General features: G+C 38.8%; 9 protein-coding genes and 1 pseudogene across 17 annotated transcripts; 6 read left to right on the top strand and 4 right to left on the bottom strand.

The window, feature by feature from the left end:
• Nucleotides 1–11741: 11741 nt before the first annotated feature.
• Nucleotides 11742–14764, bottom strand: LOC106342088. 7 transcript variants are annotated; one of them, XM_013780918.1, is made up of 8 exons: nt 14229–14764; nt 13707–14129; nt 13458–13640; nt 13280–13370; nt 12965–13050; nt 12783–12885; nt 12619–12705; nt 11742–12542 (listed from the first exon to the last, which is right to left on the bottom strand). In XM_013780918.1, the coding sequence occupies exons 1-8, from the start codon at nt 14688–14690 to the stop codon at nt 11884–11886; spliced, it is 2094 nt and encodes a 697-aa protein (XP_013636372.1). In that variant the 5' UTR covers nt 14691–14764; the 3' UTR covers nt 11742–11883. The 7 variants fall into 7 exon arrangements, with proteins under 7 accessions (XP_013636372.1, XP_013636371.1, XP_013636369.1 ...); XM_013780917.1 differs by having other exon boundaries at nt 12783–12888; XM_013780915.1 differs by having other exon boundaries at nt 12965–13086.
• Nucleotides 14765–15013: 249 nt separating this feature from the next.
• LOC106342090 (ADP-ribosylation factor 1) lies at nt 15014–16692 on the bottom strand. Its single transcript, XM_013780919.1, has 7 exons — nt 16564–16692; nt 16069–16228; nt 15920–15990; nt 15649–15768; nt 15446–15564; nt 15276–15357; nt 15014–15196 (listed from the first exon to the last, which is right to left on the bottom strand). The coding sequence occupies exons 2-7, from the start codon at nt 16214–16216 to the stop codon at nt 15191–15193; spliced, it is 546 nt and encodes a 181-aa protein (XP_013636373.1). The 5' UTR covers nt 16217–16228; nt 16564–16692; the 3' UTR covers nt 15014–15190.
• An 8703-nt stretch (nt 16693–25395) lies between these two features.
• LOC106337184 (probable boron transporter 2) lies at nt 25396–29023 on the top strand. Its single transcript, XM_013776245.1, has 12 exons — nt 25396–25937; nt 26018–26100; nt 26189–26381; nt 26461–26599; nt 26700–26865; nt 27018–27184; nt 27256–27429; nt 27502–27597; nt 27675–27806; nt 27886–28205; nt 28274–28544; nt 28625–29023. Exons 1-12 carry the CDS (start codon nt 25834–25836, stop codon nt 28898–28900), a joined length of 2121 nt encoding a protein of 706 aa, XP_013631699.1. The 5' UTR covers nt 25396–25833; the 3' UTR covers nt 28901–29023.
• Nucleotides 29024–30717: 1694 nt separating this feature from the next.
• Nucleotides 30718–32775, top strand: LOC106339435 (probable protein phosphatase 2C 49). Of its 3 annotated transcripts, none has more exons than XM_013778238.1 (4): nt 30718–31016; nt 31313–31495; nt 31580–31815; nt 32040–32775. In XM_013778238.1, the coding sequence occupies exons 1-4, from the start codon at nt 30858–30860 to the stop codon at nt 32590–32592; spliced, it is 1131 nt and encodes a 376-aa protein (XP_013633692.1). In that variant the 5' UTR covers nt 30718–30857; the 3' UTR covers nt 32593–32775. The 3 variants fall into 3 exon arrangements, with proteins under 3 accessions (XP_013633692.1, XP_013633693.1, XP_013633694.1); XM_013778239.1 differs by having other exon boundaries at nt 31322–31495; XM_013778240.1 differs by having other exon boundaries at nt 31325–31495.
• A 123-nt stretch (nt 32776–32898) lies between these two features.
• On the top strand, nt 32899–34560 carry LOC106340027 (SUMO-conjugating enzyme SCE1-like). The gene is made up of 5 exons (XM_013778896.1): nt 32899–33055; nt 33147–33230; nt 33805–33957; nt 34049–34162; nt 34318–34560. Exons 1-5 carry the CDS (start codon nt 32987–32989, stop codon nt 34378–34380), a joined length of 483 nt encoding a protein of 160 aa, XP_013634350.1. The 5' UTR covers nt 32899–32986; the 3' UTR covers nt 34381–34560.
• A 192-nt stretch (nt 34561–34752) lies between these two features.
• Nucleotides 34753–35441, bottom strand: LOC106337319 (ubiquitin-40S ribosomal protein S27a-3). The gene has a single exon (XM_013776415.1). The coding sequence runs from the start codon at nt 35367–35369 to the stop codon at nt 34896–34898; it is 474 nt and encodes a 157-aa protein (XP_013631869.1). The 5' UTR covers nt 35370–35441; the 3' UTR covers nt 34753–34895.
• A 15551-nt stretch (nt 35442–50992) lies between these two features.
• On the bottom strand, nt 50993–52381 carry LOC106338473 (F-box protein At3g62230). Its single transcript, XM_013777442.1, has one exon. The coding sequence runs from the start codon at nt 52379–52381 to the stop codon at nt 50993–50995; it is 1389 nt and encodes a 462-aa protein (XP_013632896.1).
• An 811-nt stretch (nt 52382–53192) lies between these two features.
• Nucleotides 53193–56823, top strand: LOC106338474 (annotated as a pseudogene).
• An 852-nt stretch (nt 56824–57675) lies between these two features.
• LOC106340058 (probable pectinesterase/pectinesterase inhibitor) lies at nt 57676–58531 on the top strand. The gene has a single exon (XM_013778927.1). The coding sequence runs from the start codon at nt 57731–57733 to the stop codon at nt 58382–58384; it is 654 nt and encodes a 217-aa protein (XP_013634381.1). The 5' UTR covers nt 57676–57730; the 3' UTR covers nt 58385–58531.
• Nucleotides 58532–62766: 4235 nt separating this feature from the next.
• On the top strand, nt 62767–65202 carry LOC106337650 (probable pectinesterase/pectinesterase inhibitor VGDH2). The gene is made up of 3 exons (XM_013776769.1): nt 62767–63625; nt 63799–64089; nt 64267–65202. The coding sequence occupies exons 1-3, from the start codon at nt 62878–62880 to the stop codon at nt 64953–64955; spliced, it is 1728 nt and encodes a 575-aa protein (XP_013632223.1). The 5' UTR covers nt 62767–62877; the 3' UTR covers nt 64956–65202.
• The last annotated feature ends 1890 nt before the right edge of the window (nt 65203–67092 follow it).

The following is a 67092-nucleotide window of genomic DNA, read 5'->3' on the forward strand; positions in this document are numbered from 1 at the left end:
TTTGGTGAGGAAGTAAATTGACAAAGCTTGTTAACCACAAAAGTGATGTCAGGACGTGTGATAGTAAGATACATTAACCTACCCACAAGTCGACGATAAACGGTTGGATCATCCAAAACCGGTTATGTTGAGTCCTGACAAAGTTTCACATTAGGATCCATTGGAACATTAGAGGGCTTACAAGCCAATAAGCCTGATTCCTCAAGAATTTCGAGAATGTACTTCCTTTGACAAATAGCAATACCCTTACTAGAACGAGCTATTTCCAAGCCAAGAAAGAACTTCAACGGGCCTAGATCACGAAGTTTGAAAAATGTTGTGAGACTCTTTTTAAGAGAATCCACTTCAGAGTCATCACTGCTAGCAATGATTATGTCATCGACATAAACCAAAACCGCAATGTATCTTCCACCAATGTTCTTAATGAATAAGGTATGATCTGTGTGAGACTTCTTAAAACCGAGAGCCAACAGAGTAGAACTGAATTTGAGAAACCACTGCCTTGAAGCTTGCTTTAAGCCATAGAGAGATTTCTTGAGCTTGCAAACCGCATTCACAGGTAGTGTTTCCCCCTCTTTTGGTGTATAACCCGTAGGTGAAGACATGTAAATCTCCTCATCTAGATCTCCATTTAAGAAAGCATTGGAGATATCAAGCTGAGTCAGACTCCAATTCTCTGCTGCAGATACAGAAAGTAAGGTCTTAACAGTCGTCATTTTAGCAACAGGGGAGAAAGTGTCAATAAAATCCACTCCCTCTTGCTGTGTATACCCTTTGGCTACTAAACGCGCTTTGTATCTCTCCAGAGTACCATCAGCGTTGAGTTTTACTTTATAAACCCATTTACAACCGATCTTGTGTTTGCCATCGGGAAGAGAACAAATTGTCCAAGTATCATTGCTCTCCAAAGCCAACAACTCCTCATTCATTGCTTTAAGCCATTCATCAAACTTCTTGGCTTGTTTGAATGATGTTGGTTCGACATGTTGAGCCAATGCACAGATATAAGCCTCATAACCTTCAGATAACTTGGCATAAGAAACATAAGCTGCCAAGGGATATGGAATATCTGTTTCAGTCACATGACAAAGATACTCATTAAGATAACCAGGAGTTTTGGAAACTCGTTTTGATGCTTCTCTACTCGGATGCGTGTTTATTACGTCAGAAGTTTCACCCACAACTGCAGTGTTAGAACGATTAACGACAGGATCAGTAAAAACAGAGGCAGGGGATTCACTTGAGACAGTAGGAACGTCACTAACTCCAGAGTGAGGCATTGAATCCTTAGAGAAGAAACCATCAAGTGGAATGTCCTGATCATTAGAAAAAGGAAATATCGTCTCATGAAAGATAACATTCCGTGAGATGTGAATCTTATTAGTCTCCAAATCCAGAAGTTTATATCCTTTGTAACCAGCGGGGTAACCAATGAATACACATGGCTTGGAGGGAGGTTGAAACTTATGTCGATTCTTAGAAGAAGTAGACATGTAAGCCAAGCAACCAAAGACTTTTAAACCACTGTAATCCGGAGTTTTAGCCATAAGAGCTTCATAAGGGGATTTGTTTTTGAGAAGAGGTGTAGGTGTTCTATTGATCAGAAATACCGCAGTCAGAATAGAATCACCCCAATAATCCAGAGTAAGATGAGACTGAAACATCAAAGCTCTAGCAACAGTGAGGATGTGTTGATGCTTCCGCTCAACAACTGAAGTCTGTTCTGGCGTTTCTGGACATGAATGATAAGGTAAGATACCTTTCTTCTTAAAGAGTTCTGTAAATTTCAACTCAGGAGCATTATCGGAACGAACACCTCGAACTTGAGCTTTGTATTGAAGTTCAATCATTTGAAGAAATTCAGGAAACACCTTGAGAACTTCATCTTTGCTGCGAAGCAAATACACCCATGTTACTCGTGTATGATCATCCACCAAAGTCAGAAAATACCGATAACCTTCTGTGGTACAGACTGAAAAAGGGCCCCATATGTCCATGTGAATCAGAGCAAAAGCTGTATCACATACGTTGTTATGAGAAGGATAAGATAATCGCTTCTGTTTGGCAAGAGGACATATAGCACAATGAAAAGGAGTTTTATTCTTGTGTTTTAAACCAAGAACAGTACTGAGAATATCAGTTTTCTCCAAAGATGGATGACCTAATCTATTGTGCCATAATTGAGAATCAACAACAACATTTGTAGAAAACGTGATGCTCTCATCATCCAAGGCTTCAGTCAAGTGTGGTGTCTCCAGCACATATAGATTCGCCACTTGCTCACCCTGACCAATCATCAACCCCTTGATATGATCCTGGATCATGCAAGAAACGTCATCAAAGAGTATCCGATAACCCAAATCTTTAGTGACTTGGCTGACACTCATCAAATTCAGTCTGAAGTCAGGGATATAAAGAACATTGTTCAATATCAATGAGTTACTTAAACGAACCCTTCCTACTCCTTCAATACGAACCCCCATACCAGTAGGTAAAGTGACAGAAGCGTTCAAAGAGACAGAGAAAGTCTCAAATCTGCTTCTATCATAAGCCACATGGTGAGTAGCTCCGCTATCAACAATCCAAGACTCAGAGGCCAGAACATTATCTGTAGCTTTCAATATACCAATAAATCTCAGAGTAGAAGAGGAACAAGCCATACCAGGTAATGCGGTAATAGTAGCCCCAGAAGAAGAAGCATTGTTGAAATCTCCAGATGAAGAAGGTTGAAGTTGAGAGTTGAAATAAGCAATAACCCCTTCAATTTGGTATTTTGTGAGGCTGTTAATCACATTTGGAATGCTCTGTCCGCCAATATCTGTACCCATGGTGAGCTGAGCAGCAACTGGCTTGGAGTAATTCTGTTGTCTGCCAGAAGAAACCTTCTCGGACTTAGACTTATGCTTGTGTTTGAAGTCAATGGGGTAACCATGAATTTTGTAACAAGTTTCCGTCGTGTGTCCTGTATAACCACAGTGAGTACAGATAGGCTTAGCTTGCTTCTGATGGTAAGTGGCATTAACCATAGAGGTTTGATTAGGAGCCGCCAGATGAAAAGCAGTAGCGTTCTGAACAGAGTTGAAAGCACGCTGGCTATAGTCTTGATCAAGGAGATTGTAAATCTCAGAAAGCTCAGGGATGTTTTTCTTCATGATGATCTGACTGCGGATGATTGCGTAGGACTCATTAAGGCCAGCCAAGAATTTGATAATCTTCGCCTGATCAGCCTGTTTTTCTACAGCCTTACAACAATCACAGGTACGACAAGTCGTAGCACACACAGCACCATCTAACTCATCCCAAAGAGTCTTCAGATTTGTGTAGTAAGTAGCCAAATCCATAGAGCCTTGTTGCAATGACCATATTTGTTGAGATAGGTGATACGATCGTGGAATATTTGTGATGTGAAATCGAGCTTCCAGATCTTTCCAAATCTCAGATGCGTCATTGAAACGAAGAATACTCTTATAGATTTGCTTCGAAACCGAGTTCAAGATCCACGATTTCACCATAGAGTTGCAACGAGACCAAATCCGAAAGTTACGATCAGATTCGAGTGGCCTAATTAATGATCCATCAATAAACGCTATCTTATTCTTCGCATCTAAGGCAATATTCATAGCGATCTTCCAGTTATCATAGTTAGAGCCATCAAGTACCTCAGAGATTATCGCAACACCGGGATTGTCTCCATTCGTGAGATGAAATGGAGAATGAATGGTGATGAGCGTTTCCGGTGTTAAAACGAGTGGAGATGGTGGATCTGGCGACGGAATTTCACGAACGGTGGATCTGCGGGCTGATGCTGTAGCTCGGCCAACGCGACGACCAACCTTCCTTCCGATCACCATTTTCGATCACTTTCTCGGAAAATTTGTGAAAAAGAGAAAAGAAAACAACGAAACTTTCGCAGATGAGAACCGATCGAGCAAATCACCGATCGATTAAGGTCAAACGAAAGAGAAAAAGGAACGGATCGGACGAGATTTCGATTCTCGCCGCTCTGATACCATATTAGCAGAGCTCAAGAAGATGAAGTCAAAATGATGAAATGCTTTTTCTGTTATTGATCTTTCTGTTACAACGTTCTTATATAGTAACTAGACTCCGGTTTAATCCGGTTTACAGACTCAATAACCATTTCTCAATTAACTATTGAACCAAACTATCATATATGCTAATACTTCTTCATAGTAGGATGAATAAAAATCGTTTTAAGTTTTTCAGAGCATGAACAGATTAATTAAACTTTTAGTAACAACTGTAGTTTGTCCCCAAAAAAAAACTGTAGTTCGTCATAATGTTGCATACCCAAACGACTGCGTATGTGACCAAAACGTCACGTTTTACTAAGGGCAGATGCGTTATTTTAAGAAATCAAAGGGTCAAAACGAGTCGTTCGGTCAACTTTGATTCGCAACTTGTCAAGGTATCTATTTTACAAGGTATTTATTTACTGTGTTTATATGATTTGCATCGAGTAATGAATTGATTGTCTGCTGTAAAAAAAAAAAAAAATGAATTGATTGTCTATCATTATGACAATATGTTATATATGTTCTCTAATGAAAAATGTGACTTCTTTCTTGTAAATTCACAATCGTTGTAAACTTGTAATTCGTTTTTGTGATAGTCTTCAAATATATGTTGCTTTTACACTCTTTCTGGAAATTGAAAGTGAGATGCTTTGTGTTTGTTTTCAAATGGTGCTAACAGAAAGTCTCAAGAACCTATCAAACTGCCTTGGTGCTAACAAAAGTCTCAAGATATCCTTTAGAGGGTACTGGCTAGGGACAAGAACGCTAGAGGTTTTGTTTACTGAGAAAGTTGTGGAAAGGATTGAAAGGGAAACCGGCTGCAAGTGCTCATCAGAGATCAGGTTGTGCTCGTAAGTTTCATAATGACTTGCAACCACAAACGTATCCTGAAATATTGAGATCATCTTGTGTTAGGAATATTAGTATAGAAATCAAGAGATCGTAATCACAAGAACACTTTCTTTCTTTAGAAAAATAACTCAAAAAGTAAAGATCAATCACTCACACAATTCATAAGTAATTCAACAACATATTCATCAATATATATAAGACTAGATAACTCCTAATCCTATTAGCAATAACACCTTTTAATATTTCCTAATCTTTTTAGATAACCATAACTCAGTAAGATTAGGATAGCTTGCACTTCAAGCTATGTCAAGCTTAATCCAACATTTTTCCCTTTAAGCTTGATTCCATCTTCACTCACATCATGCAGCCCAATGAGGCTCCTCATCACTTTAAACTGAACTCTTCCAAGCGACTTTGTAAGTATGTCGGCCCGCTGCTCGTTTCCCGGAACATGTTCGACTTCAACTTGTTCATTCTCAGCGCATTCTTTTAGGAAATGAAACCTCGTATGTATGTGCTTACTTCGTCCATAGAACACATAATTCTTTGTAAGTGCTATAGCATATTTGTTGTCGACTCTTATGGTCACCTTCTTACATGCTTCTCCTACGACTTCACTCAAGAGATCCTGAAGCCAAATCGCTTATTTTTCTGCTTCCGTCACAGCCATAAATTCAGCCTCGCATGAAGATAACGCCACAATCTCTTGCTTTTGGGAGCGCCAGGTTATTGGACTTTGATCGAGATAAAACATATGTTCGGTCGTACTCTTGCCATCATCAGTATCGACGTTGTGTAAACTATCACTATAACCCATCAGTTCTCGACTTCTTCATCATCTAAATTGAAGCCCAAGAGTCGTAGTACCACGCAAGTAACGTAACACTTGTTTCAACGCCGCGCCATGGGACTCTTTAGGCTCTTGCATGTACCTACTAAGCACTCCGACACTAAAAGAAAGATCAGGTTGTGTATGTAGTAGATAACAAAGACACCCTATGCTTCTTCTATATTTTTCTCATCAATGTCTCTTTCGCTCGACGCCTTGGACAACTTTATGTTAACATCCATAGGTATATGAGTAAGATTACAGTTATGCATACCAGCTTCTTCAAGGATCTTTTGCGTGTATCTGTCTTGTGAGAGCACGATACCTCCATCATGTTGAAGTACTTCAACGTCTAAATAATAGGTTAACTTGCCTAGATCGCTCATCTCATATTTGCTTGCCATCTCATCTTTGAACTCAATGATCATTCTCAATGAAGAACCGGTAACAAGCAAATCATCGAAGTATACACACACCATAAGAGTACTCGTCGTTTCTTCTCTCCTATAAAGCGATGGTTCCTTGGAGCAACGCGTGAACCCAAATATAAAGAAGATCAACCGATTGAGTTTGATGTTCCAAGCTCTAGGAGCATGTCTTAGACCATAAAGAGCTTTATTCAGTTTATACACCTTATCTTCTTTTCCTTTGATCTCGAACCCTTCAAGTAGAGTGACTTAAACCTCCACTTTTAACTCTCCATGTAGAAACGCCGTTTTGACGTCGAGATGGTGTATCTCCCAACCATTAGACGCCACAAGAGCAATAACTAGTCTGATCGTTTCAACGCAGGCAACGGGTCCGAACACTTCGTCGTAGTTGATGCCATGTATTTGAATGTATCCCTTTGCTACTAGTCTTGCTTTATATTTGCTGATACTTCCATATGCATTTCTTTTTATTTTAAACACCCACTTCAACCCAATAGCTTTGAAACCTTTTGGCAAGTCTACGAGAAGCCATGTGATGTTCTTTTCTATCGAAAATATTCCGTCTCTACACGCATCGATCCAAACCTTTAGCTCCTTAGCCTCATTGAAGTCCCATGATTCATTGTTTATAACCATTAGTAGTCTCTCACACTCTGCTTTGGCTAGAAGGACAATTCTCCAGATAAGGAGGCTTTGTTGATGTTCTGGTCGATCTTCTTAATTAGTTGGTGTTGTGTTGATTCTTCATCATCTTCAAGCGGTTCTTCTTCATTCTTGTCATCTTCAATGTTGTTTTTGCTCATTGCTCGAGCTTCTCTACTGCTTTCAGTACCCGTCAACGGTATTAATTCTATTTCAAACGAACTGTAGTTGTTGGTCTGGTTTGATTCTCCCGTGTTCCAACTCCAATATCTTTCTTCGTCGAAATAAATGTCACGTCTTACAATAATCCTCTTGGTTAAGGGATCAAGCAACCGATATTCCTTCGATCCAGGCTCTGGTCCTAGGTGCACCAACACTTTAGAACGATCATCAAGTTTCTTTCTACCTGCAACCTCTGTTCTCGGATAACAAACACATCCAAAAAACTCTAAAATGTCCAAGACTCGGTCGCTTGTTTCTTAAGGCTTCATACGGTGTTTGTCCAAGCAATGATCTCGTTGCAACTCTGTTAATCAGGTAGGTAGCATGCCTCACCGCTTCTCCTCACAGACTATTTGGCACACTCATGTGTTTTAACATGCTTCTAGTCATCTCAAGTAGTGTACGGTTTCGACACTCGACAACTCCATTATGTTGAGGAGAGTATGGAGCTGTCAAGTGTCTGTTAATCCCATTATTTTCGCAGTAGGCTCTGAACTCGTGTGACACAAACTCGCCTCTTCTGTCCGTTCATTCGAAACGTTCTCACCACTTCTCTTGTTTCTTGTTCTGCAAGTTTTTTAACGTTTTGAATTTTTCAAAGGCTTCACTTTTCTCCTTAAGAAACATTGTCCACATGTAACGACAAAAGTTGTCGATCAGCACGAACACATAATGTTTCCCTCCAGACGTGGGAGGGTGATAGGCCCGCATAAGTATCCATGCACACGCTCGAGAGGTTGTGTTGCTCTATGTAATGTTGATTGAGGGAATGGTTGCCTTGTTTGCTTTCCAAGTAGACATGAATCACAAAATTCCTTTCCGATTGTTATACGAGGTATGCCAGATACCAGCTCTTTATTGATCATTGTCTTCATTGTCTCAGTATTTATATGGTCTAACCTTGTGTGCCAAGTCGCGGATTCGGTGGGCACCGTCATGAGTAAACATTGAATAGTGTCAGCTTGCAAGGCGACTTTATAAATTCGGTTCTTGGATGGTGTGGTTCTCACTATTAGTTCTACAGAAGTACTTTCTTCTCACCTCCTTTCATAACAAACCTGATTGAGCTCTTTCCTTTTATGTCAATATGGGAATCATCCCCAAAACAAATATTTCCCGTAATGCTTTCATCAAGTTTGTAGAAGAATATATAATTCCCACTCATATGGTTGCTTGCTCCGTTGTCTAGATACCATAGATTCTCCATGCCTCAATCGTCTTCGAAAATACTTGGTTTCACCTTTTGCTCGTTAAGGTAAACTACTTCATGCATCATTAATTCATCAGCTTCCTCCGTATCGTAGCCTTCTTCTCACTGGTTTCTTGTAGCTTAAGTAACCTATCAGGATAGTTTGATGCATAATCACCGAGTTTATCACAAACAAAGGCATGTGATATGAGATGTATCTCTCTCTTGTCATAGGTTCTGTTTATAAGATCTCGCTGAGCCTGAAAGTTTCCATGACCACGACCTTTTCCTCGCCAATTAGAGCGATCTCCTCGTCCTCCAAAGCCACGACCTCACAAAAATGATGATGTGTTGCATGTAGCTAATCTTTTCTTTAAGGAGATTGTGCGTTTACATGGCATGTCTAGGACCATAGTTTCTGATAGAGATACTAAGTTTCTTAGTTATTTTTGGAAGACTCTTTGGTCTAAACTAGGTACAAAGCTGTTGTTCTCTACAACTTGTCATCCACAGACTGATGGGCAGACTGAAGTAGTTAATAGAACTCTAGGTACTCTCTTTCGTGCATTCATCAAAAAGAATATGAAATCTTGGGAAGACTATCTGCCACATTGTGAATTTGCATATAATCATGCTGTGCATTCTGCTTCTAAGTTTTCACCTTTTGAAATTGTTTATGGGTTCAATCCCACCTCTCCTTTGGATTTAATCCCTTTACCTGAGTGTGAAAGGGTCAGTTTGGATGGCAAAAAGAAGGCAGAGATGGTGAAACAACTCCACGAGCAGGCTAGGCTCAACATTGAAGAGAAAACTAAGCAGTATGTCAAGCATGCCAACAAAGGAAGGCGTGAGATGGTCTTTAAAGAGGGTGACCAAGTCTGGGTTCATCTAAGAAAAGACAGGTTTCTTAATGAGAGGAAGTCCAAGCTTATGCCGAGAATTGATGGACCTTTTGAGATCACAAAGAAGATCAGCAACAATGCCTACAAGATTGATCTCCAAGGTAACAATGTTATACGAGGTATGCCAGATACCAGCTCTTTATTGATCATTGTCTTCATTGTCTCGGTATTTATATGGTCTAACCGTGTGTGCCAAGTCGCGGATTCGGTGGGCACCGTCATGAGTAAACATTGAATAGTGTCAGCTTGCAAGGCGACTTTATAAAGTCGGTTCTTGGATCGTGTGGTTCTCACTATTAGGTCTACAGAGCGATCAAAGAGTGTAAGTTCATTGTCTTTCATCCTTACTTCACAACCAGCTTCGGTGGCTTGCCCTAGACTCACAATATTGCTTTGAAGGCCCAGTACATAGTACTGAGTACTTTCTTCTCACCTCCTTTCATAACAAACCTGATTGAGCTCTTTCCTTTTATGTCAATATGGGAATCATCCCCAAAATTAACATTTCCCGTAATGCTTTCATCAAGTTTGTAGAAGAATATATAATTCCCACTCATATGGTTGCTTGCTCCGTTGTCTAGATACCACAGATTCTCCATGCCTTAATCGTCTTCGAAAATACTTGGTTTCACCTTTTGTTAGTTAAGGTAAACTACTTCATGCATCATTAATTCACAGCTTCCTCCGTATCGTAGCCTTCTTCTCACTGGTCTCTTGTAGCTTAAGTAACCTATCAGGACAGTCTGATGCATAATCACCGAGTTTATCACAACGAAAGCATGTGATATGAGATGTATCTCTCTCTTGTCATAGGTTCTGTTTATAAGATCTCGCTGAGCCTGAAAGTTTCCACGACCACGACCTTTTCCTCGCCAATTAGAGCGACCTCCTCGTCCTCCAAAGCTACGACCTCCATTGTAACTATTGTAGCCTCCTTTTTGTGATTCCGAGTTAGCATACATCAATTTCCCTTGGTCATCGTGTTGATTTTCTTCTTCTTCACACTCTCCTCGTATGCTTTCAGTCGCCCAATAATATATTTGAAGCTTGTTGAGTTTAGATCAAGAACTTGTTCAAGAGAAGCAACAATATGAATGTACTTTCTTCTTGGTAAGCTCTTTAAAATTTTCTTCACAAGCTTTGATTCTTCTATGACCTCTCCTAGAGACGCAGACTTGGAAGCGATCTCAGCTTTTGCCGACAAAAGTATCGATCGTGTCCTCTTCTTTCATCTTGATTATGTCGAAGTCCGCCATGAGCGTTTGAAGTCTTTCTTTTTTTACTCTCTCAGCTCCTACATGCCTAGCCTTAATTGCATCCCACACAGCTTTTGATGTGTCGAGATCTCCAACCTGCAGCGTTAATGCTTCAGGAATGGATTGAAACAATATGGCAATAGCCATGTTATTCATCTCCTCGGTTTTACTCCTCGGATCAATGGTTTCCCATACCTTATTCACCTTAAAAAGCAATCTTCATTTGCAGCGCCCAGACAGTGTAGTTTGTGAAATTCAACATAGAAAATTGAATAGAGGACTGTCCAGCCTCTTTAGCACTCATCCCGGGTTCATCTTTGATATCGCTCATCATATCAATCTCAATTCGTTAGCTTCCTTCGTCAATCTCTCAAAGTGTATGGCTTTGATACCAAATATAGAAATCAAGAGATCGTAATCACAAAAAAAATAACTCAAAAAGTAAAGCTCAATCACTCACACAATTCGTAAGTAATTCAACAACATATGCATCAATATATATAAGACTAGATAACTCATAATCCTATTAGCAATAATACCTTTTAATATTTCCTAATCCTTTTAGATAACTATAACTCGATAGGATTATGATAGCTTGCACTTCAAGCAATTGTCAAGCATAATCCAACAGTTAGTGTGGGTAGACTCAGGGGGGGGGACAAGCGGTGCGACCGCTCGTGTCCCCCGTTAATAATAATTAAGGGGTCCAATTTTTTTATAAATCTATATTTTTATATATAAAAAATTATAAATATAATAAATAAAATTGAAAAGGGTCCAAAATTATTTGATATGTATATAGTTTTATTTTCATTACAAATATATACAAAATATTATAGATTAAATTTTAAATATATTTTAAACATTATCTATATATAAATTTTAGAGGGTAAAAAAAATTTTTGCTCTAGCACCCGTCAGAATGTTGAGCCGGCCCTAGGTAGACTTAAGCTTTGCTACTAGTTTCATGTAACTTAGAGCTCATCTTTATGCTACGTACATGATATTCATGAGTGTAGAGTTAAATAGTCTGGTTATAAGACCATCAGTAGTATCTAGTCTAGGTTCTGCATACTCATGGTTATAAGTGCCGATGCAGATAGTACTGACCTAATATTTGGCATCATATTTATTATGATTTGACAAAATTTATTATTTATTATTATTGATTATAATTACTACTAAAGTCGACAAAAAAAAAAGATTATAATTACTACGATTTTTCCAACTTCCCCAACTGTGAGGCGCGAAACATGTCCTCTAGAAGCTCTATAAGAAGGACGAGAGGGAGAAAGGAAGATGGCAAGAATCACAAGTAAAGGATGATCATCATATTCTCTCAAGACGTGTCAACATGATGATTCTGCTTTGACAATCCATAAAGGCTAAAGACATCATGTCCATTATAAGAATCTAGAACTTCTCGTTTGTTCTTTTGAAGATTCCACAAACACTGAGTCAAAAGTTATTATTACACAAACATTCATTTAGATGATATGCCTAGCTTATTATTATTATCATTACTACCATGGGAGACTCACAGTTGCTTGAAACTCCTCCTCCACATTCTGAACCTTCTGGTCAAGAACAGCTGCGTGGGTATGCATCCGAGCAATCTCCTTGTCCATTGTCACTTTCGCTTCCTTCAACAACGCTTCTTGCTTCTGCAACTCAACAATCTTCTTGGACACTAGTTCAATATCTTCTTCACACTTCCTTCTTTTGTTATCATTCTCTGTGATCTCTCTCTCAGCAGCTTGCAACTCTTCCAACGCCCACGTCTGGTTCTCTTTAATAGACAGTAGCTTCTCGATCCGAGACAGAGGAGCTGTGATATCGAACCCGTGCTTCTCCAGCTTGAGAAAGGACTCTTTGATCCTGTTTATCGCGCTCACTGAACTGTCCACTTGTATGTTGCTGAGTTTCTCCAACAGCCCGGTGAAGTTCACCATTGCACCAATAGCATCTCCTTCACGAGACTCTTCCTCGCATTGTAGCAGCGGGCTGAAGTGTGGACGCTGCGGCACAGCTTTGAAGATCTCCATTGATTCGAGGACTTTCCAACACGGTGACTTTTTCGCAAATGGCAGAACCATTGTTGAATCTTTCGCTTTAGGAGTTTCCACGACATGCTTTTCCACTACAGAAGGATCAGGAGGAGCCGCCCGAGGAGCTGATTGCCCTGAAGGTATCAGACAAAACAAAATGCAATTAGAACCGAAAGGTGAAGTGTAAGCACTAAGAAATCAAATCCGAACCTGATGATGAGTTTCCACCGTGGATCCATGAAGCAAGAGGCTGATCATCATCATCAGTCATATCAGCAGTACCATTAGCCGCCACACCTGAATGTTCATACGTCAACAATGTTTCAAGAATCCAAAGAGACAACATTAATCCATTAAGACAAACAATACAGTACCTGTCTTCTGCTTTTGATTAGGCTCTGTGCTTATGAACTTACGTGGCTGACGTCCTCTCTTCCTCTTATTAACACTCTCTCTGTTACTAGACTCCTCAGGTGCCTGCTGCATAAGAGTAGTCAAAATAGTATGAACAACCGACAAAAATGCCATTTTCAACACATAGTAACTATTCATTCACCTTGGCTTCATCAGCAGAAGATACCTTTTGATTCTTCATCACTGTTTGTTTCTTCCTCGGAGTTGTTTTCGTCAGCTGGACTGCAGCTACACCCAGGACTACCGATGAGTGATACTCTTTTGCTGATAAAAAAACATAACGTAGATTCATGACACATTAAGTTTTACTTTTCTCAAACAAGAATCATCATCATACTTTTTAAAGTTAAAGAAAGGATAGATTAGGAAACTATTATGTATATAAGGAAGACGTAATCAAAATAATATAACGTTTTATGTGTATATATTAGTTTCTTAATCTATCAATAACACTTACTTTCTGCTGCTATCTCTGGTTGCTTTGAGACTAGTGTGTTGCCACCATTCACCACAGCATTAGCTCTTTTACTTGCTAAATCTCCAGATAACTTCTTCACAAAGCAGATAAAGTTATAAGCAGATGGCAAGTTAGATTCAATGAAAAAGTAATAATGGGAAGATGATTTATAACTCACAGCTGGAGTTTGGGGGAGCTGTGTTACAGATTCTTTACCAGCTTCTGCAACATCAGGAGAGGCAGGAGGAGGAAGATTCTTAGTGCACCTAGAAGATCGTGTCGACCTCAGTTTTACCCTTATGCGGGTTGAACCTGTTGCTACCTCAGCTGCATGCTGACGACTCTCCTTTTCATCCGAAACCTACACACATACTAACTTCAATGCATGTTCTCTAAAAGATCAGTAAAATAGAGAGGGAACAAGTACCTTTTCTTTAGTTAGCCAAGCTCCACCTTTCCACTCCATAGACGGTCTTAGCTGCGACTGTTCAAAGTCTTTACTCTCCTTGTTTGTTCCCACAAGGACAGTGTATCTATCCCCAGTAAGAACCATGCTTACTACACTCGGACACCATCCAGACTCAAGCAAAGCATCCACATGTTCCATCAACCCAAAAGCTCTTAAATCAAAAGGCGGTGGTGGAGGCCTGACTTCAGAGTAAGGAACGTTTCTCTTGGTCCACTCATCTTCTTCTTCTCCACCGCTCAAACTCTTGTACTTCAACAACAGCAACGTCCCATCTTCATTCTCCATGATGGCTATAGCCGAAACCCAAATATCACCAAAATCTTCAACCTGTGTCCTCACTTCTACATTAGCTCCGGCGCTATACTCCGACTTCATCAAATGCTTCAGACACAAAACAAAACAAAACAAAACAATTAAGACAGCATACAAACAAACAAACAAAAAATGAAAACTTTAATAATAAAAGGTGAAGACTTTAACTCGTTTCTCGCAACGGAACCACTCTTCATCTTCCCAAACCATATGCGTCCTCAGCTCCTTCCTTTCAACCTCGATGACGTCAGGCTCGAACTTGAGGTACACCAAGAAACGGTGACCAGGCAAGACCTTAACCACCCAGCCAGACCACCATCCACCTCTATGAGCAGCGTCAACCATGTCGCCTTCCTCGAAATCAACTTCTTCAGGAGAGGACGGATCCGGCGGCGGAAGGGGGCGGATCAGACGGTGGACAGCGGTTGTGATTAACGAAGGAGAGTGGTCTTCTTCGCTGGACAGAGGGTTTAAGTGGCGAACGGAGAGCTTCTTGCGCTTGGAGACGGCGAGATTCTCTTCCAGGATGGCGCGGTACCATACATTGCCGTTAGACTCGTTGGAAGAGACTTCAATCTCGGAGCCCTTGGAAGCGGAGAGCTTCTCCTTTTTCCCAGTAGCTGACAGCATGCTTTCACCGAACCCTAGAACTTTAGAGCAGAGATAGAGAGAGAGAACAGTGTGCTTTTAGTTAGTGTTCCACTGTTCTGTCCTTGAGAAAATATGCTGCTTAAAAAGGTATTAATTATTTATTATATTAATTAGCTTCTTTATTTCTCTTAATTATGATTAGATAAAAAAAAATTAAAGCCCATCAAGACAAATGCAACGTGGGTCATTTGGTTGTTGTAATAGCTTAGTCGTTTCTCGTTTGGTAAGCTTTGTATACGATTATTTTAGATCCCGTTTTAGTTTAGTTTTATATAAATAAATTTAATAAATGTGTGAAGATATTGGAAAATCCGCCGAAACGTGGGTTCATTTCATAATATTCGGAATTTTAGTATATAAGAAAAACAGTTCAAAAGAATTATTTGGGAGCGAAGAACAAAGTATGAAATGATAAAAGTCTGAGACGAAAGAACAAAACAGAGCCGACGAAGACGAGACCAAACCGACAAACTGCTCTCCTAAGCCTGCATTTAATTACACATTTAGCTCAACTCATTAGTATAATTTTAAACAATAAAATATTATATACCAAAAAGATTATACCTTGTTTGCGATGTTGTTGGAGAGCCAGTCAAGTCCCTCGTAGAGCCCTTCTCCTGAGGTAGCACATGTACTCTGTATGTACCTGTCAAACCAGACCAAACCAACCAACGATTACATCACTTGTACTGCTTTACAAGTATCGGGTTTAGCTTTTGTTTATTAGGCTTTACCAGTGTCGTTGACGGAGAGAGTGAAGGCCAAGTTTGTCAGTAATCTCAGCGGCGTTCATGGCGTTTGGAAGATCTTGCTTGTTAGCAAAGACAAGAAGCACAGCATCTCTCAACTCATCCTGCAACAATAGTTAAAAAGGATAAATTGACAAGACAATGTCAATGTAAAAACAGATAAGAAGATGTTGGTTTTAGAGTATTACTTCGTTGAGCATTCTGTGAAGCTCGTCTCTAGCTTCCACAACACGGTCACGGTCGTTGCTGTCCACCACGAAGATCAGCCCTTGGGTGTTCTGGAAGTAATGCCTCCACAATGGACGAATCTGGATGAGTAAGCAGAGAAACCATTGTCAGCGAAGTATCATTGAGTATAACGAGAGAGTACTTTGAGAATGATACTAGAAATGCGGGTTGATTTAGCTTATTGGCTTTAAGAGTGATGGATGGTACTAAAGGAAAGTAATGAGAGAATACCTTGTCCTGACCCCCGACATCCCAGACGGTGAAGCTGATGTTCTTGTATTCCACAGTCTCGACATTGAAACCTAGCCAAGAATAGTCAATTCCAATCACTCACACAACACTGTCAAGCATGAAAACTCGTCAAAGTTAGAAAGACTCACCAATGGTTGGAATGGTGGTGACGATCTCGCCAAGCTTGAGCTTGTACAAGATGGTGGTCTTACCAGCAGCGTCGAGACCAACCATGAGGATACGCATCTCTTTCTTTGCAAAGAGTCTGCTGAACAGCTTCCCGAAAGACAGACCCATCTTTTTCAAATCCTGTTAGTTCGTTTGTTAAACACATGCAATATTACCCATTAGCCCCTCATCAATTGACGAAGAAGAAAAGCAGTTTCGATTGCTTTCTACGAAGAATTCTCTCAGATCTCATTCGTTAATTGCAAGTTCCGATCAAATCAACATCCTCCTAAATGCCGATTTCAGGTGAAAACAAAGCTAGATCACTTTGAATCACGATCATGCAGGTATAAGATCTAAGATTCCCAAGGAAAACAATCACACTACACGAATTCGGAGAATACACAGAGATCTGGCAATCACGGATCCAGATCGCGCGATAGATACGACTGCGAGAGAGTGAGACTGGGACTTACCGGAAGAAGATATAGACTTTCACTGTCGCCGATGGGTCGTCCAAAGGCAAATGATGGTCTTCGTACGAGCAAGAGGAGGACCGTGTGACGCAACCTTTTTTCTTTTTTTTTTTTTTTTTTTTTACTTTCTCTACTTATATTATTGTACGCGTTTAAACGGTTTTTTATTATAAGTTTGTGATTTCTATACACAAATTGCGGGGATAGCTCAGTTGGGATAGCTCACCGCATTTTCTTTTTTATTTTATTTAGCAATTTAGAGTAATGGGCTTGGGCCTGATTTAAATGTATTCAATCAGGTTTTATCAGCAATATATAAATGGGCTTGTTCTTCGGTTAATTCAATTCAGGCCTATTTGTAGATGCTGTTTTAATACACACCCTTTTGTGTCAGCTTGTTCTAAATCTCATATTAATCGGTCCAAGTGCCCCCAGTCCAACTATTGATGACTAATGATTGCGATATGAGGTCACTTTGTAAAGTCAAAAGTCTAGTATGAGCCACCATTTTATCAATTGAATATTTTCTCTTTGTTATAGAATTGAGAATTATTAGTTTCTCTCCTGTTATTATTATTTGTGTATCCGCTTTTTATTTAAAGTCACTCTTTACGTACGTTGAACCTAGACTATGGTTTATGAATACAAATGTTACTATTATTTCGCCAGAGAAAAAACAGTGGCTAGTAATAAGATGAAAAGCCAATGTAAACAGAAAATGATAAATGACCTACCAACCTGATTTTTTTCTTTTTTTAACTCTGTATATTGATATTTAGGTTAATAATACAGAAGTTAAGGCTGGTCTTTAGTTATACAATACACTTTGTCTTTCGCCGCTCACATTTTTATGTTTCCACCTCAATTATTATAGCTCCCTTCACAGAAGAAAAAAAGTCGCATCATACACATCATTCTTAATGGGATTGAAACAGCTTTGTATATAAAATTGATGACATACCTTTGTGAGAGAAAACCAAAAGACTTATAATTAATGAGTGAATGCATGATTGAATCTTTAATAATGTAGCTTTTTCAGAAATTAACGATTTATATTATTGAAAAGAGCCGACTGATAAAAACTGCGTACGAACAAACTAAGGGGGTGTTATTGGATGGGGAAATTTAATAGAGTTTGATAGACTCTAAATCTGAAATGAAATCCGGTGTTATTGAATCGAGAATTTATCATATAGAATTAGAATCACCAGTTATTCAATATCCACTGGATTTTATTAGAATCTTATTTGAGTGGAATATAATGTACTTTTGTAGGAGAAATAAGCGTTAACAAAATCCAACACTTCTGGCTTGGATTTTGAATTTCATTAAAAAAAAAAATTTCACCATTCTCCTCCAACAGCAGGAGATCCTCATCGAAAATCTTTTTGGGTTAGGTTTTAATCCCAGATAAAAGAAGACGTAGACAAATTCGATGAAGTCTATTCTCCGCTAATCCTCAAACCCATGTACCTCAGTTCACCTCTTCTAACCCTAAACTCAAGCTTTAAGCCCTTGTCGAGGTCAAAACCCATATAATTGGAACGTGCAAAATCTCTTGTTCCTCAAGCTTAGAGCTGTTTCGGTCATATTAGGGATATGCAGATCCAAATTAGCGTTTTAATAAGTGTGAAGATAAGAGACGACATCATGAGTTTAAGGTGATTAAAACCAGTTTTTTTTTTCATAAAAGTTCATCACATCTTAATTACCTAGTAATTTAAAAAAACCGACTAATTTTAGAAACAAAAAGTTCCATAACAGTTATTAAAATACCCACTAAATCCCCTTGCATTATAGTGGAATTTGATGTACGATCAAACTCTAATTCTATTATGTAATTCTAATTCTCTATTCAATAACACCTCCTAAGAATATGTGTGAGTTTGGTGGACAACTTTTACAGAGTCTGATGAATAATTAATATGAAAGCTATCAATCAAGTAATACCGCATGCAGTTTGCATGGACATGATTCATTACTGCTCATAATATCCTTTTCTGCAAAAATAATCGGTTAACCAAATAAATTATACATTACTAGACTATACATAAAAGTATATTTGATTTATTTATCGACATTATTCTATTGAAACTATCTTTAGGGCGAATATGCCTTCACTTGATTTGATAAAGTAAAAAACCGACCAATTATAGCCGCCTTTGTAAGTACTCGTTCTCGAAGGATAACCAAAAAAAACATATAAAGCACCGACACCTATAAATCCTCTTACTATCCAATCCAATGTGTTTAACTATAAAAAATCTACATATGTCATCGATAAGTAAAAATAGACATATATAATTCACTCTCTCATTGGGCCAAGCATTAGGCCAAGCATAGACTCAGTGCCAAAGACTTGGGGGGGGGTGTTGATTTGTAGTTATTTGGTTGCACGATAAGTTAAAATAAAGCTCGTGTTATGTACATATGCAACCAATGCTATGTCATGTCCCTTCCTACATCTCAATTGTTTAATCCGAAAATATCTATCGACATGCGTAGTAGTAGTTGACCTTTTATAGTTTTTTTTTTTTTTTTTTTTTTTTTTTTTGATTAACCAGGGGAATGGGTTCACACCTTCGGTCCTAATCCTCCCCCTAGGCCCGGAGCCAGCCTGCGTCTGTATCTGTTAAGGCTCTGGACACTCCTCCCACGGTGGGTCGAACCCAGAAGCGCAACAGCACCAACGTCTGCACTTAAACCAACTGGACTGCCACATCCGTGGTCGTATTATTAAGTAAAGAAACAAACAAAATAATAATAATAAGAGAATAAGATGAGATGGCTATGGAAAGTAACACCATTTATAAAAACATTAAACGAATCAAACTTTTCATAATATGTACATGCTCTAAATATATTTGTTATGGAATAATTAGTCCAAATGCATGTTTGAATCATGGATTCCTCGAAACTAAGAAAAACAAGTCCAACTAAGACATCATTAACCTCAGTCTGATGTTCTTAACTTCGGCTGAGAAATAGTTCTTAGTTTTTTTTAGATTTTAACTAAGAAAAATTAAGAATCGTCTCTTAAATAAGAGATATAAGAGTCGTCTCTTAGCCGAAAAGTGTAAAAAAATAAAAAAACAAAAACAAAAAAGTGTTAAATCATGACTTAAGAACCCCGGCTAAGAGATCGGAGTTGATGATGCCCTTAGGGGTATTTTTTCGTAAAACTGTGATTTAGATAAACATATTTTGATATAAATTATTATTTATATTTAATAATGGTTCTTCGTATAAATTGTCTACTGAAAAAATTGGGTTGAAGGAAACACTCAACAGAAAGAAAAAGAAAACACTCAACAATCAATACTTAGTACTTCACATGCGTAGAGCAAATATAGGCGACTTTACATTACGTGAATTTTGCATGAACTTCATATATATATGAAGAGCCATTCATGTTAAGGCTTTTCTATAATTGCGTTGTTGAATATGTTCGTTTCATGTGAAGAGATTCAGATTTTTTTTTTTTTTTTTTGCAAAATTAATGATCTTTTTAATATAAATTATGATATATTTATAACAATGGTTCATAATCCCATATATATTAATAGAGAAACTTTTTAAAGTTATAATATCTAGTTTATACTAATTAAAAAAATATTCTGCTGAGTTGTCGCGTAATTGGAATGCTAATTTTGCTTACGTGGCGACTTGAAAATTAATTGAGAATTTTGTTAGTCCAAAATTAAATTGCTAAGAAATGTTATATTATATAGTATGTCCATTATGGACCATTCATTTATCAAATTGAAATTCTTATATATTATTCCCTTACATAAAACTTACGGAATTACCTAATGTGATTAAGATATATATGACAATTAATGATTTTAAATAATAAAGATTTGTTAACAATCTGCATATTTTCTATCATTTTTGTTTAATTATTTATTAGTAAAATAAATTACACAATTACATTAATCATATAATAAAAATTTAGATTTTTTTTGTATATGTTGTATTTTGAATTTTTCAAAACGAGTATAAATTACTAAAACTATTAAAAGTCTCACATAAAATTTTGTGATTAAGGTTTAAATTTTTTCTATAATAAGATACAATGATTATAAAGTCATTTGAATAAATAATTTTATTTTAATATGTGCTATATATATATAGATATATATATATATATATATATATATATATATATATTTCATATCGTTGAAATTAAACTACACATCATATGAAAATACATACTTATATTTTGATATCTGCGTTGAACAAATATTAAAAAGTTAATATTTTAATTTTGAAATCTTCATTGTTTGTTTTAATGATTATAAATTATTGAAACCACCAAACATTCCACATTAAAAAACAAAAATCGTTGGTGTAAAATTTTGTTACACAAATATGCAAATATAATCATAAAATCATATGAGTAGAAACTTCATTTAATAAATATTCATATTAAAATTATACTATATATATATATCATTTAAATTTAATTATATATCATATATGCGATAGATAATATTGATTTTTTTATTTATTTATCCAAAAATGATTGCGAATAAATAAGAGTGGTCGTTTGATTTATATGCACAGACCAATTTATTACATACTAGTAACTGATTTCTTAGTTATTTAATATATAATTATTATTTTATTATTTCATAATATGCAGAAAAAGTAAAATAAGTAATAAATATAAAATATTTATTATGCACAAGGCACAGATTTTAACATAAGTATGTATCTTTTTAATAATTTTAAATCTTAAACATTTTCTAAATCTCAGGCCAAAACAAAATAACAAAGTGGGAATAAACTCAAAAATTAATATTTATATCGAGCAATAACCAAAATGAAAAAGCAACACAAAAATGAGAAAAATATTGAAGATAAATAGGATTGGCACGTGAACATAAACTTCTCATAACCATAATTAATTTTTAAATTGCTAAATTATGATATAAAACCGAGCTGACATAGTTTCATTGTAATAAAATTGTAGACCTGAAATTCTTCGGCCTAAACGTTAGGTTCTTATGCGATAAATAATTTTTTGACCTAAAATATTTTTTTAATGGGATCAGCTCATCAGTAAACAAATTATGTAATTAACAAAAACAATTTAAAAAATTGTTTAAGGGCCAAAAATATTAATTCGATCAAGAATAAAAAATTTTATTTTTGCATACGATATTTCTTAAATAATTTTCATATAAATTCACCATGCGCAAGGCGCATGTCTTATCCTAGTATTTATTTATTAGAAATGTTAGTTGCGAAATACGGCTGTGAATTTGTAATATTTTATAGGTGATTGTGAGATTGCGTCGAGTGCCAAGAAATGAGTTGTACATGGCACATGGGCTTCAACCTCTCTTCATACATACATACGTAATATATAATTTATTAATCATGCATTAATGTGTACACAAATATAGTTACTTTTTATAGTAATGTTGTTTATAGTTAAGAAACCAACGAATCTACGGTGTGGGTACAATCCGCAGCTGAGCATTGAAGGACAATCGTAACGTGTCAAAATTCAATACCAAAAGTAATCAACTAAGTGACAAAAGAAAGGTTAGTAACAACCAATGGTGACTGGATAACGATGTCAAGTTATGGTTCGTAGTTGTTTAAAGATGTTCGTATGTGTTAGGTTGATTTCTTACTATTACAACGTCAGTGTATGATATATGTACATTATCTCCACCACCTTTCACAAAGTGCCCCTTTTTTGTTTTGCCTTTACAAGAAACATCGTACGGGTCGTTTTGCTTTTTAAGAGGCAGGTAATGGTTATTAAGTAATAGGTGCTTAAGCTTCCCAATTGTAGATGGTTATTAAAAAAAACTAACTGCATGTAATTAATAATATTTCAACTGTTTTTTTTTTTTAAATTTCAACTGTTTTTTTTTTTGAAATTTCAACTGTTTCTGTATGCAAGAGCATAATTATCCATAGCACCCCACTTGGGATGCTTAATTTTTTTTTTTTTTTTTTTGGCTGATTAAAAAAAAAAAAAAAATGAACCATTCGCGGGCCGCCACGTGTCAGTGGGGCCCGCGAACGTGGCGGCCAGCGAACAGTGTAAACAACCAGCGCTTCCTGCGCTTAAACAAGCGCTATGTTTCCATTTTTTTTTTTTTATTTAAAAGCTAAGCACCGGGGTAAGCACCCCGGTTAATGCTGCTCTTACGTTTCCAAAACATTTTGCCTATCTTTTCAAGCCATAGGCTAACGTGCTTCTCATCCACATTTTAAAAACTTATTTTCCACTAAATGTCAACTATATTTCCTTCTGGCCAATTGTTTGGTAATAAATAGACTGAAGTGAATCTTAAACACAAATAACATTTGTTCAAAAAAAAAACACAAATAACCATTTCAAATTCTAAAATTACAGTATATATATGTGATATGATTATTGACTATTAAAATCGAATTGGTATCAATATATACTAATCATCCCTAATACTTCATGTGGTTCAAAATGCAAACTATTTCATATTTTTTAATGTAAGATGTTTCAATTTTTTAAGTTAGCTTTAATTTTAGTGAAACTATTTAAACAGTCATATTTTCTAATTTTGAATGATTTTAATATATATATATATATATAATGATAATATTAAGTAAACTTGTAATTATTATGTTTTTAACGAAAACATCATATAAATATGTTTATGAAAAGTTCAAAGGTAATACGATTTTTCAAAATATATACTACTAGTATGTTTCACCCATGCTACGCATGGATATTTTAATTACTTTTAATAAATTTTAAATGTTAATTTTCATTATCTATAAATTAATGACAACCGTCTTTTTAATTTAACTTAACTGTGTGACCATAAAATCAATATTTATTTTACATGAAATTAAATTTGAACAATTAGAAGGATTTTTTTGATGAATATATGACATTTTAGTATATCTATATGTAAAATAATTATATAGAGAAATATTCCATAATTTAGCTATTATAATTGGCTGACCAATATATATATATAAGATAATATAAGATGTAAACAGATTTAACAAATTACTAATTTTATTTTACTTTCATTATGTTTTAGCAGATTTAAAATGTCTTCACCTTCGATTCCAAAGGCATATATAACTTTCTTTCAGATTAAAAATTCATTTTCTTCAGAACAAGATGAATGCACCTAGGCTTGATACTTTTATCCGAGATCCGGATTTGATCCGAGATTCGATCCGGATCCGATTCGAAAATCCGGATATCCGGAGGGGCCAAATCCGGATCCGGATAGTAAAATGTTGGAACCGTCAAAGCCGGATCCGGATCCGGATATCTTGATTTTTAGTCTGGATATCCGGATCCGTAAGTTTTATTAATAACTATTTCAAAAATAGTAATATCTATGTATAAAAACTAACTTTATTTAATATATTTCATTTTTATAATAGTATATGTAAATTTTATGTAAATTTTGTAATATTATTCATAGAAATAATTAAAAACATTATATATATTTTTTACTTTTAAATTATTTTTAATATTTTATATATATTAATATTATTTTTTTATTTATTTTAAGGATCCAAATCCGGATCCGGATATCCGCCGGATATTACAATTTTTAGAAGGATATCCGACACCCGAATATCCGAGAACCCAGGATTCAGATAAGGATAGTAAAATTATGGATCCGTCGGATAAGGATCCGGATCCGGATACTTTAAAATTGCCCGGATATCCGATCCGTCTCAGGCCTAAATGCATCATCTATTCTATATCGTGGAATAAATTAAGTTGTTTTTAGAAGTTGATAAATGAAATTAATGTACGAGAAGAAGGAAGAGATAGTGGCGGTTGACACCAGGGGTGGGTACTTCAATTATTTTCTCGGTTTGGTTCGGTTTGGTTAGTTTGATTCTAGTATTTTTCTAATTGAAGTAAACCATAGTTAGTTCGGTTCGGTTTATGTTCGGTTCGGTTTATATTCGGTTCGGTTTGATTTGTATTCGGTTCGGTTTATTTTTTGGATCGGTTTAGTTAGATTCTTCTTAGTTTATTTTTTATAAGAAAAATTATGTTTTACAACATAAATTATGTAAGCATAGACTATGTGATCTAAATTCAATATAAAACTCAAACAAAAACCTTTAAAAAGTCACAAAAGTATATATAAAGAATTAAAACAAATGAAAGTTAGCTAAAGTAAAAAAAACAACATCATTAAAATTAAAAATCCTCCAATGAATGAAATATTTTAAAGCAAATATTTTGATGATTACATATTAGGTTAGAAGAATATATGTTAATCAATAAAAAATGGAAAATATGTGATTTAGTATTAGAATTTTAGTATATTGGTATTATTAATATTTTTAATTTAAATAGTTATAAAAACACATCAGTTTCTCGGTTCGGTTCGGTTTAAAACCGAACCAAACCGAACCATTCGGGTTGGGGAAATATTCAACCGAATGATTTGAAATAGACTTTGGTTCGGTTTGAATTGGTTTCGGTTCGGTTGGTTCGGTTTAATTCGGTTCGGTTCGGTTTTTTTGCCCACCCCTAGTTGACACCATTAAAACAGTTTTTGCTTTCTTTTCGATTTAATTGTTTCAGAATTTTGTTTCTTTTCATTTTAGTTTTTTTTTTTAAATTGAACAATAAACATGCAGCAAAATTTGTGACTTGTAATTTAGTATACAAAGGATATTTATACCTTGAAATAAAAAGTATTTTAAAAATTTTGACGGTCGAAGCTTCACGCGGTTCGTTAATCACTCTGAACTCAATTAATTCCTTAACTTAATGTCCGTCATTATTATACGTATAAATAACGATGCATAAATAAGTAAATAACGATGCTTCGTCTTCTTTCTTCATTGCCACCAAAGACGTACATCGCAATTTGCTCAGCTGAAACAACTTTGCCACTTTCTTGCCATCCACACAATACACTCACCCTTTTCCACCATTATTGCTTCCCCTTTACTTCCCCTCAAAAACACTTTATCATGTAAACTAGTTCCATGAATCATTCCCAATCTTCTTCTTCAACGAGATTCATTGTTGTTACAAGTCGCTTAATACTCTGTTCTTCATTTGTTCATTTCTGTCTTCTGTCATCTAACCTGTATTGAGAATGTTCTGTAATATGGGTTTCTTCGATTTCAAATAGCTTCACTCTTCGTCTCTATTCCCGTAATTGGGTTTTAATCTCATCTTCTTCTCGTTCTCGGAGAGTGTTTTAACAAAAAAAAAACAGAGGAACTTTGAAACAGAGTAAGTTCACAGAGCGAGAGAAGCCTTCCACGATGGAAGAGACTTTCGTTCCCTTTGAAGGAATCAAGGATGATCTTAAAGGAAGGCTAAGGTGCTACAAACAAGACTGGACCGGAGGATTCAAAGCTGGCTTCAGGTAATAAAGTTTTTACTCTGTTTTTTTATGAACCAACTTTAGTACAGAGTACTCTGTTTTTTATATATCAAACTTTGCAGGATTCTTGCTCCCACCACATACATATTCTTCGCGTCTGCGATTCCTGTCATCTCATTCGGCGAACAACTGGAGCGAAGCACTGGTACTGAACCTCCTTCCTCTGTTTTTAAAAAGTTGTGAGCTTTATGAACTTTATGTCTTTATCTAAGATTATTTGTGTTTGTTTGCAGATGGAGTTCTCACGGCTGTTCAGACGCTGGCATCTACAGCCATTTGCGGAATCATTCACTCCATTATCGGAGGCCAGCCTCTGCTGATACTCGGAGTTGCAGAGCCAACTGTGATCATGTACACATTCATGTTCAACTTTGCCAAAGGGAGACCTGAACTGGGACGCAACTTGTTCTTGGCTTGGTCTGGATGGTAAACTCTCTCTCTTCTACTTTCATTGTTAAATGTTTTATAGGATCAACAAGGTGTTAAGGTAGTTAACTCTGTGCAGGGTTTGTGTGTGGACCTCGTTGATTCTGTTTGTGCTGGCTATATGTGGAGCTTGTTCAATAATCAACAGATTCACAAGAGTAGCTGGAGAGTTGTTTGGACTTCTTATAGCTATGCTCTTCATGCAAGAAGCCATCAAAGTAACAATATTTTGCATATTCTCTTTAGATGCCAACAACTTTGTTTTTTTTTCTTTCTTTTTTTTTGTTGTCTCTAATGTTTTTGATTATATATATTCAGGGACTAGTTGATGAGTTTCGATCTCCTGAGAGGGAAGATCTGAAGCTTCTGGAGTTCTTACCTTCATGGAGATTTGCTAATGGGATGTTTGCTTTGGTTCTCTCCTTTGGTCTTCTTATAACTGCACTAAGAAGCAGAAAAGCTAGATCCTGGAGATATGGAACTGGTATGGAACTAGTTAGTCAACTGTAATTTTTAAATCTCTCATGAACTGGAATCTCCTTATTCTAGGGATCTTGACCAATCAATAATCAAATCTTCCTTGTTCTTGAAGAAACTTAGTTTTTTTTTTTAAAAGAATTATTATTCTTGAAACAGGCTGGCTTAGAAGCTTAATAGCTGACTATGGTGTGCCACTCATGGTTCTTGTGTGGACCGGTGTCTCCTACATCCCAACAGGAGATGTTCCTAAAGGAATCCCTCGGCGACTTTTTAGCCCTAACCCTTGGTCCCCTGGTGCTTATGAGAATTGGACTGTTGTAAAGGTGTGTCTTCTTTAATTTATCTTGAATCTCCCACACATCAACATATGACTAAAGCCTAATGAAATTTTCAGGAGATGCTTCAAGTTCCAGTAGTCTACATAATTGGAGCATTCATTCCAGCAACAATGATTGCAGTTCTTTACTACTTTGACCATAGTGTAGCATCACAGCTTGCTCAGCAGAAAGAATTCAATTTGAGAAAACCATCTTCTTACCACTATGATCTGCTTCTTCTTGGGTTTCTGGTAAGAATCTGGAGAAACTAGAAGCTTCTCCTTTTCCTAATCTAAATTTATTAATATATTCACCATTTTCAGACCTTGATATGTGGTCTACTTGGAATCCCTCCATCAAATGGAGTCATTCCTCAATCACCAATGCATACCAAAAGCTTAGCAACACTCAAGTATCAGGTACCTTTGGTTTTGTAACTTTTGTTGTCTCTTTCAGGCCCTGGAGTTGACGACCTTGTTGTTTGCTATTTCCACAGCTTCTTAGGAACAGACTAGTTGCAACTGCAAGGAGAAGCATTAAGCAGAATGCTAGTTTAGGACAGTTGTATGGTAACATGCAAGAGGCTTATAATCAAATGCAGACTCCATTAGTCTACCAACAGCCTCAGGTAAAGGATCTTTTCTCATTGTTATAGTGGAACTAATATAGTTTGAGGCCAATTTGATGATACAATATCTCTTCCACAGGGTCTAAAAGAGCTGAGAGAATCAACAATCCAAGCGACGACATTCACGGGAAATCTTGATGCTCCAGTTGATGAAACTCTCTTTGATATAGAGAAAGAAATAGATGATTTGTTGCCAATTGAAGTCAAAGAACAGAGAGTAAGCAACTTGCTTCAAGCAGTGATGGTTGGAGGATGTGTTGCAGCTATGCCTATCCTCAAAATGATCCCCACATCAGTTCTCTGGGGATACTTTGCCTTCATGGCTATTGAAAGCTTACCAGGGAACCAGTTTTGGGAAAGAATCTTACTTCTCTTCACAGCACCAAGTCGAAGATTCAAGTAAAGTCTCTTAACATCTTGTTTTGCACTTTTCAAGAATCAAAACTCAGTAACTTAAAAATTTGCAGGGTTCTTGAAGACAACCATGCGACGTTTGTGGAAACTGTTCCATTCAAAACGATAGCAATGTTCACTATCTTCCAAACAACTTACCTTCTGATATGCTTTGGCCTCACATGGATCCCAATAGCTGGAGTTATGTTCCCTCTAATGATCATGTTTCTAATACCAGTAAGGCAATATATCCTCCCAAGATTCTTCAAAGGTGCTCATCTTCAGGACTTGGACGCAGCAGAGTATGAAGAAGCACCTGCTTTACCATTCAATCTCGCAGTAGCGGTAAGTTCAAATCAAAATCCATTTTCTCTTCTTTCTTTTTTGGATAATTGATTTAAACATTTTTTTATTATTGTTTGCAGGAAGATGAGATGGGATCAACGGCTTCTTATCCATGCGACTCTGAGATTCTCGATGAGGTGATCACAAGAAGTAGAGGAGAGTTTAGGCACACGTGTAGTCCTAAAGTTACTAGTTCTACTTCAACGCCGGTTTATCATAGGAACCTGTCTCAAGTGTTTAGTCCTCGAGTGAATGAACTAAGGGGTGGCATGATGAGTCCTAGTCTCGCCGGAAAAGGGCAAAATAGTCCAAAGCCAAGTCCTTTGAACCCATCTTCGTCGTCACCGGCAAATTGAGAATAATTGTCATGGGAGGCTTAATAAAAAACCAGAGGAGATTTATATATATACTGTATAAGTGTATGCTATGCTATGTTATGTTATGTTGCACCATATTAATTAACGTTTGTTTTGATGAGATTTAAAGACCACACAACCTTCAAATCACATGTAAACACACACACAAAAGGTAGAGAAACGAGTGGAAACATGGAAGTATAAAGGTTGGCAAGATTAGTTAGAAAGCTAAAGCAAAAGCAATCCTCTTTATGTTTTGGCTGAAAAGAAATGGCTGTGGCTATAAAGCCAAAGTTATGTGGTTTGAATAAGTGCGCACTTGCAAAATGATAACAAACAAGACAAGGGTTTACTTCTAATAAACGTAACTGAAACAAGAAAGACAAAAGTATAAGACGAATGTTTGTTCTTTTGAAGAAAAACGACTATAAGATGAGATAAGTGGCCTCAATTCGTCCTCCAGATCAAATTTCCGTTACAGGAAAAGAGAGTAAAGAGCTGTTGAGAAGATAGTTACAAATTTTGTTATTCAGTTACAAAGAAGATGAGAAGACCAATCAAGTGGGAGAAGAATATCTTTGTAATTACTGTCAAAAACTTAAAATCTTGGTAATAATATCTTTATATTTTTACCAAAAAGAAAATGGCAGAAGAATAATGATCGGTGAAACACTATAAGTAGAAGAAAGATTTAACAGAAAACTATTGTTGAAACTTCATCTTCTTCATCATCTTAGGGTTCTTCTTAAGAATCTTTCTGTCATTAGATTTGGATTTTGGTCATTGTTGGGAAAAGGTTCTTGAACAATGAACTAAATCCAACACTGAACGAAATCCAAATCTAATTACAAAAAGATTGGTGGTGTAATCATCATATATATCGTATGTAGGTTATTATAAATATGTTTTGGTTACTAATCTTCACCAAAATCATGATAATCAAAGAAATATATCAACTCTACAATTATGATATTTTATATTGCTTAGTGATCATCATTTCACTCTATATGTTTTGTTCTGTATTGATTTCGTCAACCTTTTGTTTTACAATCTCAATCTTAAGAAGGCAATACCATAATGATCAAACGAGAAAAGAAACCTATTGAGCCCAATGGATTCCAAGCAATTCACCAGTTATCAGATTCATAGGCTTTTAGCTAATCATGGACCATCAAATACTGACCGTCATCATTCATCATCAATGTGACGATGTACCAGTACCTGCAACATTTTCTTGATTAATTGTTTATTCATATTGGTTAGACTTTTTTTGGCTAAAGAAAATTTCTTGATCAACATTTTTAATTGAATATCAAACCTTCCAAAAAAGTTTCACATTTTAACAACACGTTAGGTCTTGATAATTTTTAGTCTAAAAGAAACATTATTATACACAAGTCAAATAATAAGATAGATGATATTCATGAACAACCTGTAAGCAAGCGTGGGAGGCAAGCTCATTTTGGCGGTCCAGATTAATCTATTTTGAGATTATAGTCGACAAAGTCCTTTATTTCCCAAACTACCCTCATTATTTAATCTTACTACAGAAACCTCCCCGTTATTTCTGGTCGTTGTTGGTAAGTTTCCGACTTCCGACGTCGTTTTAGGGCACGTGCGTCAAAGCCGAAACTCCACCATGATGACACGTGTCACCAGCAAAGGGCTTAGTCTTAGCCGACTGTAATCCACAAACTAAATACCGTTCTCTAATTCGCCACCGTGACCGCCACGTGTACAAAATACTCACCGGTTACACCCAGTCACCCACAGTTCGTCTTGTTCATCGTATATGATACACAGAGGAAGACAAACGAGTCAGATAATTTTTCGTCTGTGCGAGGAAAAAAAAACGCGAACTTTGAAATTGTCAAATATACTTTGGAAACAAAACAAGTGATCAAAGAATCGATCTTGGTTATAACTTATAGTTGTTGTGGAAGTGAGATTGATTACGATGGTAGCAGAAGCAGAGGTTGTGTTTCAACAGAGTTTACCGGTGGTTCTCGATATTGACGGAGTTTCCTCCGCCGTTATATCTCCACTTTCTTCTCCTAAATTGGGTATCCGACGATCGACGGCGTCGGTTCCCGGCGGTTTATCGACTTCTCCGGTGGTAAGTATCAATCTTTCCGACACGTTAAATATTATGTTTTTTTTGTTTGTTCTTTCTGAAATTAATCGTCAATAATTAGCAATTAAATCGAATTGATGGGGGGGGTAGCTTAGATAGTTAGATTCTTAAGCTTTAGACGAGACATGGTTCCTGTATGTTGTTAGATGCTTGCTGTCTTAAACTTAATTTAAAGCTGGTGACTTTGAAAGCTAAACGCAACTCTCTGGTAGTTATTGTGTTTGTTAATATGTCTTGTCTTCACTACTTGTGTTCCATTTATTAATAAACCTTTTTAGGGTCTAAAGCAGGAGGACGGTTGCGATTCTAGTGTCCCGGTTTATGTTCCAGCCATACGGTCTGGAAGCTACGCTGATATAGGGCCAAAGAGATTCATGGAAGACGAACACATTTGCGTAGATGATCTATCCTCCCAAGTTGGGTGTCTTTCCGAATTGCCAAATCCAAGCGCTTTCTATGCGGTAACGTATCATTGCTTCCTTGAACAATTTTTTTATAAAGACAGAACCTGACTTGGTTTTTCTTTTTCTTTTTCTTTCTTTCAGGTTTTTGATGGTCACGGAGGATCAGAAGCAGCAACATACGTAAAACAAAACGCCATTAGGCTTTTCTTTGAAGATGATAAGTTTCCGCAAACATCGGAAGTGAATAGTGTTTATGTGGAAGAAGTTAAGAGTTCGTTGAGAAATGCGTTTCTTCAAGCCGATCTTGCTTTGGCTGAGGAAGGCAGCATCAGTTCTTCCTCTGGTACCACAGCTCTTGCTGCACTTATCTTCGGAAGGTACCTTATGCTACTTCCTTCCGTTTTTTTAATAGATGACGTTTTAGAAATTTTGTTTTGTTTCAATTGATATGACGTTTTCAATTTTCAACATCAAATTATGTTAGATAACTTTTGTTTATATTCTGCATTGTGTTTTTTCTATTGGTTAAAATTGTGGTTAGTTAGATAGTTAATGATGTTTTTATTTTAAAATATATAGAATTAAATGTTTTCCTTTGCAGACTCTTGATGGTAGCAAATGCTGGAGACTGCAGAGCAGTTCTTTGCAGAAAAGGCAGAGCGATAGAGATGTCTCACGACCATAGACCGATTAATCTACTAGAGAGAAGAAGAGTAGAAGAGTCTGGAGGTGTCTTTGAAGACGGCTACCTAAACGGAGAGCTATCCGTAACGCGAGCTCTCGGAGACTGGGACATGAAACGCACGCCACACGGCTCCTCTAAGTCTCCACTCATCTCCGAACCCGAAATAAAGCAGACAGCTCTAACAGAGGAGGACGAGTTTCTTGTGATGGGGTGCGACGGGATTTGGGACGTCTTGACGAGCCAAGAAGCGGTTAGCATCGTGAAGCGGGGCTTAAACCGGCATGACGATCCAGCGAGATGCGCGAGGGAGCTTGTGATGGAGGCTCTGAGGCTGAACTCGTTTGATAACTTAACAGCTGTTGTGGTAAGCTTTGTGACGGGAGAACGAGTGGTTCCTTTGGAGAAGAAACGGTGTTTTAGCCTAACTCCGGAGGCTTTCCGTAGCTTGAGGAGTCTGTTGGATGGCTGAAACTGTTGACACTGATGATGACGAAAAATCTCTCTCTCATGCTGCTTTTGTATATATTCAGCTGAGAAGAGACTATTGAGATAGATTTGTAGAATGTATACTATATGTCTATATATGATGATTGTGTGCTTGTGTCTATGTGATTACAGTTTTGTGTACAATGCTGTTGATTGTTTTCTGTGATGCTTGATCTCATATTTTATTAATTAAATTACTAATTTTCGTATTAAGATATTATAAGAATGTTGATAAAAATAAAATAAAAAGAATCGATTCTGTGTATAAATATTTAGGGTATTTTAATTTTAATTGATTAGTTCTGGTAACAGTAAGTCTTCTTTAGATTAGGCGATTTGGGCGATAGAAGCGAAGCAAAGCAAAGCAGACCGAAGTTATGTCCGGAGGAATCGCACGTGGTCGACTCACAGAGGAAAGGAAAGCGTGGCGTAAGAACCATCCTCATGTATGTTATTACTCTCCCTCTCCCTCTTTATGCCCTTTTCTTCATTCTGTTTTCTCTTACTTGGAATCGAATCTGCTTACTGTGTGTTTAGGCTTTTGTTGCAAAGCCGGAGACTTCATCAGATGGAACAAATAACCTAATGGTTTGGCAGTGTATCATCCCTGGCAAATCTGGGGTGAGACTCTTTGATTCTCTTTTAGTCAATTGGTTGTTTTGGTGATAGAGTGTTTTTGTCCACTGTTGCGTTCATAAAAGAGTCTTGCTTTGAGTAATGAGTAATAAATCAACTGAATCTTGTTTGCAGCTAGTCTTATAACTACAGCATACACTTCTAAATGGTTTGGCCATCAGCTTGAAACTTCCTAACTATACTTGTTTTTGGCTATTTTAATTTGGATATGAGGGATCTTGTAGAATTTTTACTGGCAAGGGGATGTCGATGTGATTGTGAGAAAGTGTTTGTTGTTCTGATCACTTTAACCCGTGAAAGCATGATTATTATGGTTTATGTTTTGATGGGTTTCCCTTTATTCATAGTGTTCAATGCTTGCTTAGCCAGTGTTGCACATTCTTCTTCCCACCATTTTGCTAGCTAAAATTGTGATTAAAGTATCACCTGCGGCCTACATATTGCACGCATGTTCTATTTTTACCGATGCAAACTGCCTTTAGGAAGTGGTTCCTATGTATGTTATATTGTTGAACTTATGTGGTGGTAAAGTTAATTTGATATGGATCCTTGTTTGCAGACTGACTGGGAAGGTGGGTTTTATCCACTGACACTCAATTTCTCGGAGGACTACCCAAGCAAACCTCCAAAGTGCAAGTTTCCTCAGGGCTTCTTTCATCCTAATGTCTATCCTTCTGGAACTGTTTGCCTCTCAATCCTCAATGAAGATTATGTAACCACTCTTCACCACTGTTTTGTTCTTTTAAGAGCTAATGTTTTAAAAGAAAAAAAAAAAGGCTTTACAAGGTTCTTTAACCCCTCAGGGATGGAGGCCAGCCATCACTGTTAAGCAAATCTTGGTTGGTATTCAAGACTTGCTCGATGAACCAAACCCAAATGACCCTGCTCAGACCGAAGGATACCAGCTCTTTGTCCAGGTTTTTGTTGCTTTCACATAAAGATTCTTATATACTTGTTGACCCATTATCTTTAATCACCAAGGTACAACCACTTGGAACATTACTTGTTCATTGTTCATGGTCTGAGTAGTGTAAGTAACTTAAGGACGTTTTATTTTTTGTGGGGATTGCAGGATAAGAATGAATACAAGAGAAGGGTGAAACAACAGGCGAAACAGTACCCAACAGTAGTTTGATATCTTGCCTTGCCTCAAAGTCTGGTTTATCTAAATTATTTTCTTCCTCTACTTTGTTAGACTTATTGAGAAGAACATGTTACTATTACATTTTCATGCAGACAGATGAATGATTGTTGCTTACGCATTCTAGAAATAGTCATGTTATGATTCAATTAAACTTACAACTTTTCAACATTATACCTGAACAAAATCTACTGTGCAGGGTGTCTGAGAGTCTATAGTGATTATTACAATACGAATATAGATTCGATTGAATACGTGTGGAAGGAAGTCAACAAATCATCTTAGATTCAAGCTAATTCACAAATAATGATCTAGATTCTAATTTGTTTTGCAATTATCAAATTCAAACATAATCGACGACAGAGATTAATTAAAAGGACCAACATAAGTAAAAATGTAACAACTTTAATCAATCCAGAACAAAACTTGTCCAAACATCGAATTCCTTACAATAAGCTTTAACGAAATTACCAAAACCAAAAACCATTCGTTAAAGATAGACAAAGAGATCAAGCCTCGGCACCCTCTTTCTGGTAAACGTAAGTAAGCCCACACTTACCACAGTAATGACGATCGAAATGACTCGCCATGAACGTCCCAGCCCCACAAGTGGCGTTAGGACACTCTTTCCTCAGCCTCTGCACCTTACCAGACCCATCGACCTTGTAGAACTGGAGCACCGCGAGCTTCACCTTCTTGTGCTTGTGCTTGATCTTCTTGGGCTTGGTGTACGTCTTCTTCTTCCTCTTCTTCGCGCCACCGCGGAGGCGGAGGACGAGGTGAAGCGTCGACTCCTTCTGGATGTTGTAGTCGGCGAGGGTCCTGCCGTCCTCGAGCTGCTTCCCGGCGAAGATCAGCCGCTGCTGGTCCGGCGGGATGCCTTCCTTGTCTTGGATCTTGGCCTTGACGTTGTCGATGGTGTCGGAGGATTCGACCTCGAGGGTGATCGTCTTCCCCGTTAGGGTTTTCACGAAGATCTGCATCTTTGCGGCTGTGCGAACAAATAGATGAAACGAAGAGACAAAACAAAAATGAGAAAGTGGGTTTGTTTTGTAGGAGAGGACATTCTAGGGTTTAGGACTGTTTTATTTACGTAACTAGCCTTACAGAAATAAAACTAACTGGGTTTGATTCTGGGCTTTTCACTGATTCTATTTATAGGCCGGAGGATGATGGTAAAGTAATTTAGGATTAAAAATGGTAAAAAGTGGAATGGTCAAGCTCTCAAGGACTCAAGGTCAAGAGAAACAAAGAAAAAGTTGTGAATGTCGATCCAAAATAAGCATTAGCAGGTAACTTAATGGACACAGTGAGGAGGATACAGTTCTCACAACAGTATTCTCATGAAAAAGATCAAGCTGTGATATCGAAAGATAAGAATTCCACCGGTCTTGATAATTTGATAAAAGGCAAATCAAAAGTAGCTGAAACTGATGCTCATTCAACTGGAACCAAGTGTGAAAGAATCAAAATCAACTTAGCTTCGCTATCTCTCGATCTCTTTGTAAACTCTCGTGCATTTAACTCTCAATCTCTCGTGTGCAAGGTCGCGACTCTGGATCACGATCAAACGAAGTAAACGAAAGAGAAAACAGAAAAGAGATGATACAAGCAACGTTTTAGAGTTCCCCTTAACACCGGGTACATCTCCTTCGGGATCAGAACCTGGAATTCACTATGATCAGTGTTTACAGAAGCTCTCTCTTTTATGCAACAATGGCGATCACTCTCTCTAGCTTGAGGATGAAGAAATTTTGTTACGCTCATCCTTATCCTTTGTTTCTTGTCTCCCTCTTATAACAGAGCTCGACTCTTATGGGCCTTGCTCAACTTAATTCCCGTGGCCCATCTAACTTTCTTCCTGCTTTTGTCTTTCAGGTTTCACGGCCCAAGCCCACCAGTCTGATCAGAGTCGCAATTAGAGGCTGGGAGTTCTTCATCACGGGAGCTTTCCTTCTCCAGATCTTTGAAGAAACTTTGCTCATTGAAGATCACGTCTTTACTTACTACTATCTTCTCCTCCGTGGTAAGCCACACTCTGTTAACCCTTAGTTCCATCTTCGTATCCCATAAACACTCCCTTAGCTGCTCTTGAGCTAGTCTTCTCTTTCACTTGATGAACGTAAGCAATGCACCCGAAACTCCTTAGATGATCATATGATATAGGTCTTCTTGTCCATCTGACTTCTGGAATCTCAAAACCAATGGAAGCGTTTGGTGACCTATTTATCAAGTATATCGCCGTTGACGCTGCTTCTGCCCAATAGCTCTCATCTAACCCAGTCTCGTGCAGCATGGATTTAACTTTATCCATAATGCTCATGTTCATACACTCGGAGACTCCATTCTGTTGTGGAGTGTAGGGACAGGTCTTATGCCTTCTGATCCCTGAGTCCTTGCACAGCTTGTCCATGCTCTGGTTACAGAACTCCAAGCCGTTGTCTGTTCTTAGACACTTTATCCTTTTGCCGGATTGATTCTCCACGAGTAGTTTCCATTCTGCAAAACATTGATGAACATCACTTTTAGCTTTGAGAAAATAAATCCAAACCTTCTTAGAAAAATCGTCAATGAGAGTTAGGAAGTAGTGAGCCCCTGATAAGCTCAAAACCGTGTTTGGTGAACCCCAAAGGTCTGAGTGTATGTACTCTAACACTCCCTTTGACGTGTGTGTGGCTTTTGGGAAATTTTGTCTGTGTGATTTTCCCATAGTACATGCTTCACAGAATCTCAAGCTTCCTACTTCAGACTTCTTCAAATATCCTTTCTTGACCAAAGCTTCCATTGATCTAATATTCAGATGTCCTAATCTCGAGTGCCATTTCTTTGTGTGATCGACTGTTGTTTCTGAGAGGTTCACTTCAGTCGCTTTAACTGTTCCCTGAAGGTAGTATAATCCATTTGCATATTTTCCTGTCAGAATCTTGTTGTCTCCTTTGTAGAACTCAACTAGATAATCCTTTCCTGTGTATCTGCACCCTGATTGCTCCATTTGTCAGTATGAGATGAGATTCCTTCCCATCTCCGGCATGTATCTCACATTGCTCAGTATCACTACTGATTCATCTTCATTCTTTATAGTGATCTTTCCTTTCCCTCGGACCATACAGTACGAGTTGTTACCCATCATGACTTTAGTTCCCTCGAACTCCTCAAATCTGACAGCACCTCTCTCCTTGGTGTGATGTGGAATGTGCATCCTGAGTCTAGAACCCATTCATCCTTAGATACAACTAGACTTGCTGTTAGTGTCGTTGGCCCTGGAAATTTTGCTGCAACGTTTGTTCCGTCTTGTTGCTTAGTCTGTTGAAATCCTTTCTTCCTTTCTGGACAGTCACGTTTCCAATGACTCTCACTTCCACATACCCAGAACGCTTTATCTGACTTTTCAGTAGACTTTCCTCTTGACTTTGATCTAAATCTGCCTTTGCCTTTGTTCCAAGGCTTTCCTCTTGATGAGTCACCCCGTGTTGTAGATCTTCCTCTTGATTCTATATAGAGACCTTTTGTTCTCTTTCCTCTAGTTAATAAGCCCTTCTGCTTCAACTCCACCTCCTTTGAGTAAGCCGCAGTCACAACTTCGTTTACTGTGAGCGTATCTTTTCCAGTTCCATACTGTAATGTATGAACTAAGGGCTCATAAACCGATGGTAAGCCTGAGAGCAGTTGTATTGCTTGGTCTTCACCGGTGACCTCAATTTTTATGCTCGCAAGATCAGCTACCAACTTCAAGAACAAGTCAACATTTTCCTCTATTGACTTGTCTTCCTCCATCTTGAAGCATGAGAACTTCTTCTTCAGATAGATTCTATTGGGTAAAGACTTCGTTTGGTAGTCACGTTCCAATGCTTTCCAAATTCCTAACGCCGTTGTTTCGTGCATGATCTTCCTCAGTATCACATCTGAGAGGCACGTACTGAAGAGGCTTCTTACTCGTAAGTCTTTATCTGCCTTCTTCTTGTCTACCTTCACGTCAACATCATCATCGGTTTTCGATGTCTCTGATGTCGTTGTTTCTTCCTCAAGGACTGAGAGTAGTCCCTGTATCTCCAGTTGTTAGTCCCTGTATCTCCAGTTGCGCCAGAATCTTGAACTTCCATAGTCCAAAGTCTCCCTTCCTATCGAACTTCTTGATTTCAAATTTTCCTCGTGTTGGATCCATCCTTTGTAGCTGTTGATTTCCTCTCCTGTTACCTGCAAATAACAAGCTACAATGCAACAATACCAATATCCAACACTTCTGATTATAGATGGAAACAATTTCTTGTGCGATGAATCTTCCTAAATGAAAGAAATACTTCCTGAGATTTTGAGATGATCTCTGTCAAGATCTGGCGTCGATCTTTTACGATCTTCTCCTCGTTCCTTCCGATCCAATCGAATCTTTCGAGTTTCCTTGATTCTTCAGTTCCCTTCACTCTTGACTGAGCTCTGATACCACTTGTGAAAGAATCTAACTCGACTTAGCTTCGCTATCTCTCGATCTCTCTGTAAACTCTCGTGGGTTTAACTCTCAAAATCTCGTGTGCAGGTCGCGACTCCGGATCACGATCAAACGAAGTAAACGAAAGAGAAAACAGAAAAGAGATGACACAAGCAACGTTTTAGAGTTCCCCTTAACACCAGGTACATTGATTACGCATTTAAGCACACACCAATTAACCTAATAATGTGCCAACAATACCACAATCAAATGGTATGTTATTGTAGCATTTTAGGATCGAATCCACAAGGAACTAGAGATCTATAACACCACGAATACACAAACTTTCCTAATCTAAGCAAAAAAGAATATGTATGATTTTGTAACAAGCTAATGTCCTAGGAATATAAACAAGGTGATCTCAAATCCAATAAAAAATTAGTGCTAGAATTCAATCAAATGCTAAGGATGGATCCATGGGGAGGTGATCAAGGTTCAATTTAGGATGTTCAAACAAAACAATCAACAAGTTTATAGGTCTAGATCTCATTCAAAATAGATTAATCCACTCCCGTGATAATAATCTCTATGCTAGTCATGCATCAAACATCAACTCCCGTTGGCTAACACATTCAAGCATACATAAATCACAAGTCTACTAACCACTTAAACATCTCGGACATCAACTGCCGTTGGCCAAATATGTAAAAGACAATGCTAAGTTCATTCAAACATTTTAACAAACACCTTCCAGGCGTAAAATGGCTTAAGGTATAGATGAGAGCGATCAAGTCTAATCTAGCATTAAGAACACTTAGCAAGCATAGAACAATGTTAATCAAGCAATAAACATTCTAAATATCAACTTAATCACCCTAATCTATCTAACCCATGAATCACAAGGTCACTACTCACTAATCTCCATGAGAAACCTTAAACTCATGTAAGGATCAAAGCTAATCATGTTAATGAGCAAGAGAAACACAAATATAAGATGAAGTACTTCCTTAAATTATTAAAAGATTCAAGTTTTTACAAGTTTAGACAAAGTCTTGAGAAAAAATGAGATAAGATTAAGAGTTTTAGGTCTAAATTTATTTATAGGGAGGCCAAACTCGAGCTGGTTTGATTATACTAAACCGGGTCAAACCAAAATAAACCGGTCAACAATTTTGGAATAGTGTCCACTGTGGCCTTCGCATCTCGCGGGCTCAACCTGCTGGATCATCTTCTTCGCCGCGGTCTGCACTTATCCGCGTCCGTCTTCCGCGGTTCTCCCTGGAACTCTCTGCCATGAATCCGCTGTCATGCTCAGCCCGCGTCTGTGGTCCGCGTCGGCTCCTTCCCAAGCTCGAGTCTCTGCCATGTTTCCGCGGTCGCAACCAACCCGCTGTGTGAGTCCGCGGGGTCTCTCCTCTCCACCGAAGCCAAGCTCGGCCCGTGTCGTCAACCAGTCGTGCTCCAGCTCCTCTCTGGCGCTGTGCTATGCTTTACGCCCGCTTCATCTTTGTCGAGTTCGTCATCAGCTTCACATCGTCGTGGTCGTCGTCTTGCTCCGTCATCTGAACCTCCACGATTCGATCTCCTCCAAGCACCACTCTTCTCCAAATCTCGTGTTATCCTCCTTCACGTAGTTGTCATAGGATTAGTCACCCATGACATCCTTATCACAAAGGAATATCCAAGCAACATGCTTATCTCATTTCCTCTTAGTTTTTACTTTACCTTTCCAGTTGTTGGAGACAGGTCATTGTTAGACCGTTAGCTGCCCTTTTGTCATTTAGTATTTGTACCCTGCATTAGCAGAAGAACGTCATCAGAAATAATATCATTTCCAAAATCCCTAAAACTCTCTGCTCTATCTCATCAAGGATCTAGTACCTTCAAGGTGATTCTTCTACCTTAGTAATCTCCTTCTAGGCTAGCTTCACCATTCTTAGAGTTATCGGTTAACTCCTAGTTTGGATCTATCTGTCACACACCTTCTCACTGTCTCATTGGTATCAGAGCTCATCGATTCTCCGACCCGCGACGATGGTTGAAACCCGACTTCAGGAACGGTCACTGACAGAGCAAGTCGACGAGATCCGTTCTCTCCATGACCTCTTAGCCTCTGAAGTCAAAACCCAATCCGACTCCATGAACTCACGCTTCGACCGACTCGAAGCTATGATGTTCAACCACATCTCCGCCATTCAAGCCACCGGAAAAGCTCCGATGGACCCTGGACCCTCTCACCCTCCGACACCCATCCCCAACAACCCCGACCCAAACCCACCACCAACACCTTTCACCCACAGCTCCCACCACCTCCCAGATCCCCCTGACCCATTTTCACACCCTCCTCGACAAAACTACGGTGGCTTAACCTCTCGCCTCTCAAAGATTTCCTTTCCGGCGTTTGACGGCACCGAACTCCGCGACTGGCTTTCTAAATGCGAACAGTTCTTAGACATTGATGGCACACCGCAGGAACTCAAAGTTCGACTGGCTGCGATGCATCTCAAAGGGAAAGCAACCCAGTGGCATACCAACTACATGACCACTAGGTTTGGCTTGTTTCCTTCTTGGACTGACTACATTATCGCCATCTCTGCTCGTTTCTGCGAGTTGTTCGACGACCCCCTTGCTGAGCTCGTCGCACTAAAACAAGGGTCTGATTCCGTTGTTGACTACCGTGACAAGTTTGAGACAGCTTGGATGCGCCTTGTCCTACCTGAGGCCCACGCCCTTAGCATCTTTTTAGCTAACATGAACCCTCACCTGTCACTTCACACACGACAGTTTGAGGTCACTACCATCTCTGGTGCTGCTAAGGTCGCTGCTTTACACGAATCCTCCCTTTTCCACGCCCCCTACTAAACCACAAAAATCCCCCTTCACACCTTCCCCTTACCAACGCTACTCTAAACCGCCCAACTCCACACCCCTGCTACAAAACACTGATGCCTCAACGACCACCAAAACCGGTTTCATTCCCCGTAACGCCTCAGATAAACCTCCTCGCAAATACTCTTACCAAGAGATGCAAGACAGGAGATCCAAAGGCCTTTGTATGTTTTGCGATGAAACTTTCACACCAGGCCATCAACTTAAGCACAAACGGTCCCAAATCTTCGTCATGGAGTGTGAGGATGATGACAGCTCCTCAGAGAGTGAGCAAGATGACGTTGTGGCAACCCCTGATCAAACTGTTGCGCAAACCGACGACACACCTGTCATATCTATCAACGCCCTAGACGGCTCTACATCCTACAACTGTATGAGGATGATCGGCTACTATGGCAAGACAAAGCTCCACATTCTGGTTGACCCGGGGAGCACTCACAACTTTGTTGACATCAACATTGCTAACCATATTGGTTGCAAGCTTGAGTCAACAAAACCTATGTCAGTCAAAGCCGCTACAGGTGGAACTCTCATCACGAAATACAAGTGCTCTGATTTCACATGGTCAGTTCAAGGATCAACCTTCACTACTGAGATCCGCACAGTCCCTCTCGAGTGCTGTGACTTTGTGTTGGGAGTTCAATGGCTCTGCACCCTCGGACCCATTCTTTGGGACTTCCTCAACTTAAGAATGGAATTCTCCTTGTTGGGTACTAAGCATGTACTACGTGGTGTTGTCAAGACGGGTGGCAAGCTCATCAAAGGTTCCACCTTGAACAAACTGATGTTGCAAGAGCTGCAGATCGCTCTGATACAGATTCGAGAAGTGACTACTGAGAACACTGAGGTTTATAACTTCACCCCTGAGTCACTCTTCTCCCACATCTCAGCAACCGCGACAGCCAACGCTGACGACCCTGCTTTGCTGTATCTCATTGATTCCTTTTCCGACATCTTCGAGGAACCATCATCTCTACCACCTTTTCGCGAAGGCTTTGATCACCAAATTCCTCTCCTTGCGGGCTCTAACCCGGTGAACTTGAGACCTTATCGGTACTCTTCCCTGCAAAAAGACAATATTGACGTGATGATCAAAGAGATGATGACTCAAGGAATCATTCAGCATAGCTCTAGCCCCTACGCTTCTCCTATAGTACTAGTCAAGAAGAAAGACGGTACCTGGAGACTTTGCGTGGATTACAGAGGCCTCAATAAGAAGACAATAAAGGACAAGTATCTTATTCCTCTGCTTGATGACCTCCTGGAAGAACTTGGTGGAGCTAAGTACTTCACGAAGCTTGACCTGCGCGCCGGCTTTCATCAACTTCGAATGTCTGAAGCAGACGTTTACAAGACAGCCTTCAAAACCCACAACGGGCACTTTGAATACCTTGTCATGCCTTTCGGCTTGACAAATGCTCCTTGCACATTTCAAAGCCTCATGAACCATGCCTTTCAAGACGTCTCCCGCAAGTTTGTCCTAGTCTTCTTCGACGATATCCTCGTTTACAGCAAGACTTGGGAAGAACACCTGGAGCATCTCTTTGAAGTCTTCATGATCCTGAAGAATCAACAGCTATACCTCAAGCTCTCCAAATGCACTTTTGGAGCTACAAGGATCGAATACCTCGGCCACTTCATCTCAGCAGAGGGTGTCAGTACCGATCCTAAAAAGATCGAAGTGATCAGTAAATGGCCAGTCCCTACGACACAGAAGCAACTACGGAGTTTCTTGGGACTGGCAAAGTACTACAGACGCTTCATCAAAGGGTATAGCTCTGTGGCCAAACCTCTCAGTCACCTCTTGAAGAAAGAAAATTTCCTCTGGTCTTCACTGGCAGCTGAATCCTTCGTCAACCTGAAGAAAGCGCTAGGTTATACTCCAGTGCTTGCCCTCCCTGACTTTGATCAGACTTTCACGGTGGAAACAGACGCTTCCAACACCGGTATTGGTGCGGTTTTAATGCAGAACTCTCACCCTGTCTGCTTCATCAGTCGCTCCCTGGGTCCGAAACACCAGAACCTATCAGTCTACGAGAAAGAATTGTTGGCTGTTGTCCATGCGGTTCAGTCTTGGCATGCTTATCTCGCTCACAGACCGTTCATCATCAACACTGATCAACGCAGTCTCAAATACCTTATGGAGCAGAAGATCACAACACCCTTTCAACATATGTGGATATCGAAGCTAATGGGTTATAGCTTCGAAATACGCTTCAAACAAGGGAAAGAAAACGTCGTGGCTGACGCTCTATCTCGAGTCTCTGGTTCTGAGCTGCTATCTATGAACCTTTCTCAGGCTCACACTGGGTTTTACGACTCTCTGAAGCTCCTCTGGGAAACTGACTCACATCTCCAGAAGATAATCTCAGACCTACAGAGGGACAAATCATCCCACCCTCAGTTCACGTTCTGCAGCAATGAGTTACGTAGAAAAGGAAAGCTAGTAGTGGGAAATGATCATACCATCAAGATGCATATCTTCAAATGGCTTCATGATTCCGCCGTTGGAGGTCACTCTGGTCGTGATGCAACTTTGAACCGCATCAAATCTCTCTTTTATTGGCCAAAGCTGAACGTTGAGGTTCAGAACTACGTCCGCAACTGCTCTGTCTGCCAAAAGAATAAATATGACTTAGCAGCTAGTCCAGGCCTCCTACAACCTCTCCCTATTCCAGCGGGCGTATGGGAATCTATCAGTCTTGACTTCATCGAAGGACTCCCACCCTCTCATGGCTAGCACTGTATCCTGGTAGTCGTTGACAGGCTCAGCAAGAACACTCACTTCATTGCTCTATCCCACCCTTACACTGCTCTAACGGTGGCTCAGGCATACTTGGACAACATCTTTAAACTCCACGGGATGCCTAAGGATGTAGTCAGTGATCGCGACCCAACATTCATGAGTGAGGTTTGGAAAGAGCTTTTCAGAGTACATGGTGTTGATCTTAAACGCTCCACAGCTTATCACCCTCAAACAGACGGCCAGACCGAGGTAACAAACAAGACTCTGGAAACCTACCTTCGCTGCATGACCGCTGAGACACCCTCTTCATGGAGCAAGTGGCTTAGCCTGGCTGAATGGTGGTACAACACCACTTTCCATTTTGTTATACGATCAACTCCCTACGAGATAATCTACGGCCAACCTCCACCCCTACACCTCCCCTATCTCCCCGGCAAAAGCTCCTCCCCTATCATAGACCGCAGTTTACAGAAACGCGAAGAAGTGATCAGTATGTTGAAGTTCCACCTTCTCCGTGCTCAGAACAGAATGAAGCAGTACGCTGATGCGCATCGCTCTCCTCGAGAGTTCCTGATAGGTGACTATGTGTATCTCAAGCTTCAACCGTACCGCCAAAACACATTGAAGAACAGAAAGGTTCCACATAATCTCTCTCCTCGCTTCTATGGACCTTTTCGTGTCATTGACCGTGTGGGTTCGGTTGCTTACAAGCTCTCACTTCCACCTGAGGCTGCAATACACGACACTTTCCATGTCAGTCAGCTCAAGCTCTGCCCAACTCCACCCACCGCTGACCCTGAAATCCCTCAGTACTGGCTGGACCTTGGCAATTCAAAAGAACCAGAGGCTATCCTGCAGACAGAGACTGTTAAGCGACGTAACACCGCAGTCACAAGGATTCTGGTTCAATGGAAAGGAGAATCACCTGCAATGGCCACTTGGGAGTTCTACAAAGACTTTACCGCCAAGTATCCTCTTTTTAATCCTTGAGGACAAGGTTGATCTGAAGGAGGGAGTATTGTCATAGGATTAGTCACCCATGACATCCTTATCACAAAGGAATATCCAAGCAACATGCTTATCTCATTTCCTCTTAGTTTTTACTTTACCTTTCCAGTTGTTGGAGACAGGTCATTGTTAGACCGTTAGCTGCCCTTTTGTCATTTAGTATTTGTACCCTGCATTAGCAGAAGAACGTCATCAGAAATAATATCATTTCCAAAATCCCTAAAACTCTCTGCTCTATCTCATCAAGGATCTAGTACCTTCGAGGTGATTCTTCTTCCTCAGTAATCTCCTTCTAGGCTAGCTTCACCATTCTTAGAGTTATCGGTTAACTCCTAGTTTGGATCTATCTCTCACACACCTTCTCACTGTCTCAGTAGTGCTCAGCTTCATCGCCGCGGTCATGTCCCCGTCGAATCGAGCCTCGCCGTCGGGATTCAGATCCGGCGAAAAGAAGTCGTGAGCTCCAATGGCTACTTTTGATCTTTTTGCAAGCTTGGTCCTTTAACGTTTGATTCTTTACAAAATGGCCCCCAGCTTTAGAATTTGCAGACACACCCTCTCAAATCAACTCCAATCTTTCATCTGTGCGATTTAGCCCTCGTGTAATTGCAGGATGGTCCCTTGGTTTCGGATTTCTTTCAAATTGTCCACAAACTCCATAACTTGCAAGAAAAACCTTGCGATTTTGCCCCAAACTTCTCAAGTGTGCACTTTAGACCCTGTTTATGCAATTATGCATGTAAATGCAATATTAAGACTTAAATGCAACCTAGAATGATTAAAATGAGCTAAATGAGATGTTAAATATTGTTAAAATCATGATTTATCAACTCCCCCAAACTTGTTCTTTACTTGTCCACAAGTAAGCTTTTAATATCAATCAAAGAGAAGAAGTTTGAAATTGAGAGCTTATAACCAAAAGAAACACTTTTTAGCATTCAATATGACATCCCAAGGAAAACATAGCAAATAGCATGAACAAACACTTTTATTGTACTCTAGCTTTTCTAGGTCTATCAATACTCTTCCTCTACACAAGTTGCAATGCTTATCAACCAACAAGTTATTTTAACCAGTCTTCACATTGATTCACACACACACACACAAGGTGAATTCTCACAAATGGGCACATGATCTCAATCATTTGGCTAGGTAAGCAAATGGGCTAATGTGAATGAAGAGGAGGGTTCAAATGTATCATTTCAAGGGGGTTATCACACAAGAACAAGGAGCTTGATCATTATGCAAAATTTATCTAAGACTAGAAGCAATTCATGCATACATAGATCCATTCTCATCATTCTAACTTTTTCCTAAGTGATTACAAGCTCTACCCTTTTCATCCTCATCCTAAAACCAAAATAGCATCCATTCACGTCACTCACCAATGAACAACTTTTTTTTTCTTTTGACTCAACCAACTAGGAATTTTTATTCACTTTTTACAACACTTAGCTCTAACTCTTTCTCATTTCCCTTCCCACGTTCTCATTGATTCTCTTTTCTTTCTTTCTTTTCTTTTTTTTTTTTGAAGGGGGAATGTTCTTTTGTACACAATCTAGAGCGTCATTCTTTTCTTTTGTCTCTATGGTTTTTCTTTTCTCATGACACTCTTTTGTTCATCTTTCTCATCTTTCTCACTCCCCAAATCCAAGATATTAACATTTAAAACACACAAAACCCACTCACCATCCCAAATGCTAGCTCAAATGAAGTTCTTATGCTAGCAAGAGATGAAAACAAATCTACGTCGCCTCCAATACTCTCAAGATTTTGCACATGACAAGCTATCAAAAGAGGTCTCACTCAAGCAAATCAATGTTTGGTCTCAAAGAATGGCTAGGGTTCAAGGGTATGGAGTTCCATTTAGGTTAACAAAGAGTGGTAAAATGGAATAAGATAACTCAAATGTGTATGAGATCCATGATCAAGTATGCAAGCGCCCATATGCAAGAGATATTAAGTTCATTCAAGCCAAGTTCAGTTTGGAACTGGTTTTAAGAACAATGACAATATCAAGCAAACAAACAAGTTTCAAGAAGAGTTTTCAAGGCTCGAAGCTTACAAGCTTTTTCAAGAGATGCTTAAATTACTTGATATGTTTAGCTAGGATGTCAAATTGAGTTCTAGACATGTGTTCTTTACATGGTTTCTCCCAATGCATCAATGCAATCTAGATGCTTCTAGACTCAATCCTAAATATGCAAATGATGCAATTAAATGCTTCTTTTTGTGATTTTGGAAATTTTTCAATTTTTGTGGGTTTTCTATGCAAATAAGTATGAAATGCAATGCATGAGACTCATGACAAGTAAACAAACAAAACACTGATGTGAGATAGTAGACTCTCCCCCCAAACTTACTTCACACAGTCTCTTGTGTAAGAGTAAGCTCAAAGAAGAGATCGAAGGAAAATAATTAAACATGAAAACTAAATATGTACAAGGTTGGAGTGACACTTACTTGGAGTTATTGACTGAATTGGGTGGTAGAGGACCCTTGGCCTCGGGTTTGTTTCACCGGTGGACATGGACTGAAGGGGAGAAGACAAGTGTCTAGAGTGACAATGCTTCACATCAGCCATGGTAAGTAAGACTTGGCCGTCAATGTGATCTTCAAATGTGTCTTCCTCTTCTTGTGGCCTCTCAAAGTAGCTTGAAGCCATCACTGCAAAGAACAAAAGCTAGAAGTAAAGGTTAGTAACTATACAAAAGCAAAACAAAGATAAGAAAATAAGGCTTAATCTCAAGAAAGCTTGAAATCCTGATGACAAACCGGCAACGGCGCCAAATTGATTACGCGTTTAAGCACACACCAATTAACCTAATGTGCCAACAATACCACAATCGAATGGTATGTTATTGTGGCATTTTAGGATCGAATCCACAAGGAACTAGAGATCTATAACACCAAGAATACACAAACTTTCCTAATCTAAGCAAACCAGAATATGTATGATTTTGTAACAAGCTAATGTCCTAGGAATATAAACAAGGTGATTTCAAATCCAATCAAGAAATAAGTGCTAGAATTCAATCAAATGCTAGAGATGGATCCATGGGCAAAGATAATTGATATAAGGTGATCAAGGTTCAATTTATGAAGTTCAAACAAAACAATCAACAAGTCTATAGGTCTAGATCTCATTCAAAATATATTAATCCATTCCCGTGATAATAATCCCTATGCTAGTCATGCATCAAACATCAACTCTCGTTGGCTACACATTCAAGCATGCATAAATCACAAGTCTACTAACCACTTAAACATCTCGGACATCAACTACCGTTGGCCAAATATGTAAAAGACAATGCTAAGTTCATTCAAACATGTTAACAAACACCTTCCGGGCGTAAAATAGCTTAAGGTCTAGATGAGAGTGATCAAGTCTAATCTAGCATTAAGAACACTTAGCAAGCATAGAACACTTAGCAAGCATAGAACAATGTTAATCAAACAATAAACATTCTAAATATTCACTTAATCACTCTAATCTATCTAACTCATGAATCACAAGGTCACTACTCAATAATCTCTATGAGAAACTTTAAACCCATGTAAGGATCAAGGGTAATCATGTTAATGAGCAAGAGAAACACAAATATAAGATGAATTACTTCCTTAGATTATCAAAATATTCAAGTTTTTACAAGTTTAGACAAAGTGTTGAGAGAAAATGAGATAAGATTAAGAGTTTTAGGTCTAAATCTATTTATAGGTAGGCCAAACTCGATCTGGTTTGATTATACTAAACCGGGTCAAACCGGAATAAACCGGTTAACAATTTTGGAATAGTGTCCACTGCGGCCTTCGCATCTCGCGGACTCAAACCGCTGGATCATCTTCTTCGCCGCGGTCTGCACTTATCTGTGTCCGTCTTCTGCGGTTCTCCCTGGAACTCTCTGCCACGAATCCGCTGTCATGCTCAGCCCGCGTCTGTGGTCTGCGTGGGCTCCTTCCCAAGCTCGAGTCTCTGCCAACCCGCTGTGTGAGTCCGCGGCGTCTCTCCTCTCCACCGCAGCCAAGCTCGGCCCGTGTCGTCAACCAGTCGGGCTCCAGCTCCTCTCTGGCGCTGTGCTCTGCTGCACGCCCGCTTCGTCTTTGTCGAGTTCATCATCAGCTTCACACCGTCGTGCTCCGTCATCTGAACCTCCACGATTCGATCTCCTCCAAGCACCCCTCTTCTCCAAATCTCGTGTTATCCTCCTCCACGTAGTGCTCAGCTTCATCGCCGCGGTCATGTCCCCGTCGAATCGAGACTCGCCGTTGGGATTCAGCTCCAATGGCTACTTTTGATCTTTTTGCAAGCTTGGTCCTTTAACTTTTGATTCTTTACAAAATGGCCCCCAGCTTTAGAATTTACAGACATACCCTCTCAAATCAACCCCATTCTTTCATCTGTGCGATTTAGCCCTCGTGTAATTGCAGGATGGTCCCTTGGTTTCGGATTTCTTTTAAATCGGCCACAAACTCCATAACTTGTAAGAACAACCTTGCGATTTCGCCCCAAACTTCTCATGTGTGCACTTTAGACCCTGTTTATGCAATTATGCATTAGTAAATGCAATATTAAGACCTAAATGCAACCTAAAATGATTAAAATGAGCTAAATAAGATGTTAAATATTGTTAAAATCATGATTTATCATACATCTCCTTCAGGATCAGAACCTGGAATTCACTATGATCTGTGTTTACAAAAGCTCTCTCTTTTACGCAACAATGGCGATTACTCTCTCTAGTAGTAACAGAAGACACTGGTGATGGTACAATGGCTGCATCGCTAGATCTTCATTCTTCTTAATCAATTTATGACAGTTCTAATAGTGGCTTATGTTTTCTTCTTCTTTTTTTTTTGGTAAAAAGCTTATATATATATATATATTATTTATTTATTCTTCATATTATTTTTGACATGTTTGCTACTCCAAATTTTGTTGGAATTGAAACTATGATTAAACATACAAAGAGAAGATGGAAGTGGAACAAGGGGGCTTGCCGCACAAGTAAAAGAACAATGAAGAAGTATTCAATGAGGCACGTAGAAGAAGATAGTTAAAGTGGAAGAAGTCTTTTTGGTTAATCATTTGTTTGTTTAACCAAAGAGGAGTCGAATTGTGATTTATCCACAACAAATAGAGTCAAGATGCAACTAGCCATTTGTTTAGACGAAGCCAAGAACAATGAGTGTTGTTTTAAAAAAAAAGGAGTATTGTGTTGGTTAATGTCTACCTAAGGTGTAGATGTTAGGACTTAGGAGTTGTTGAAATGGTTACTATCTAAAATACGCACTGCTTGTAAAGATAGTCTAGTATATTAGGGACATAAATCAAAACAAGACAACGTGAGGAAGATGGCCATGAGTGAGAGGCCAAGCCAAAGTGTTCAACAGATTAACAAAGAAACTGCCACTGTACTAATAAAGAGAACACTTTGTAAATTTTGATTAAACAAGGTTTTGTAAATGTTTTGCTACAAAAACAGTATGCCCATTTTAAACAAACATTCTGATTCTAATACATGCAACAGTCAACAGTTTATTCAACCATCGTGTTGACGAATCCGTAAACGCTTCGAAGACGCCACGCCCTCGTCCCCCAGTGTACTCATTGTCGCACGTACCGAACTCTTTTCACTCTCCGACGTTCCCACCGGCAAATAAAGGTCGACCCTCTCCAACACACGACCCGACCGAATCAAATACCTTAAAACAATCAACTCGTACGTACCTCCACTAAAATTCCTCACCTCAACAACCTTAAGCGTCTTCTTCAAACACTTGTGACTAATTGGAAACGCCCAATACGACTTCGGATTGAATCCAGGATTGGTCCTTGCCACAGGCACAGGAGGAAGCATCTGGAGAGTGAGAGTCTCCAACTCAGGACAGCTATTGATCATGAGCCTAATCCCAACGAACTCGTCCGGAGAAAGACTCGTCTTGATCACCAAATGTCTCGTCTCCATCGGCGCATTCAACTTAACCGGATCGTCACTATCTTTAATTGCCTTAATAAGAAAAGGACACACCGTTAGCTTCCTAGCCGACAAAAGATCGTAAAGTACATCACAGAAAAGTTGTCCAATCTCGTCGTCCGTCTCCGCTCCGTAATCCAAGTACGCTTCCTCCATTCTCCTATTCACTGTCAAGAACTGAAAGTAATGGAAACTTCCAGTGTACTTGAAGATCTTGATATTCGGCAAGTCGAGGAGAGTGTACTCTGTACCGAAATCGCAATTCTCGAAAACCAGTTCCCTTAACCGGTTGTTAACTCCGGTTATCGATTCGAGATTAACGTTCCAGCAGTTTCGAACGGTTAGACTCTCGAGAAGAGGTGACTTTGATAGCAAAGTCATGATCCTTCCGAGTTGGGTATGACCAAAACAGACGCTTTTGAATGAGCACGGGTTCGCGAGCCTCAACGGGTCGAAACCGCACGCGAATAGCTTCAACGACTCGATGGCGGTTTGATTGTATACACATTCCGGCAACTGAAACTGAACCGCTGGTCTCGCTTGGTTACTTGCGGTGCAAGAAAGGTCGGAGAAGTCGAGAACTAGAGTCTTGACTTGTTTGGAGACTGCGAATTCGATCAAGTGCTTGATCTCGGCTTCGAATACAAATGGTTTGGAGAGACGAAGTTCGAAACTTTGGATGACGTCACCGGAAAATCTTGAGGCCCAGTTAACCACAAAGCGAACGAACGCAGCCCTAGCCTCGTTTAAGGATTCTTCACTGCTGGAAACGGTGCGTTTCACGAACTCGGACTCTTTGAAAGAGACGTTGGTTGTTCCGTGATAAAGATGTTTCCACGGCTTAGCGAGGACACTGGTCCTCACGGCTTCCTCGAAAGGCAGGTTAGAGATAATCGGGACCAAGAGGTGTTCCGGTAAAGTAGATAACCTGTCTCGGTTTCTTCTTGAATCCATTTCTTTTTGATGTTGAAGAGGGAAGAGGTTTTCAGAGAGACGGTTAGTGAGTTCGTGAGGAAATAAAAAGGGTTATTTGTTTTTTCTTAAATAAGTTATTGAAAGGTTGCGACTTATTGGTTTTCTATGGCGGTTTTGTATTGTAACTATTGAGACCCCTCGTCTTCTCTGTTCATTGTTAGCGCCGATTCGGATCGTTTATATAAGTAAGAGTTAATTTACTTAAAAATTAAGAAATTCTACATGATGTGGCAAAGAGTAAATTGACAATGTTGCCCTTCCTACTCATAGATGGTGTGAAACGTAGCTGGCGTGATTTATTTAAATATGATGAAATCTTTAAAAGATTTTGAGCTAGATTTGCTAAAGTTACCTCGGTAAATGATAATGTACAGAAGTGTTGCAGATTAGACCTCATCCACTCGTTTACTGACTTGAACGGCGCTTTGAGAAACTGAATCAAGGAAAAGATTTGCATCCTTTACATACAAAAACTGGTGTAAATAATGTCTTTTCTGCTTTGTGATAAAAGAAGAAGTGAGACCCGCTTTCTTTTATGCTATAACTAGAAAGAAATTGCCTTCACTAGACTATACATTTTTGGAATGAAATGATATAGAATGATAATTTCAAAGATTCCAAAAAAGAAATTTAACATTTAGTTTAATTGGAATAGAATGATAATTTATCGACGAGTATCTCTCCGATTTAACCGACTTAGTCCATTGAATATTTAATTTTAATATAAATATTTGTTGTTCAAAAAAAAAAATCTCCTTAGATTACGTTATACTGATCTTGATCAAGAACAATGAACTGTTTCTGTTGTCTCCATAAAGATGATCTGGTTGGAGATGCTGATTATGGAGGCCAGAATATGAAAAAACAATCAGGAGGTATTTGAGTTATAACTTGGGTGTCTCTCTCAAAATAAACAAAAACGTGTTTCTTCCTTTCATAACTGTGTTCCTGAATGGATGCATGTGAAGGAAATGATGGAAAACGCACTGCCCAACAGGCTGCTCAAGATGTGAAGGTGCAGCCAATAGAAGTAGAGCAACTAATGATTTCAGACCACGTTCTATCGTTGGTGAAGGGTCATATGGAAGAGTATATCACGGTGTATTAAAGAATGATCAGCCAGTAGCAGTCAAAAAGTTAGATTCTAACGAACAGCCTGATAGTGAATTCCTTTCCCAGGTTTGGTGTACATATACATATACATTTAATATATGTTTATTGTTCTAGGTTGAAACATGATAACTTTGTTGAGCTGCTTGGTTACTCTGTTGATGGGAATTCAAGGATACTTGTCTTCGGGTTTGCTCAAAACTGATCTCTTCATGATATTCTTCATGGTACAATGGAGAAATAAAATACGGGTGTCTCTTTACTTCAGTCGAGAGGATGATTTTGTTGATTTAAGTCGTCTTCACCGGTAGTATCAAATTGAACCTGAGTTTCTACTGAATTAAATATCAAAAGTAAAAGAGAGGAACAAAAAATAAATAAACAGTACTCTCAAGAATCTTTGAGAAATTTATCATAACATAATTGGTTTGAGTTTCTCATGTTTAAAGTTTAATTGTAATTTTGTTTTATAGTGATTTAAATCACTTATGTTTGTTGTCACCGTCAATCTGAACGTATAACACTAGTTAATGTTCAATACATACAAGTATATGACACAGATGGTCTGAAAATATGTTGAACATCATATTGCCGTAAGATTACCTTCAGAACAGCAAGATCATTGTCTGGATCAAGACCCACAATTTTCCCATCCTTTGTAAATCTTGTTCCCGTGGCATCAACTAGAGATATCTGCAACAAACCCCAAAACCATGATTTGCTTTAAGTCATTTCGTTTGTCTTTGTGTTTCTTTTGCTGCAAATTGATTAAAGAAGAGGATACCTTACAACGTTGTAATCCACTCTGATCAGTAGCTAACTTGGCAATGACATAGTAATTTGTCACATACAATTGTACAAGAAATAAGCTTTCTCAGTTTTCCAGGATTCAGACAAGAGACTTGAGGTTTTATCCTCGCCATTGCACCTTTATCTCGCAGCAAATATAACTGATACAACTTGTTCTCTGCAAACCACAAATCAACTAGTAAAATCAGTTTAATACACAGAAGCTTCGAATTCAAAGCATTAGATTGGGTAGTTCCAAGCTCAACAAAACCTAATACATACTACTTATTGACCAGATTCATCTATGCATACCAATCAACGCATGTGACAACACCACAAAAGAGAGTTAATCTCTGGTCAACAGCTTCGACCAGATACATCAGATCCACTACTGTTTCCAATTTCTCAATCAAATCAAACAAAATTGCAAATAAAGGGGAGCACGATCTCCTGCTGCAGAGGAACTACAGACCTATCTCACAACTATCCCTCTACCCACTATTACTTCTTCAACTGATCATTATGTGTGGGAAGTAAATGGGGATGAGCTAGTAGAGTTCTCCACCAGTAAAACTTGGAATGTGGTGCGGAACAGAGGAGTGGAGCAAGCATGGACTAGAAGCATCTGGTTTAAGGGTCATATTCCGCGACATGCGTTCACATCATGGGTTGTACATCAGGATCGTTTACCAACCAGATCAAGGCTTCTGAGATGGGGTATGAATATTTCTTCATCTTGCTGTCTATGCGATACAGGGGAGGAGGACAGAGATCATTTGTTCCTGAAGTGTGAGATCAGTGAAGCCCTTTGGAGCTTGGCGCTACAAAGGCTGGGATATTCATTTCGGGCTTTCCGTACCTGGACATCGTTTGCGGATTGGACAGCTACAAGAGACTCGGTAACTAGCAGAACTCTCAAACGAATGGTGGCACAAGCTACAACTTACAACATCTGGATCGAGCGAAACAACAGGCTTCATGCACAAGAATTCCGCACTCCAGCTGTTCTATTCAAGATCATTGACCGTTCCATCAAGGATGCTATCTTGGGCAGGAGAAAAATCAAGAAATTTCAACTTTTGATGCAACTTTGGATACGCTATGAGTAATCTTTTGGGTCCTCATTTGATGTTAGCTTAGCCTTGTTTATTTTTTGCCAAGGCTGACCTAATCTAGCTCTAAAACTTTTGTAGCATTACAAACTCGTCTCATATTATATATGAAATTCACATTTTGGCAAAAAAAAAAAAAAAAAAAATTGCAAATAAATTTCGAGCAAGAGATTCTCTCATGTCCCGACCAGATCATATAAATTCGAAAGAGAGAAACACACCTGAAGAGAGGAGGAGAGCCACCGAGAGAGAGTCGCCGTAGATAGCCGTGAGAGAGAGGTGGAGTGATTCTTCGTGGAGAGAGAGACGTCGAGACAGAGATGAAACATCTCCTTCCCAATAAAACTGTAACACATGTCTGCTAAGATACGTTTCCTCAATTAATAGCTATTTTTCTTTTTTTTTAATTCTTAATTTCATGGAAAACCCTTCTTAAGAGACCCCAATAATCATGCTCTTATTATATACCATATATATCGCATGCTTCTTCAGGGATGAAAGGTGTGAAGGAAGCAAAGCCAGGTCCACTCTTGTCGTGGCATCAACGAGTAAGTATTGTGGCTGGTGCAGCAAGAGGGCTTGAGTACTTACATGAAAAGGTGAACCCACATATCGTTCACCGTGACATAAAGTCCAGCAATATTCTAATCTTTGGTGATGGTGTTGCTAAAATCGCTGAGTTTGATCTTTCAAACGAAGCTGATATGGCAGCACGCCTTCATTCGAGTCGTATTCTTGGAACCTTTAGTTATCATGCCCCTGATGAGTAAGTTTGTTGTCATCTTCTTCTTCTTCTATTGCTCATCACGCTCACTCTCATAAGTTATTTTTCTCTCTTTGATCAGATATGCAATGACTGAGCAACGGAGTGCAAAGAGTGATGTGTACAGCTTCGGTGTTGTATTGCTCGAGCTTCTAACAGGTCGAAAGCCCGTTGATCAACATTGCCTCGAGGCAAGCAAAGTTTAGTCACATGGGTAATATATACTGATCTCTTTATCAAAGATATATAATTTGAACTATCTAGCATTACAAACATGTAACTAGATATTCTAAAACTATGCTTTTGCCTTAGGCTACACCAAAGCTGTGTGCAGACAAAGTAATGCAGTGTGTTGATTCAGGACTCGGAGGAGATTACCCTCCAGAAGCTGTTGCTAAGGTATAAATCAAAACTAGTCTTGTCGTATTGATTCTAAGACACAAAGTAAAGAGGAAAAATAAAAGCATTCCTCGATTCAAAATGTATTTACGTTTAATAGTTTTTCTTGTTGATAATGCAGTTTGCAGTTGTTGCTGCGTTGTGTGTACAATACGAAGATAGCTTCAGACCAAACATGAGAACTGTCGTGAATGCTCTTCAATCTTTTGTTGAATGTTCGGACCGGACCTGCGGGAGGAGAACATTAGTGTTGTGTGTTAACTCTTGGCCGTCACCTTTAATAAGATATTTAATTTATACAGTTTATAATATATAGTGTTCATATAATTAAGAGAGTGACCACTAAATTAATCTAAAACATGTGGGAATAATTGAAAATAAAAACAAATATATAAGTGAGTCGTTGCTTGCGTGATTGTGGTATTTCAAACTAATTAAGTGTTATGAGTACACTGTAACATATTTACTCCTTATGCACAACTTGAGGACCCCTTATAAAAGCCATGCCTCCTGACATGTATTTCCATGATTAGCATCATATTTTGATGGTTGTGGATTGTGAAATCCCCACTGAAGAAAAGTCCTTTAAAACCAAGCAAATAATCGAGAAATATCCAAGCAAATAATCTAATGTAGGTTATTCTTGATATTAATAAAATGAATGCGCTGAATCTGAGGGCAATTTGAAGTCTGTATATGAAGAAAATGATCACTGATCACTGATCACTTGTGATTATGGGAAGATGTCAGGATGTTATTCCCATACTTTCTTCCGGTAAGCTGCTTTAACTACCGAAAAAAACTTTAAATTAAATATTAAAACGGTATAATTCCCATAACACTTATTTGTTTTTTCACCAGAAAAAAAACAACTTCACTTAAAAGTTAAAACCATACTTGCATTAAACGTAAAACTAAAATATAGCAAAAATATTAGTTCGAAACGTTAACTGTTTAGCCTGAAATTAACCCGCAAATCCCTCGTTACGATACGTTAAGTACCTAGAAAATAAATAAAAAATCTAATAATATCTACCAAATATAGACGACTATAAATATGCACAACATGCATATCTCTATACCTAAGCTCTCTTCTTCCTCCCAATCCGTTCCCTTCCGATCCTCTTTTTTCTCCGTCCATACAAAAACACAATCATGAACACTCCAGTCATACATATATTATTGTTTCTCTTCGTAGCTGCCACCGCAACGGCAGCCGCTACACCAACCAAACGCGCAAACTACCTTTTCACACCGCACGCAAAAGCAGTCGCGGGAATATGCACTGTAATCCAAACAAACACAAGTCTATGCTGCAAAACCCTTAAACACGTTCCTACCAATGATCCCATTGAATTGATCCGAGCGTTAGCGGTTGCGGCTGAATCTTCCGTGAAAAATAGTGTGGCTTTTCTCTCAGAAATCAAACCAAAACATACATCAAACGCAACCGCAGCTGCAGCGATCATCAGCTGCGGGAAAAACTTGAAATACGCATTGGAAGATTTCATCGAGTTTTGGAAAGCTACGGGGAAAGATGTAAAGACGTTGGCTCATAACTATTTCACGTGTAAGAGGACGCTAATGTCGATTATGGGGTACCATTGGACTTGTTTTGATGATATTGAAGATAAGAGTTTGTTGAAGGAAATGGAGATTGGGATTGGAGTTGGGAAGAATCTAAGCAGTGATTCGTACGATGTGTTCAATGGTTTAAATACTATTTTTAAGACTTTTGGTATTAAGGTGAAGCTGAACGAGGAAGACACTTCGCCCCGACCGCCACCATTGTCGGCTTATTACTACTGATTAAAGGATGGAGATGTAATTATTAATTAATGTCGTGTAATGCCTAAAACGATCACTAATGGAATCATATATAGATGGTTCTGTCATGTATGATTGTATGTTATAGGTTCTATACATGTATGGACGGATTTCGAGGAAAGGATATATTAATGGAATATTATTATTTTTTTTGTTAACTATTTGTTAGATATTTTTTTGACGATGTTATTATTTGTTTCTCCATAGTTTAAGCTATATATAGTATTTGATGCATGAAACCTGGCTATATTTGCTTATGCTTTCGGGATCTGCATGTCAACATTCATCAAACTTATAGCTTCATTGATTAAATACCATATAATACTAAATAGCTAGATAATGTATGTACATTTAATTACCCTAACGCTATAATGGATTGTCAATTCTAAGTGAGTAGCGAATTGGAACTTTTATAATGTGGTGTTTGACCTAAACTCGAAGCATTAGAGCACCTCCAATGTGGGGTTCTACTTATTGGAATTCTAAACTTTTATATATGTTTAGGTATATGTATGTATATATTATATATGCATATGTAATTGTCGAGTTCATTACTTACGGAAAATCCAACCCAAAATTTCTTAAAACATGAAAATTTAGAATTTCAATGGGTAGAACCCCTTGGAGGTGCTCTTACTTCCGCAATTACTTTCATACAAAGCCATAACATCATGTCTCTTTTTTTTTTTTTTTTTTTGTAAAAGGGCTTTCAATTAAAAATACTAAGAACATACAATGTATGGTTAAAACAACCATAAAGTTTGAATAAGTATAATGAGACATACCTCATATTCAACCAAGCATTATCTTACATAGGAGAAGACTTATGATTCATAAGCTTAATGAAACAAGAGAGAGATGAAACTACTAGGAGGATGGAGGGTAGTTTCCGCGGCCTCGACGACTCCTTTTACCCCTTCCTCTTACCGTTTTACATTCCATATCTTGAAACTTTTGGACTGGTTTTATTGGCCTTCCACCTCGTGACATGTTGATGTTTGCCGTAGCATCACTCATATATCATCTCTCATCATCTTGCTCATTACAAGCAATTTGAGTAATAGAAGGACTGCCATGTGCAGGAGAGTATAGAGGGACCAATGAATTGTCCGATGAAACCGAGTTGGCCTCAAAGACAATAACAGGGGATGGAATTTCTTCCATAATATTAGGTTCAGTTGGAGAAGATTGTGTGTCTGCTAATGGTGATGAAGTCAAAAAAGAGTTGGAGCCAGTGGCTAAATGTACCTTAGAGCAAGTGAGATTGTTTACTGGAGTGGAAAATTCCTTCAGCTCATCTCTGAGTTCAATACCACTTTCTTTAGTAGGTTCCAAAGTCTGCTCAGTAAGTTCCTCTCGTGCTTCTTCAGCTGAGACCAAACTTGACTCCGCACTTTCAGCTGGTAACACCAAGATATTTGATGCAACAGTAGGCTGCACTAATACTTTTCCATTTCAACCTGAGGCTCTTCAGCGGGTAAATCCTCAAGTGTGGGACTTGTTTCCACATTCAATTGGACAGCTGGAAGGAGACATCTTTTTTCCTTATGTCCCAAATGTCCACACCTCCCACAAACACTTGGAATCCATGTATACTCAACATCCACCAAGAAAATATTACCTTGTTTGTCATCTAAGACAATTTTCTTTGGAAAAGGTAATTTTCTTTGGAAAAGGTTTACCAAGTTCTACTTCAACCAACAACTTTGCTTCTCCCAAACAAGTCGGATCAAGTCAAGGTTTATGTGTCTGCATAGGCTCACCAAGTCCGGACGCCACGTGGCTGAGACCCAATCTTGAGTAGCAACTATCTGGAACATTTTTTAAGATTTACCCACACTGGGATTGTTGATACTTCAGGGACATTAAATGAGTTAACTGGTTTCCAAGGGGAGACAAATAACAAACAGTCATCAACATGCCAAACACCTCTTTGAATTATCCATTGTCGAGTTGAATCATGAGGTATATGAAACATGTAAGAGGAATCACTCAGCTTGCGGCAACCTATTCTACATGTTCTACCCCACAACCTATTCACCACAGCATGGATTAAACCCCCAGGAGGAAGAGAGAAATGATGAAAGTGGCCAATGATATATTCCTTTTTATTCTCTGGTCCTAACCGAAGCACTTGAAAAGGAATGGTTACCTGAGGCATTCCATCATGTCGAAAAGTTGGCTTGGCCGCTCGGTAGAGGTTTCTGGTAGCAGGGTCCATTCTGGCTGCCCATGGAAACCTTAATGTTCCATCCTCTTTAAGTTCAGGGACCAGAATTTTTTGAACCGGCATACGAGGAAATTCTCTGGTAAGACTAGGATGGTCTTTTTTCTTCTGGTTTGACCCAAGTTTATCAGGCAATGTTGGCCAGAAAGAGTCAAGGAGATTGTTAAGATACTGCGGGGTCAAAACCACTTGGCGTTGCAGGTGTTGCAGGTGGTATAAAAGCAAGTGGTTTGGCCCAGGCTCCAATTGAAGGAACAAATTTAGGTATTGAAGAATCAACTGATATCTCTGGAGAAATGGTAGTTATTGGAGGGAGGCCAGTAGATGGAGATGATTTTTCGAACCTCCGGCCGCCTCTAGTTCTGGTTCAACACCAGAGTCGCTTACTCCCATTATGTATTCAGTTTCACTTGAATACTTGAGAGTCGACTCCAAGTCGTTGACATCTATTTGATGCCTCATATCTTCAATACCATTGCTCACTACCGTAGGCGTAGACGACATCTCTGGACCAGATATTTTTCCTTCAATCGAGACTGTGCCAGTCGATGTTACCGGCAGTGGAGACTCCATTGACCAGCGACACTTAGAAGGCCAACGAGGATCTGGAGTGGCTGTGGAATTAGTAGATGTCGTCTTGATTTTTTGACTCTCGTCGGTTGTTGGGGTTGAAGCCGAAAGAGAAGCTACATGTGTTCCTTGAATCGAAACCTCCTCCACCGTAATCTCGACAGGGATAGGCGTTGGCTTCACCACATGTACACTAGTATTCAATGGAGACAAGGAGGGCAGAGAGGAAGAACGAGGGAAAACATTTACGGGGGGGTGCTGCGTTCTCGTCGTCAAGTTCAATTGGGGGTTTCATGGCAAGAGCACGAGAGAGTGAGGAAGTTAGTATGCTAGAGACGTTGAGAGGAGACGAGGCCAGATCTGGTGCTCGTGGTGAGCGACACGCCGGAGCGACGTCGAGAATAACCAGAAGAAACGGAAGCGGGGGTGTTTACTGTTTAACTTTCTCTTTCTCTCGCTCAGTTTATTTTGTTAATTCCTCCTTTTAAATTTCCTCAATAAGACCAATGAATTGTCCTAAGTCCTAACCTCATGTCTCTTCCTAATTGTTTTCTTTTATGTACACTGAGAAAAAGAATCACGGATTCACGGTGATGTTTATATTGATATGTCCCTCTTGCTCGTTCTATTAGACGTAAATACAAGTGTAATGTCATCCTGACTATGTACGGTAGCTCATTTTACTGAGACTAAACCATACTTGATATTTCCTTAAAAAATTCTGAGTGTCCTCGGAAATTCTGATTTCGGTTTTTCAATTTTACAATCACTTCATTAGACACTCCATTTCGAATCTCTTAACAACACTACTTATCGTCATATAAAAATTAAATTAACTTCACACATAAAAATATGCACATGAACATAATAGTCTAAAAAAAGTGCACCAATCAAATGAATATACCATTCATGCTAGGATACCGCCATGGAGACAAAATCTCACACAATTTCTTAGCTACCTGTTTTGTTCTAGTGTCTAAATAATTTAAACTTCTTAAATGATGAGATCAAACTCTTGAATATGCTTTCAGCAATGTTAGGAATGAATAATCCAAAACAATTTGAGTTTTCCCTCAAATCCTAAAATCAATAAGATTATATTAAATTAAGGCTCTAACTGGTAACATTAAAGGAATATGGAGAATAAGATGAAAAAAAATGAAGATGAATAAAATACTCATAATTTGATAAGAAATAATTGTAATCTATTATTTCTTAAATGTTAAGGAATGTAAATGAATTACGGGTAACAAATATTCTCCGTAAATGGTGTAAATTATAAAGAATTTTAAGAAATTCACTATTTCCATTATTTTTTTTTGTCACCATTTTTCATCCTTAAAATAGATTTTTATTTTAGTAATCAAAATTACACCTCTTGATCAGGACATAATCAAATAATCTTGTGGTGGCTAATTTTTAATCTCAAAGCTAATATTAGACTAGAGAACTTGTAGCCATTCAACGGCCTAAAATCTCTCCATCCATGCAAAGCTCATGCAAGCCCTAATTTTAGAAAATACAACTCCTATAAGAATCTCCCCTCAATGCACCATTAACAATCCACCGGGCTTTGTTTCAATAAATCCCCTTCCTCTCCTATCTACCTCCTGAATAAACCCGGAGGGAGAGAAAAAAAAAACACAAAAATAATAAAAAGGGGACAATATATTAAAAAATGGCAGTTGGAAAAATTGTTATATCTGTGGCATCCATCCTTCTGGTGGTGGGTGTTGCTATAGGAGTTGTCACCTTTGTTCATAAAGGTGGTGATGCAGGTGGCGAAAAGACTCTGAACTCGCATCAGAAAGCAGTTCAGACAATATGTCAGACAACCACAGACCAAGGCTCATGCGCAAAAACTCTTGAACCAGTCAAAAGCGATGATCCAAGCAAGCTTATCAAAGCCTTCATGTTGGCTACAAAAGACGCCATCACAAAATCCTCAAACTTCACGGCTACAACCGAAGAAGGCCTGGGTAAAAACATGAACGAGACTAGCAAAGCCGTTCTTGAGTACTGCAAGAGAGTGTTGACATACGCCCTTGAGGATCTTGAGACCATTGTTGAAGAAATGGGTGAAGATCTTCAGCAGAGCGGAAGTAAGATTGACCAGCTTAAACAATGGTTAACTGGAGTTTTCAATTACCAAACCGATTGTCTTGATGACATTGAAGAAGAGGAATTAAGAAAAATCATGGGTGAAGGAATCTCTAACTCCAAAGTTTTGACCAGTAACGCTATCGATATCTTCCATTCTGTTGTCACCGCTATGTCCCAAATGGGTGTCAAGGTCGATGATATGGGAGGAATTGGAGCTCCTGGGCGTCGTCTTCTTGAAGACATCGACGCAAAGGGACTACCTACATGGCTTTCTGGCAAAGACAGGAAGCTTATGGCTCAGGTGGGACGTGGTGGTGATGATGGTATCGGTGAAGGAGGCGGTGGTGGCGGTAAGATCAAGGCGACTCATGTGGTGGCTAAGGATGGAAGTGGAAACTTTAAGACAATTTCTGAAGCAGTTAACGCTTGCCCGGAGAAAAACCCTGGACGTTGCATTATCCATATCAAGGCTGGTGTCTACAAGGAAATGATGATGGTATCGGTGAAGGAGGCGGTGGTGGCGGTAAGATCAAGGCGACTCATGTGGTGGCTAAGGATGGAAGTGGAAACTTTAAGACAATTTCTGAAGCAGTTAACGCTTGCCCGGAGAAAAACCCTGGACGTTGCATTATCCATATCAAGGCTGGTGTCTACAAGGAAATGGTCAGAATCCCTAAGAAGAAGAACAACATTTTCATGTTTGGTGATGGTGCTACAAAAACCATCATTACTTTTGACAAAAGTGTTGCACTTAGCAAAACCACTACTTCACTCAGTGCCACCGTTCGTAAGTCTCTCATTTAAACTATAACCACTATTATTGATCTAACTATATTCAAAACCAACCTTGAGATTTTGGTTAAAAAAATTTTCATTTGGTTATGCCAGCTAGAACCGATAATTACTATATATTGCATTGCTAAATAATGTTGATATCTAATTATACTTATTTGCATGCATGCAGAGGTTGAATCTGAGGGATTCATGGCGAAATGGATCGGATTCCAGAACACTGCTGGTCCATTAGGACACCAAGCGGTTGCATTCCGTGTGAACGGAGACCGTGCAGTCATATTCAACTGTAGATTTGACGCTTTCCAAGACACACTCTACGTCAACAACGGACGTCAGTTCTACAGGAACATTGTTGTGTCCGGTACAGTCGATTTTATCTTTGGAAAGTCCGCGACCGTGATCCAAAACTCTCTAATCCTCATCCGAAAGGGTAGCCAGGGACAGGCCCATTACGTTACAGCCGACGGTAACGAGAAAGGTGCAGCAGTCAAGATCGGTATCGTTCTTCAGAACTGCCGTATCATGGCTGACAAAGACCTCGAAGCTGAAAAGCTAACCACCAAATCGTACCTAGGACGGCCGTGGAAGAAATTTTCCACCACCGTAATTATTGGAACTGAGATTAGTGATGTGATTAAGCCAGAAGGATGGTCCGAATGGAAAGGAGAAGCTAACCACAAAACCGCTAAATACATTGAGTTCAATAACCGTGGACCAGGAGCTAACACTGCTGCTAGGGTTCCTTGGGCCACGATCGCTAAGTCTGCGGCTGACGTTGAAGGTTTCACCGTCGCTAAATGGTTGACTCCGTTTAACTGGATTCAAGAAGCCAACGTGCCTGTCCAGCTTGGATTGTAAGAAAACAAATAAACAAATATTAACGAATAAAACAGTATGTGATAATGTAAAGAGGTAACGATATACGACCTCGTCTCTGGGGACCAGGGCTCTTTTTGATATTATTATACAATATAGGGGTTCTAGACATTGTGGGATGAAGTTTGTATAAGATTGCTTTTGTTTCACGTGCAAAAAAAAAAAAAAAACTAATGTTGTTTCAGTTGTTTTACCCTTTTTATCATATTTAATGAATTTCTCCTAACCATTTTGTTGTGTGTATATATATCCCTATCCTTTTTCTGTTACAATATGAACTAAATATAATGATTGATAGATAAAACTTCGTAAAAACAAACAAACCAATATATTTATGTACAATTTATGTGTAAACATGTACTAGCTAGTTTTCTTCAAAAAAACATGTACTAGCTAGTTTGATAAAATATAAACCAAATACACATCTAACGCCCGTTGCTATAAATAATGTTTGATGTGTTTCTTTTAATTTTTGTTTGGTTTTCAAATAGATTTCGCTTCTGTTTTTAATTTGGTTTCGATGGGCAGCCATATAATATAACTCTCAGGTGCAATATATCAGAAACTACCGGTTAGCACTGACCAGAGGGGACAACTTATATGTCAGGAGGTGTATCTTACCTCTATTCAACTCCAATACAGGAATCAGAATCAAGACTTCTTCTGGAAGAGGAGGGTACGTTAGAAATGTTCATGTATCAAACGTGAAGCTAGATAATGTGCAGAAAGCTATCAGGTGCACTGGTAAGTATGGTGAACATCATGAGATTTGATCCTAAAGCACGTCCGGCTATATAGAGAGTCACGTTTGAAAATGTTGATGGTGAAGGTATTGGTGTTGCGGGTCTTCTTGAAGGTATAGAATTAGATGAATTTAAGAATCTATGTTCCTTAATGTTGTTAGGAAATATGCGGTCAAATTTTACGGTAAACCAGAATTTATGGGAGCGGGAAAGAAGCACACACACAAAATTGTTAACGGAGTTTGGCCAATGTTGCCTACGTCTCCGGACCTGCTACAGATCTTTTATTATCAACCAGAGAAATTTTACAAGCTCACAACTCACACCCCGATCCCAAATACACTCAGAAATTACTCGTAATTTCTTAAAGAAGATTTTTTGTGAAATTTTTTTTTTTCTTTTTCTTCTTCTCTTCTCTTCTCTTCTCTCGTTCTCTCTCTGTTTTCTTGTTTTGGGATGTCTTTCCTCTTCACCTCAGCTCTCCTTTTATAAGCATGAAGAAGGTGTTTGGTGAGCTCACAATCTTTGACAAAACCAACATCAACAATTTCAACTCACCATCCATGCCGTCACCGTCCATGCCGACCAACACGTAAAACGTGTTTTTTTTACTTACAATCTCCCACTTGAAGACTGATTTCAATCTGTCTTCACACATTGATCGATGTAGCAGGTCTCCCCAGCTTGTTACTCCAACAAGCCAACTGAGGTTGCACACAACCTCAGCTTGTCATACGGCACGACCTTCGTCAACATGTCTGCCGGATTCTTGCTTCCTGGGATCTTCTCAAGCACCAACATTTCATCTTCCAACGCTGATCTGATGAAATGATACCGACGATGTATGTGCTTCGTCTGAGCATGGTAAACCGGATTCTTTGCCAAATCGATGGCACTTTTACTGTCACAGTACAACACACCTTTCCCTTGGTCATGGCCTAGCTCTTCTAGAAAAGACTGTAGCCATATCATCTCTTTTGTTGCCTCCGTTACAGCAACATACTCAGCTTCACAGCTTGATAGAGATACAATTTTCTGCAACTTTGAAACCCAACAAATTGCAGTACCGCCAAAGGTGTAGACATACCCGGTTGTGCTCTTCGTGCTGTCAATGTCACCTCCATTGTCAGCATCAACATATCCCTGCAATCCCGTCTTAGACTTCGTGAAACATAGCGATAAACTTGGATTTCCTTTTAGATATCTAAAAATCCACTTAACGGCTTCCCAATGTTCCTTCCCTGGATTGCTCATAAATCTGCTAACGACTCCCACTGCATGTGCAATGTCTGGCCTTGTACATATCATCGCGTACATCAGGCTTCCTATAGCAGAAGCATATGGAACTTTATCCATACATGCCATCTCGTCTTCCG

Source organism: Brassica oleracea, chromosome C4 (genome assembly GCF_000695525.1).
Source record: "Brassica oleracea var. oleracea cultivar TO1000 chromosome C4, BOL, whole genome shotgun sequence".
Lineage (NCBI taxonomy): Eukaryota > Viridiplantae > Streptophyta > Magnoliopsida > Brassicales > Brassicaceae > Brassica > Brassica oleracea.

Coding starts and splice junctions, on each gene's coding strand:
- LOC106342088 (XM_013780912.1), bottom strand. CDS start 14,690: ATGCTGTCAGCTACTGGGAAAAAGGAGAAGCTCTCCGCTTCCAAGGGC. Junction 13,641..13,706: donor CTTGGCTAACTAAAGAAAAG/GTACTTGTTCCC, acceptor GTATGTGTGTAG/GTTTCGGATGAAAAGGAGAG. Junction 12,706..12,782: donor TAATCAAAAGCAGAAGACAG/GTACTGTATTGT, acceptor ATGAACATTCAG/GTGTGGCGGCTAATGGTACT.
- LOC106342090 (XM_013780919.1), bottom strand. CDS start 16,216: ATGGGTCTGTCTTTCGGGAAGCTGTTCAGCAGACTCTTTGCAAAGAAA. Junction 15,991..16,068: donor CACCACCATTCCAACCATTG/GTGAGTCTTTCT, acceptor ATTCTTGGCTAG/GTTTCAATGTCGAGACTGTG. Junction 15,358..15,445: donor TCTCTCCGTCAACGACACTG/GTAAAGCCTAAT, acceptor CTGGTTTGACAG/GTACATACAGAGTACATGTG.
- LOC106337184 (XM_013776245.1), top strand. CDS start 25,834: ATGGAAGAGACTTTCGTTCCCTTTGAAGGAATCAAGGATGATCTTAAA. Junction 28,206..28,273: donor GCACCAAGTCGAAGATTCAA/GTAAAGTCTCTT, acceptor AAAAATTTGCAG/GGTTCTTGAAGACAACCATG. Junction 28,545..28,624: donor CATTCAATCTCGCAGTAGCG/GTAAGTTCAAAT, acceptor TATTGTTTGCAG/GAAGATGAGATGGGATCAAC.
- LOC106339435 (XM_013778238.1), top strand. CDS start 30,858: ATGGTAGCAGAAGCAGAGGTTGTGTTTCAACAGAGTTTACCGGTGGTT. Junction 31,017..31,312: donor GTTTATCGACTTCTCCGGTG/GTAAGTATCAAT, acceptor AAACCTTTTTAG/GGTCTAAAGCAGGAGGACGG. Junction 31,496..31,579: donor ATCCAAGCGCTTTCTATGCG/GTAACGTATCAT, acceptor TCTTTCTTTCAG/GTTTTTGATGGTCACGGAGG.
- LOC106340027 (XM_013778896.1), top strand. CDS start 32,987: ATGTCCGGAGGAATCGCACGTGGTCGACTCACAGAGGAAAGGAAAGCG. Junction 33,231..33,804: donor TCATCCCTGGCAAATCTGGG/GTGAGACTCTTT, acceptor CCTTGTTTGCAG/ACTGACTGGGAAGGTGGGTT. Junction 34,163..34,317: donor GATACCAGCTCTTTGTCCAG/GTTTTTGTTGCT, acceptor TGGGGATTGCAG/GATAAGAATGAATACAAGAG.
- LOC106337319 (XM_013776415.1), bottom strand. CDS start 35,369: ATGCAGATCTTCGTGAAAACCCTAACGGGGAAGACGATCACCCTCGAG.
- LOC106338473 (XM_013777442.1), bottom strand. CDS start 52,381: ATGGATTCAAGAAGAAACCGAGACAGGTTATCTACTTTACCGGAACAC.
- LOC106340058 (XM_013778927.1), top strand. CDS start 57,731: ATGAACACTCCAGTCATACATATATTATTGTTTCTCTTCGTAGCTGCC.
- LOC106337650 (XM_013776769.1), top strand. CDS start 62,878: ATGGCAGTTGGAAAAATTGTTATATCTGTGGCATCCATCCTTCTGGTG. Junction 63,626..63,798: donor GGGACGTGGTGGTGATGATG/GTATCGGTGAAG, acceptor GAAATGATGATG/GTATCGGTGAAGGAGGCGGT. Junction 64,090..64,266: donor TTCACTCAGTGCCACCGTTC/GTAAGTCTCTCA, acceptor GCATGCATGCAG/AGGTTGAATCTGAGGGATTC.